This window comes from Pantherophis guttatus, chromosome 3 (assembly GCF_059756535.1).
Source record: "Pantherophis guttatus breed Tessera chromosome 3, ASM5975653v1, whole genome shotgun sequence".
NCBI classification, from domain to species: Eukaryota; Metazoa; Chordata; class Lepidosauria; order Squamata; family Colubridae; genus Pantherophis; species Pantherophis guttatus.
In genome coordinates, this window is record NC_142065.1 from 87,535,449 (window position 1) to 87,607,537 (window position 72,089).

The window sequence follows — 72,089 nt, forward strand, 5'->3', positions numbered from 1 at the left end:
AGAACTGGTCAGAACCTGCTGAAACCCACCTCTGATTTGATGCCCTTTGAATTATTTCAGTGTTTTGAGTTTCCCCAGATAATTCGGGTCTATTGAGTACAATCGTAGATGGTAATGTAAAAATAAAAATAAAAAAATACGGACACAGGATGGCTAAAATAAACATCTTACTGTAAGGCCTTTGGTAATTTTCCAAGGCTTTGTATGACAGCAGAGAAGACAATGAGGCTATTTTCATTATGCTGTCACTGTTTTCATTTTGCAAGCCAGAGATTTGGGAATGCATCAGATGACTGCAACCCCAATGCCAGCTCACCCATCCTGGCACAATAAAATTGTTTGTCCTACTTAAAACAGAGATGAGGCAGCAAAAAATAAAAATAAAAATGGTATGAACCAGCTTCTTCCAGCAATTTCTATTAAGGCAGTCCCCGTTAAAAGTCTTTTAAGCATTGGAGTGGAACACTAAAAAGTTCATTTTCAGGGTGAACACACAGCTGCTCATCCATCTCTATGGATAATTGCTTCAGTTAACTATTGTACTTTATTTTCCTGTGATTTGATCATGATTTTTATTTTGTAGCAACCTTGAGACTTTCAGATGGAATAATAAATAAAACAGGGAACCAGTGCGCTTCATCACTTTTCAATTACTTGCTGTTTTATTCTCCTTGTCTAGTTCTCTGTTTTATTTGACTTTAGTTTCTGTATTTTAAAAGAAAATAATGCAAAGTGGCTAAATCTTTGTACCTATTATGAAATTCTAGTGCCCTTGGCAGTAAAAACCTGTATTTAGGACTTTGGTGAATGAGTTGGCCTTTCTGCTGAAAGTTCTACTACAATAGGGAGCAAGATAAAATGCATCAAAAGTTTGCTGGCTGGATTTTGATTTATTTGCAGGCCCTTCCAGCAAGGCACGTATCGAGCAATCGGGAATGTCAACAAATCTGAGTTTTCAAATATGGACTCGTCTCGGCTAAGTCTTAAGGAAGAGGAACCGAAGTGGGAATAGTCAGTGGTGAAATCGGATAATCTGCTAACTAATTAGAACAATTTGGAACCACAGCCTGCAAAACCGTAGGGGATTCTGCAATACTGCACAGGAGTGTCGATTTGTATTTTGTGGCTATTCCATTTCTTCTATACTTGCGTCACACACACATATACACCACACATACACATACTCACCCCAAATCAAGAGGAAGTAGCTTCTAAGCGATAGTTAGAGCAAGTTAGAGAGCAAAAGCTGAGTCTCAATATAGATATAAAAATTGGGCATACCTCTCTAGAGCATTGGGCAGGTATGCCCCTAACCTTGCAATGTTCAATGTTTTAAAGCCATTCTTTTAGCTAGCACTGACATTTAATACTAATATCACTATGATGTGTGTTCACATCTTGGCTATATCATAAGTTTTCTACGTAGCTGTAGCTGGCGTCTTTTAGCTTAGACACCAGGGCACATTTTTCTATATTTTGCTTCCCCCTGCAGATTGGTTGGCTACAAAAGTCTACATTACACGATGATATGAGACAATAAAAGTCAAGGCAGAGTGAATCGCTCTATAATGACTCATTTTGTAGAACATTTGTTTTCTACTCGAAACATATGAGATCTGTGTCACAGGAATGATGGACAAAAGTCTTATGGTTCAAGTAAATTCAAGTCAGTTTAGTTCCCTCCTAGTTTCCTGAACTGGGAACATTGAAATTTGCCCAATACTAGATCAAAATATACAGCATTTCCTCTTCTTTAGGGCAGTAATAATCTCCTGTTGGACTCGAGAATGAATCTTTCCCTATATTTGAGACACAGTCCTTTTAACCAGGGATTCCAAAGAGGGAGAACCAGAGATATTCTGCATGCAAGACAGTTGCTTGGCCACTCAACTATGACCTTATGTTCTATGATGTTGGTTCACAACTACTTTTGCCCTGGGAAGCCTCTGTGATAATGAGAGAAGTAACAGGGGCCAAGTAAGTAATTTCTATTTCTAAAAGGAGTTTGTTTGACAGATTTCTTGACGCAGACATTGCTTTTGTTTTGACAGAGAGTGCAGGGCAAACAGCATTTTCCTATAGTAAATTAACTGGTTCTCATTCTACTTATCTTATGATCCTGAAGTGTAGTATATATAGATTTCCAGCTAGTCTCTCACTCTGCCACTGACTTCCAAAATATTTCCTTGGTTTCAGTTTTGCACTTCCATCCCTAAGATTTTTATTTGGATGGGATTTCATCCATGAACTTCTTATTGGCAAATTGTACACTTCTTACATGAAGTGTAGGAATAGTACCACCGTAAACAGAACCTACAAGTTAATAGGCCATATTAGATAATAGGTCATAGATTTGATCCACAACCTTTGTTGAGATGAAATACCAGAGTGTTTTAATCTGGAATAAACATCATCAATATAACATGTTCTATTTAAACTACATGTCCCATAATGCAATGTTCCACTTTCCCCTCCCACCTGATAAAAAAGGTATTCACATTCTCTTTGCTCTCCTTTTCTCTTATTGCCAAATTTTACACTTCTTACACGAAGTGTACAAATAGTACTAGGCAGAACCTTCAAGATAATAAGTCATATTAGATCTGGGCAACAGAAACTCATATGATCACGAGACACCAGCAAAGCAATAAAGAAAATTAGCTCTTTCTTACATCCATTGGTCACCCATATTTTTATAATCTAGACTTGGGAGCATTCATGCAGGTTACCCATCTGTCCACTATGCATACCTATGTTCCAAATGCAAATGTTGTATTGTTTGGCTACGTGGAGATTGCAATGGCCAAATTTACTCCCCCAGAACCCAAGGCTCTGACAGTCTGTGCTCCCCCCCACAAAAACCCCCCAGAAGCTGAGCAAAGTAGATTTCCTACTTGAGACAGCAAAAGGATCTGCTACACCCATCACATCTCTGCAGTAATACACAATTTTTGCAGCAGCAGCATTCATCCATTGCCTGGAAGTTGAATATTTTTCTGTTGATATTATTCAGAATGACACCCGGTAAAGCGATGGTGAATGTTTACCATTCAGTCATTCTCAATTTGCTACTCTGAGACATAACACTCCCCCCCCCACACACACCCTAAAGCTGCCTAAAGGATGGCAGTGGAGTAATAAAGCCTTCAGAAAGCCATGTACTTTAGACATAATGAAGTAGATGTCCTGGGTGTCAGATGGAAAGGACAACAGGTGTGGGCTTGGCCCAATTTTGGCCTGCTACTGTGAAAGGCTGCTTCACTGCTTTTTTCCTTGATCCTGAATTCAGGAAAGCTCCTTAGCAGAGAAATATGGCACATTTGCTACTGCAGAAGCTGCTGTGATTCCATTAGCCAAGCAGAGGTTTGATACAAGATGGCTTAGGCTGCAATTTAGGCACATTTTCTCTGTGGGCCTGTAGCTTTAATGGTCCTGGCCATGGCTGAATGGCATTCATTGACGCCCTCAAAGTGAACAAGTGTAATCATACATTGTTATTTTCTTGCCTGATCTATCTATCTATCTATCTATCTATCTATCTATCTATCTATCTATCTATCTATCTATCTATCTATCTATCTATCTGGCATTTATACCCTTACTCAGATTCGAACTTGGGCTGCTTGTATATTAGGCAGTTGTATTAACCTCTGAGCCACAAGTTCTCCTCCCTTCATCAGCTTGAGCCAGGGGAGAGATTAAGTGTTTTTCTATCGAGGCACCTGGTCTACCCCAACTTGTGGGAGGGAGCATACTTCTATGCATGTATATGTATATGTATATGTATATGTATATGTATATGTATATGTATATGTATATGTATATGTATATGTATATGTATATGTATACACACACACACACACACACACATATGTTTTCGGAGGTTTTCGCGGGTGTTTGTATGTAGGTCTTTGGTTATTTGGGTTTTCTCCTGTGTAAAATTGGAAGTGTCTTGGCGACATTTCGACGAAGACTTCGTCAAAACGTCGCCTAGACACTTCCAATTTTATGCAGGAGAAAACCCGAATAACCAAAGACCTACAGATAGATAGATAGATAGATAGATAGATAGATAGGTCGGTCGGTCTTTGGTTATTCGGGTTTTCTCCCGCGTAAAATTGGAAGTGTCTTGGCGACGTTTCGACGAAGTCTCATTCGTCATCTTGCTCACCAGCTCAAATCCCTCTGCAACTCAGACTAACCCGAGCACAACCAAGCCCCCACCTAAACAGAACACCCCCCAGCTAATCAGAGCACAGCCAACCCCCCATCCAATCAGAGCACAGCCAAACCCCCAACCAATCAGAACACAGCCAAGCTCCCACCCAATCAGTTCACACCCCCACTGGCAGTTAAAAGGAAGAAACAGGTGTGATCACACATTGCTCCTAGAAGCACAAAGCCGAAAACACCAGCCTGAAGATGACGAATGAGACTTCGTCGAAACGTCGCCAAGACGCTTCCAATTTTACACGGGAGAAAACCCGAATAACCAAAGATCTACATACAAATACTCGCGAAAACCTCAGAAAACAAATATATACATATACATATACATATACATATACATATACATATACATATACATATACATATACATATACATATACATATACATATACATATACATATAAATGTATATGCAGGGGTGGGTTCTACTTACCGTTACTACTGGTTCGCAATGGGACTGTGTGTGTGGTCTTCTGCGCATGCGCAGAAGCATTCTGATGATGTCGGGGTTGGTGGGAGGAGTCTCCCGCCGGTTTTACTACTGATTCTATAGAACTGGTCTGAACCGGAGGCAATCTACCACTGTGTGTATGTGTATGTGTATGTATATGTGTATGTGTATGTGTATGTGTATGTATGTATGTATATAAATGGACAGCACAAGGGGAAAAAAAACCCCTCCATCTTTTTCTTTATAGTGGTTTGAACATTATTCAGAAATGGATAAAGTCACCCCGCTGCAGGGAGCCTTAGAGAGAAAGGTCTGATTAAGGATGTAACAAAAATGGTTCCTGATGCAAACATAAAGCAATTATCTTGTGAGACTGGCAGTGAATCTCACGGAAGAAACCTAGCCTCTGCTAAGGCCACCCTTTCCTTGTAATTCATTACTGGGAAGAAACAGGCAGGATCGATCACCTATTGTCTCAACCTGCTTACTAAAAGCCGCCTATTAAGCTGAGCACCAAGTGAAGGCTAGGGAACAAGAATATCTCACCCATCCTTATCCTCTGCACCCCAATTTCTCTCCAGCCCTAATGGGCAGCTGCCTGATTGCAGTGCTACCTTGCCAAAGATGCTTGAAGGATAGGCAGCTGGTTCCTTTACTGTCCTCTTCACATGTAAGCAGCTGAGTCTCATCAAATAATGAAAACCCCATATGGCTCCAAATTGCAGGGTTTTCTTGTCGTTTTTTTTTTAAAAAAAACGGTGCTTGATTAGCCATCTGCTTTTCAAATCATTAATTGATATGAAGTGCAATCAATGGGACCGAATTTGAGGTAAGTGTGCATGAGATTGCCACATAAACATAAAGGCTGATTACCATTTTTTTTCATCATAAAAATTGAGATACGGTGCAATGGAAGGAAATGTAAGAGCAAATGCACTTTAATAATCCAAGGTGCTATACAGTTGACAAAGGGATGCTACCTATCTTTACTTACAGATGCATGTACAATATTACAGGTTGTGCCAGAACTAAAAGAGATGTAAAATGAGGAAAACGCATTTAAAGCATGACTGTCCTAGCAATCCTTGCCAGCATGGCCAATGGCAAGGGATAATGGGAGCTGTAGTTCAGCATCATCTAGATCAGGGTTGTCAAACTCGTGGCCCATGGGCCGAATGCATCACATGCTGGCCACGCCCATGCCCGGTTTAGTGAAGGGGGAAAAAATCATGATACATCACATGATGCCACCATAATGATGCAAGTTTGACACCCTTGATCTAGAAGGCTACAGGTTAGGAGGGCATGTATGGACTTGATATTTCCTCATGAACATACTAGTAAGAGAAATCCTACTAACTGTCATGGATTGCGGTTTGTCCCAAACAATGAAAATTGCCCTATTTACTGAAACTTCAGTCCACTGTGGGTATAAATCGCATGATCACCGAACTGGTTGTTAAACCGGGAGGATCCCACCACTGCCCATACTACCCTCCTGTGCATCTTCCCAGACCTGCATTTGCACCTTGTGCATCCTCCCATGAATTCTCCCTGACCCATGCGGCTCCTCTCACAAAACTTCTGCAACCCTAACACATCCTTCTCATCCTGTGTTCTCCCTACTGGACCTACAAAGAATCTCTTTAAAAAACCCACTCACTCTTCCTGAACTGTGAGAGACCTTTTATGCACCCCTGCATAACCTTCGTGACTTGTACCCCTGTGTACTCCTTTACTCCCTCCCCCAGCCAGCAGCAGCCATTTACCTGCCTGCTGGCCTTGGACTTGCAACTTCCTGCTGGCTTCCCCACTGCCTTTTTTCCTGCAATCTTCCCACAAGTAAAGTAAATGGGGAAGTTGGCAGGAATTCTGAGGAGAGCAGGAGGGAGTGAGGGTGGAAGGAAAGAAGAAAGAAAGAAAGAAAGAAAGAAAGAAAGAAAGAAAGAGGAGGGGAGAGGAGAGGAGAGGAGAGGAGAGGAGAGGAGAGGAGAGGTGAGGAGATTTTTGCTGTTCCCTGCCAGCTTCCCACAAGGAAATTCAAGTAGTTTCAAAATGGAAAGCTGATCTCTCTGCTTTTTTGCCCATCCATGGTCATTCTGTATCTCTGTTTAGGTAAAGAAATATCTCTGAAATGATGACCCTACATGTCATGGGTTATCTAATTTGAGAATAATCTCTTAGCCAAACATAGAACTGGGTGTTCACCCCTACTCCTGTTAATTATTGCAATTAAAAAAAAAACACCACACAATGGAAATAAACAAAGGCTCCCCAGTGCGGACAATACAGACTTTTAATATTCAGTCTGAACTACATAAAAAGTTGTGTAGGGATACTGTGGAGAGCCCTTCAAGCATTTTTGGAATTTTGTACTGGCTTTCCACTTAAGCAAGCTGTCTGGTCTATGCACGAGCCTTTTGATCGATGGATATTCACCAGGCAGCAATTCATTATAAAACTCTTGTGTTTAGAGGTAGTTGCCATTTGTAAATGGCATTCAGTACTTTCGTGCTTGCTTGGCTGCTTTCTTTTAAGGTAGAGGGGCATTCATCAACAAGACATTCTTTCATGAACAAACTAGCAAAGAAATTCTGTATTTAGTGAAATGTCATTTGGAAAGGAATGGGACTAATAAGGTAACTGATGGCTTGAACTTGGTCAAATGAGAAAGTATACATAGGTAGACTGCAGAGGATGGCAGTGGATGGGGAGGGGACACAGGAAACATTGATTCAAGCTTATGCATAAACCACCAGAGCAACCAGATATTTAAGGCTGCTGGCTGTAAGAATGCTTTTGGCTCAATGGATCTTAAGTCTGATCCTACAAGTCCCATTAGAACTTTGAACGGAATTACTATTTTCATTGATCACTCCAGTCAATATTTGGTCAGCCAGAGTTATAGATTTGTGCTAAATGATAATTTCCATCAAGATCTTCCTTTTCTAAATCATATCAAACTTTGGTTACTCCTGAAGTCAGCGACGATCGGGCAGATATCTTGCACCCGCTTAAAACCACCAACCGAACATTGGTTGGTATGACTCAAACCAAAATAAGTGAAAATAATAATGTCCTATTGTCTTGTTTCTATTTTAGAGAATTTTCATTTGAAAGCTAATTTAAGTATGGCGAGAATGCATATTTTTAGGCATTTCTGGAAGGATTTTTTATGTCTGCTCCATAGGCTTTAGGTGACTTACAGTGTTTTGTTGTTCTCTTATACAGCTTCCCATATAAGACTATGCTTTAAGATTGTAAACTGCAATTTTAGCTGCCTTCCTGAAAATTATTAGGTTGGGGGTCCTTCTAATCTCAGAGGGTAAACTGTTTCAGTTTGGTTGCAGCTAGTAATACTATCCTTTGGGCTTCTATTTCCCTAACCTATCAGCTAACATGTATTGGTTGGGCTATTAAAGAGCTTTAAAACTGCCACCACCACCGTGAGCTTGGAAGTTTACCAGCCACCAATGTAGCCCCTGCACTATAGAAGTTTTTCTGCTAACCTGGATATCGCCAGTCAGCAATCTGGTGGCTGTGTTGTGTACTAGTTTACCATATTTTTCAGAGTATAAGACGCACCTTTTCCCCCCAAAAAAGAGGGTGAAAATCTGGGTGCGTCTTATACTCCGAATGTAGCCCCGGCCAGCTTCTCAAGCGGAGGTTTCAGAGGCTGAAAAAAGGATCAGAAATGAAACTTCAGAAAAGAAGCTCACAAACAGAGCTTCAGAAAAGAAGCCCCCAAATAGAGTTTTAGAGGCTTTTTCGGAGGCTGTTTCGGAGGCTTTCAGAGGCAGAGAACACAGTTTTTTCTGAAACAGAGTTTCAGAAGTTTCAGGGGCAGAAAAAAAAGCAAAAAAAAGCAAGGCACAGAGCTCACAAGCAAGGAACCTGTTGCTAAAATTCACCTCTGGGAACAACTGATTGGGGGTATTCTGGGAGGCCGATCTACCTGCCAATCAGCTTTTTTCTTATTTTCCTCCCCAAAAACTAAGGTGAGTCTTATATCCTGTGCGTCTTATACTCTGGAAAATATGGTAGCTTCAAGGGCAGCACCATTGGCATGAATTGCAGAAGTCTAATATAGATGACAAGGGGATGAGTCGTTCCTTTGGTTTGCTCCAGCACTTAGGATAGACCTATGTCTGAAACACGTGGAGAATGGCATGCAACGCTTCTACATGGGGATTCTGTTGTACTCCCTCTCCCCCCCTCTTTCTCCACCACCAATCTACTTTCATTTTTTTTTTGTCACTTAGCATTATCTGTGCATTGAACAGAGTCTATGATAATTCACTGCGGTCATCTCGCCATGGTCAACTTGCCACAGTCAAGTCGCCACTGCCAACTCATCATGGGACAACTTGTCACAGCCAGTTCTCCACGGGACAACTCACTGCAGGACAAGAGTTGCACTGATGTCAAAGAAATGGTGAAGTAGAATCATGAAAGAAAGTATAACAAAGGGAATGTACACCTGCTTTTACATGTATTGACTGCAGCAAGAATAGTATTTGCACAACAATGGAAAAGTGAAGAGATCCCAACAGATCAGGATGTGATTAGCAGAATATTAGAATGTGCATAAATGGATAAGCTAACACTTACAATTAAGGAAAGAGAAAGAAACTGGATATTTTTTGACTTGGGACTTATTTTATCAATGGCTAGCTGACAAAAACAGGAGCTAGAAACAGGGAAATACATGGAAGGATCTGGGATATAAGGAAGGAAGGATGCAAAAGGAGGAACAACATGAATTCTGAATGACAAAAATTAAAACATCTTTTAAATTTATTTTAAATAATTAATTTGAATTGATAAATTGCTCTGCGGTGAGTTGGCCATGGAGAGTTGGCCATGGAGAGTTGGCCCATTCTGCATTGGAACATGCTTTGTTTCAGAGGAATTTTGCTTTTCTTAATGTGTAGAATACTTATCCCCAAATCAGCTATGTATTCTATTATTTGATCCCCCCCCCACTGATGTCAGTGATGTCTATCCTTCCCTGGAAATATTTTAAATTAGTTTCTCAGATTGAACTGGGAAAAGACAACTCTGTCTGTTCTTATATATGGGTGCTCTTCTTCCTTCCCATCTACCCTTAGAAGATTCTTTTATGGGAGAAAGATTTAGAACTCCCAGAGATGAAAGACGATGAAGCCCATTGAAACTTTCAGGTAGAGCAGGAAATGCTCAAACCTTTGGGGAAAAATCCTCTCAGCCAGTATTCTTCTAGCTACAGAAGTTTTTCTCAGACATAGAACTACTAAAAGTGTAAGAAGCCAAAGCCAAACCAAGCAAAGGAGTTTTCCTCTGAAAACTGAACTTTAGAATGCTTTTAAATGTTTTATTTGTTTGCCTATTTATATAATTGATATTTCTCATGATTAGGACATCTGTCCAAGGCAGCTGATGGTCAACAGCAATGATTTGTTTGTGCAGCGATCTTCAGCACTCAATTGAAAAAAAGCTACAGGTAGTCCTCAACTTTACGATCACAACTGAGCCCAAAATTTATGTTGGGAAGTAAGAAATTTGTTAAGTGAATTTTGCCCCATTTTACAACTTTTCTTGTTGAGTGAATCACAGCAGGTGTTAAATGAGTATCTCGTTTGTGAAGTGAATCTGGTTTCCCCGTTGACTTTGCTTTTCAGAAGGTTGCAAAAGGGGGATACATGTGACCCTGGGAAAGTGCAAACGTCGCAAAGTTGTCAAGCATCCGAATGTAAATCACGTGACCATTGGGGATGCTGCAATGGTCATAAGTATGAAAAATGGTCATAAGTCACTTTTTCAGTGCCATTGTAACTTTGAACCAATGGTGGAATTCAACCAGTTCTGTCCAGATTGCGCGAACCAGTAGTGGAAACTGCAGGAGGCTCTGCCCACTCACCCAGACGTAATGCGTGACTACTGCGCATGCACAGAAGGCCGTGCACTTGTGCAGAGGTGGTGCATGCGAGTGCGTGCGAGCACATGTGCTCACATTTGCGAACCGATAGGGAAGGTAAGTGAATCCCACTTCTGCTTTGAATGGTCACTAAGTGAATTGTTGTAAGTTGAGGACTACCTGTACTGCTTTCCAGAAGAAGGTTCATTTTCTGGAATGCCCAGCAACAACCTTTTACTTTGTGTAACTCATCAGTTACACAATATTGGATATTGTTTCTGCTGAATTGCTGCATGCCATACCATGGAAAAAGACAGCTAAGCTTTTTATTCCTTCCTCCAGTGAGTTGCTAGGCTGTTCCTTTCCCTCCCCCCTCTCATACTGTGGCATTGAATACTTGGGGTAAAGGCAAAGGGGGTTGAGAAAAGGGAATCCTCAGGACTTTCCCCAAATGGATGTGTTTAATGTCGATGTGCCCTGAGGTTATCCTGATAACCATCCCCTTATGAATAGATGGTGTTATTTGTGTACCACTCTATGAGCATAGTGAAAATCAGATTAGAATCTAAAGGAGTGTGTGAACAATAAAAATGGGAATTAGTGTCATTTCCAACATGACATTTTGCAAAACCGTTAAAGTGTTATAACTGCACTGTCCTAAATTTCAGTTTACAAATGAACAAAAAACTGTCTCCCTCCCAGTGTCTTCGTGTCATCACATATTTAATAAGAATCTCAAGGACTTGCTAGTACTTAATGCACATAGTTGTCATTTTACAATCTGAAACATCTAACATCTACTACTCATCTGAGACCTATGGAGCTAACTGTGGCTACTCAAGGGTGGGATTTGTACCGGGATGGTCGTTACCCAACAACAACACAACCAAATGATAATTTGCAACTGTGAATGAGCTGTTTCATAAACATCATAATAAGAAAACCGTCTCACATTAGAGCACAATATTTTATACTTAGTATATTTAGCTATGGCTCACCAAGTGGAAAGTGATAATTAAGCAGTTGAGAGCCAGCAATGCATTGGAAATGGCTCGGCTAGTTAACCTTTGAGATGCTTTTTAACTCAACTCCAAAATAGAGGCTAGAGATTTTGGCAAAATGGGTATTTCGTTGAAGATAAATGTTACTAGCTTGCATAGTTCCCCTGCATTATGAATAAGGGTTATTTATTCCAATAATGATGATAAGAAAGATCAACTTAAAAAATAATATGTAGGGTAAGCCAAGATGTGACTTAGTTATAATTCCATGTGGATAGGGTGGTACAACAATGAAGTGGAGCCAAGGATGTTTGCTGGACCCATCCTGTGAATTGTGGGGGCAGGACTGTGTTTAACTGTCAATCATATTTCATTTCTGACATGGAACAAAGTTGCCAATATTTTAACTTACTGGCTCCCCTCTGTTTACTCAAACATTCTCTGCTAAGAACATTTTGTTTACATTTCTCCAACTTGAAATGTAAGTCACTATTCTGAGAATGCAGAGTTCAGGAAAGTGGAATGCAAAATCTAATTTTCCTGTAAATCTGTATTTTCTAATCTAATATCTTCCTCCCAATGTATTGGTCGCTGGGGATGACAGGAAATGTAGTCTAACCTTGAGGTAAGATGGATGGCCTATAAACAAACAAACAAAGAAATCCATAGATCTTTCCAAAATTGCTGAAAATGCTTTGGAAATGGCTGGTTCCAAGATTCTTTTCTTGGATATTCTTGGATATATAAGCATAGCATGCTTACAATTTGTTCAATCTGGGGCAGTGTTCTTGGACATTGTTTGCAGTATGGCTGATATTCATTCGGAATATTCAGAGGCCTTAGAAAATTATATTTCTACTATCACAAAAATAAATTTCATATGAAAGTGAAAGAAAACTACGTCACTGAAACTAGAGCATTACTCACTCCTTAGAAGATCAGCAGATGTCAGAAACAGACTCAGGAAAAAGGAAACACATTTGAAAAGTTCTGTTTGTTTCTTTAATAAACTCATACATACTCATACCAGCCCAAATTCTAATGTTGCATTTGATATACCTCTAACAATGTTCAGAGTTAAGTATTAGTAAGGGATCAAACATTTGTAGAAGGATAGTGAGGACTAAATATACTTAATGAAATAGAAGTGGTAGAAAAGTGAAGTGAAAAGTGAATGAAAGAGGCTAAATTTCCAGTCAGTAACTGTGAGTACAAATACTCTTATCTTACAAGATTCCTTTACATGTAAAGATGCTTAAGGATTTAGTTTAATCTATCTTTTAAGAGAAGTTATATGATTGGAATACTCTATTGCTATCCTTCAAATTAAGCTTTTCATCAGGTTTTGTGACTCAGTTCTTGGCACAAAACCCAGAATTGTATATTTAACCCAAATATTTGAAAGGATTTTGGTCATTATTTTGGTAATGGTTGCAAAAAAGGTTATGAATATTTGCAAAACTGATGCAGATCCAAGTCAGAAAGATCTATTCATCCACACCTGTAAGTCCCATTGATTAGTTCAGTTCTGAATCAGTCCAGGGCAGTTCATCCGATAAAAAAAAAGGTGGAATTCATGTGGTTCTCCTTTGAAGGAATGGTGACATGTTTTATACATTTCTGAGTAAAGTGCTTCCCTTGCATGGTGTGGTTTAGACAGACATCCATCTGTTCTAATAAAAGAGAATATTTCTGGCTCAAGATTGAAATGAGGGGTCCTTGGTGCTCTCTGAGCTTGGTTATTTTCTTGCAGACATTTCATCACCAAATTAGGTAACAGCATCAGCACTAGCCCCACTCCTTATTAGCACTGATGATGTTACCTAATTTGGGTAATGAAACATCTGCAAGAAAAGCTCAGAGAGAACCAAGGACCCTTCATTTATCTATTCGCTATCATGTGAGCCTCACTACCATTCAGATAAGACCTAGGCCCCAGTTTGAATGAGCTATCTACCTGCGTGTGAACACAAATGTTTAGTTTCAGACCCTTCTCTCTGCCACAGATCTAAGCAGGATGATTTGGGTCATTGGAGCTATCCAACTCTGTAAATAATCCACCTCAATGGATGAGCGACTGATTCAGAATCATCTCACCATGTAATTCAAATCCAATATTCAGCGTTCCAATTACTTGCAAGTGGATAAATGATAGGATCAGGTAACGGAGCATGGTGCTTATCGAGATGTAGCTGGGAAGAACAACTGGGAAAAAAATGAATTGTAATCCAGGCTTTTCTGTCCACAGGCATCCACAATGCATTATCTTGAATATTCCTTTCAGTTTTCCCCACTTCCACGGAGAAGGCAGGGTGTTTTCCTCCCGCCCCTTCCTTCCTTTGGTCAATTGAGTATGGCACAAGGATAATAACCAGTCTAATAGATGCTGTAAACCACCCCTTTTAAATGCATAATGTAATTGAGTCAGAAAATAGTGCCGATGCTGATAGTATCCCTGGTGCTTTAAAGGCTGGAATTATGATTAGACAGAAGCAGATAATGCTGACTTCTAATACATTAAAGAGTGACATTATACAATTTGCTTTCCATGGCACAGTCACTTTTCACTGCTTTTGAATTATGTAGCACCATCTTAAATGAGTTTATTATTGTACTGGAACAGAATGCTAAAGCCAAAGAAGGATTTTTCTTTTTGGGATCCTTGTACTGGAGGAACAGTACACGAGCAAAAAATTTCTAGTGGTGATATAGAACTTCTTTGTTGAAGTGGAGGGTGGGGGGAGGAATAATTTTTCCCGGGTGTGGGGAGGAGATTATTTGGAAAGGCAAAATGGTCATGTAAATTCTCCTAACAAAAAAGTTCTTTTGCATGAAATGTATCATGGCCAGGTAGCAAATGTCACAGAATGATGGGACATTTAGCCCTATTTTGTATCTGCAATTCAGACAATGTGTTGTGAATTGTGTTTCTCAAACAACATCCCTGCAGGAATCCCTTTATAGAAGATTTCCGGACATATCTGATATCTAATCCAAGCAGCGGTTCCTTTCCTACAAGTTCCACCTCTGATTTCACCAAAAGGGGTCCCACCAGTGGTGAGTTGCCCCCAGTTCGCACTGTTTCCATAGAACCGGTAGTAAAACTGGCAGGAGGCTCCGCCCACCGATCCCAATGTCATCAAAGTGCTTCTGCGCATGCCCCATTGCGAACCGGTAGTAAAGGTAAGTAGAACCCACCATTCTGGGTCCCACCATTGCTCTATCTTCATGCTGGACTTTAATTTTGGCTAGTATTTTGCGAGTGACTCTTGTCTGAAAAGTGAGCCAAGAGAAACGACGATAGGTTGTTCAAAATCCTTCTGTGTCTGCCCAAACCCTTCAGGAGCATCCTTGGAAGGGTTATAAAAAGGCCAAAATGGCAGCCATGTCTACCCGATCACAGCCCCCCCCCCTTTTATGCATACAATACATGTAAAAAGAGAGGCAGGACTTCACCCATAGAGTTGTGGCTGTGGGAAGAAATATCCAAGTGGTTCAGTTTCAAGGTGGGAGAAAGACACAGGAAACATGGAGGTTGGTTGAAAAGATGGTTTAATGATGAAGCAGAACCACATGGGTGGTTCTGGTGCAGCTGACTACATGGAGTTGAAAGTGAGGGTTTTTTGTACCTTCTCTTGGGCTTTGAACTTAAGCTTCCTGTTCCTGTGCAAGAACATGTATTCTATTGGCTGTTTTCAGACTCCAATGGCACCATGTACAAATCCTAGGAGTTTGTCTGAGCTACATTTGGTTGAAGTTTGGGCTAGTGTAATGAAGGAGCTTGTTGGGCAATTCCAATTGTGGCTGAGGGCTAACCCTACCTTTGTTCAGAGCTTGCTGCAGGGAATTTGCTTATGAATAGAGCTATCTATCTCTTTATCTCTTAAGTGCTGACATCTGCTGAGGGCTATTAAGAAAGGTGGGGGCTGCTTTCCAAGAACATGTTTGTCCATTTCTCATCAAGGGAAATATAGTATTCTGCCTTTTTAATATTTCTCAAAATATTTCATTCTTCTAGGAGAGGGGTGGGTGCTAACTTTCTACATGGCCATGTTTTTTTATTTCCACCGCTCTGGCCCCCAGGAGATGCCCTTGCAATTCTTGGATGCTTCTAAAGCAATTTTGAAAAGAAAAGAAAAAATACCTGGTCATTATAGCAATGTGGAAACAAGTCAGCAGCCAGTATATGTATCTATAATTCCTGATTTGCCTGGTAGCGCAGCAGACTAAAGCACTGTTATTAACATCAAGCTGTCTGCAATTACTGTAAGTTCAAATCTCACCAGGCTCAAGGTTGACTCAGCCTTCCATCCTTTCTAAGGTAGGTAAAATGAGGACCCAGATTGTGGGGGCAATAAGCTGACTTTGTATAAATATACAAAAGTATGAAGGCTATTGCTTAACGCATTGTAAGCCGCCCTGAGTCTCCGGAGAAGGGCGGCATATAAATCAAATTTAAAAAAAATTAAAAAAAAATCCTGATTTGCCAAGGGCACAGATGCACAGAAGCAGTTTTGATACATAGATTAGTTCTTTCCTATCCGTTCCTTTTCATGCCAGGTGCTCGATTAAAAGGACGCTGCTTCAGTTAATAGGACTCAGCTCCTGAACAGAATACAAATGGGAAATGTCTGTCTGAGTTTTCAGCTGCACTCAAAAGCAAACTGTTGCAACTTCTCCAGTATATTAGTGTCATGACTTCTTTTCTCTCTATTTTATCAAGACCCACAAAGTCACAAGACCCCTTGTGGGAGTTTCACGGGATGGGGAAGTTAGTCTTAAAATGAATGAAAGCCCCATAACTTATAGAGTCAGTGAAGTGTGAGTGAAATATGTCCTGCATTCACAATTTTCTGCAAAACTCATCATTTACAACTGGTTGTCAAGATATTTTCAGGAGAAGTTCTAAAGGGTAATCATTTTATTTTATTTTTTTCCCTTATCCCTTTCCATTTTTTTCAACCGGGTTGAATTATGCATGTGTGTATTGATTTTCTTATTATACAGGCTTTGCCTATATAGAATTCAGCCATTCCGAGGGGCCATAAAAACAATGACTTGTGATTTTTATTCCTCCGGCTTTATTTTTTTTGGTGTTCCTAAGGCATAACCACAAATTTTCCCATGGCATTTTGCTTACACAATATCTGATCTTATTCTAAGCTAATGGTAATCACCCGATTTAAAAAATCTTGGTCATTTCGTTGTAAACGTTTTAGTTCATGATTCAAAGCATCAGTTCTCTCTCTCTAAATCTATTTAGGACAATAAATATTAACTGAGGCAGAGCTGGGTAAGCTTCCCCCCCCCCCCCGCCTTCTAATTCAGGAAATATGACAGAGGCAAGGCACAAAACCAGCAGAGTATTTATTATTTAGTTTTTAGATTTATATTGTATCCCATCTTTATTCCGGGAGCTCTAAGGAGTATACCCAGTTTTCTTTCTTCCAATTTTTCTCCACAACTCTGTTTGGTAGGTTGGATGGAAAAAAAGTATCTAGAGCTTAGATGGCTGAGGCTGAACTTGGACCTGGATCTTCTTAGTCCTATATCTCACTGTTGCAGTTGACGATATATTATGATAGTTGATTGAATAAGCAGACAGGTGCTTAGACTGGATTTGGCATTTTTGTCCACTTATCGAGTCCTTCCCGAGGATCTAGATAGGCGGGTATTGTTTGGTGGTGTTACAGATATCATCGCGGGATGTAAGCTGTTCTAAGTAAAGCTGCCTTTTGCAATTGACTGATTGTATTTTTGTCAATGCTGATGGTGTTCAGGAGGTGCTCCAGTTGTTTGGGGCTTATTATGATTACATTATGCACAGTGGTGGGTTTCAAAATTTTTTACTACCGGTTCTGTGGGTGTGGTTTGGTGGACATGGCATGGCTTGGTAGGCATGGCAGGGGAAGGATACTGTAAAATGTCCATTCCCACCCCACTCCAGGGGAAGGACACTGTAAAATCTCTATTCCGTCCCCAATCCAGGGGAAGGTTACTGCAAAATCCCATTTCCTCCCGATCAGCTGGGACTTGGGAGGCAGAGAATAGATGGGGGCAGGGCCAGTCAGAATTTTTACTACCGGTTCTCCGAACTACTCAAAATTTCCGCTGCCGGTTCTCCAGAACTGGTCAGAACCTGCTGAAACCCACCTCTGATTATGCATTATTTTTGTGTTGGTATTCATTTATGAAGCCTTGATACATGTTTTCTTGCATGATATTAGCCCTGTGAGGTAGTTCTGACAAGGAGCAAAACCAGGAATATTACCTCAATTTTTGTTATAAGGTTATATTAATTTGCAAGATTAAAAGTGTTTCTCTCTTTCTTTTCTTTTACTCTCCAGAAAGCTAGGGAGGGTTCTTCTGTGGGCTGAGATGTCTTTTACATACTGGTTGTCCAGTCTGCAGATCTCCCCACTGTGCCCCAAAGTCACATACTTATATACCATTAAAAACTATATCCTAATGTCGGTCATATTCTTTATTGATATTTTTTTTTCCTTGACCTTGCCCATCTTCAAGGGCTGGAACTTTAATACATGTATTGAAGAGATGCCACTATGGAGGGAATGAAAATGGAAGGGGGGGGATATTGGTAGTGCCAGACAAGACAAAGATAGAGAGCTGAAAAGCAAGCCAATCCAGGAGAAGAGAGATTAGAAATCTGATTCTAGAGCACATATGGGCAATCTCCCATCCTCACCAGAGGTGGGTTTCAGCAGGTTCTGACCACTCCTGAAGAACCGGTAGTGGAAATTTTGAGTAGTTCAGAAAACCAGTAGTAAAAATTCTGACTGGCCCCACCCCCATCTATTCTTTGCCTCCCAAGTCCCAGCTGATTGGGAGGAAATGGGGATTTTGCAGTAACTTCCCCTGGAGTGGGGTGGGAATGGAGATTTTACAGTATCCTTCCCCTGCCACGCCCACCAAGCCACGCCCACCAAGCCATGCCACGCCACCAAGCCATACCCACAGAACTGGTAGTAAAAAAATTTGAAACCCACCACTGATCCTCACCTTGTCCAATGAGGTTCCAAAAACTCCATCTACATGGCAGTTCTTTGTTCTTTGCTGAGTTTTTGGTTCTGCTTTTGCAGAGACATCTTTAGTCCACCATTCCTCCCTCAGAAATCCTAATGCAGCTATTTATTTATATATAGCTGCCCATCTTGCCAAGATGATTGTAGGTGGTATACAAAGATTAAAATCAAGAAACAATAAGACTGTTTCTAAAACTATATAAATAAAATCAAATGTTTATTACCATCATAGGTCAGCGTAAGAGGGGTAGAATATGAATAGTTAATAATTTTAAAAGCTAAAAAAAAAAGAAGAACAAATACACTCTTCCTGCCCCCAAACATACTCTATGCCTAGGACTGAGCCATCCTCTATCAGAGTTTACTACTAAAACAGTAACAACCAACCAATGGGATTTACCTATTTCTGGCCAAGATGGTTTTGGCAACATGAAGGTGTTTAATGCCTTGCAAAAAGCCAACATAATTAGGGCCATCCAGATCTTCGTAGGAATGTTTTTCCACAGAGCAGGTGCAGCTATAAAGAAGGCTATTACAGTATGCTAACTGAATCCTTTAAGACTTTCAGATCTTGTTGGATAGATAAATGTAGGGCTCCAATTATTCAGTGGACTGTAGAATATATTAATGTAACTTAGCTTTGGATGATTGTAATGAATTATGGCTTCTATTTATTGAAATGTTCATTGTACAACTTTATATATGTATGTATTTATTATCTGTGAATATGTACGCCTAAAATTGAGCCTAAAATTTTTGTTGCTAAGCAAGACATTTGTTAAGTGAATTTTGCCCCAATTTACAACCTTTCTTGCTATAGTTGTTAAGTGAATCACTGCAGTTGTGAAGTTAGGAACACAGTTGTTAAGTGAATCTGGCTTCCCCCTTGACTTTGCTTAACAGAAGGTCGCAAAAGGTGATCACATAACCCCGGGACATTGCAACCTTCATAAATATGAGTCGGTTGCCAGGCATGTGAATTTTGATCCTGTGGCCATGGGCTTATTAGAATGGTCATAAGTGTGAAAAACGGTCATGTCACTTTTTTGTTGTAACTTTGACTGGTAGCAAAATGAACTCTTATAAGTTGAGGACTACCTGTATTTTGTTGGGATTCAACCTTAGCCTGCTCCTTCTCATCCAGACCCCATCGTCGCCAGACACAAGGACAAGAATATTTAGCTGGGCTTGGGATGGCTCTATGTGGTAGAGGTTTTAGCAGCAGTGGTGGGATTCAGCCAGTTCTCACCACTTCAGGAGAACCAGTTGTTAACTTTCTGAGCAGTTTGGTGAACTGGTTGTTGGAAGAAATCATTAGGGCAGAGAACCGGTTGTTAAATTATTTGAATCCCACCATTGTTTAGCAGTCTAGCCATCAACTCCTGATGGTTTAGCAGCCTAACCAGGGGTGAAATACTCCTGGTTTGGACCGGATCGCCCGATCCAGTAGCGATGGCGGCGGGTGATTCGGAGAACCGGTAGCAAAAATCCCTGTGCCTCCCCCTCCATGCCCAGCTGAGCCCCGCGATCATCAGAGACTGTTTTTTTTACTTTTAAAAGCATTTTTTCTACAACCTCTTCAGCCGAAAAAATTCTTTTAAAAGTAAAAAAAAAAAAAACACCTCTGATGATCGCGCGGCTTAGCTGGGATCATCAGAGGCTTTTAAAAGCATTTTTTCTACAACCTCTTAGGCCGAAAAGGTTGTATTAAAAAAAGCCTTTAAAAGTCTCTGACGATCCCAGCTGAGTTGCCTGATCGTCAGAGGCTTTTAAAAGCATTTTGTTCTGCAACCTCTTCGGTCAAACAGGTTGTAGAAAAAATGCTTTTAAAAGTAAAAAAAAAAAAAAAGTTGGTCACGCCCACCCAGTCACCCCCTCCACCACCAAGCCACGCCCATAGAACCAGTAGTAACAAATTTTAGATTTCACCCCTGAGCCTAACCCTCAACTCCTGATGGCTCAATCAAGTGGCTTATATATATATCATTGGTGGTGAAAATCTATCCTGTGGAAACCCATATAATAATGGTCACCGGATCAAACTCTTCCACTATAAAACAGGGCCTCAAACTCTATTGAAATATTGCTGCTGTAGTGTAATAAGTAGTAAATGCATGCCCAACTGGGCTAGCTTTTTATAATCAGAACACATCTAACACCAGAACAATGCATTTATTCTGTAGTTTTCTGCTGGGAAAGGGAACGTTCAATTCTGTAGAGCTGCTGAAGCAGCTGTTGAGTTGATGTATGAAATGAGCAGGGGAAATATCTCTTTGTATTGTCACAGCTACAGATTCTTTACCAGCTCAGTTCCTTTACATTCTGGTGTAAAACAGGTTCACAGATAACTGGGAGATGTGAGCTGTGGAGTAAAATGAATTAACTCAGCGTCTGATTTCCCAGAACTCAAGGGCATGGTTCCTAATTTCAAATGATACTATTATAACATTCTTTCTGTGTTTTGAAAAGAGAAAAATAAGGTTGCTCAGCCTAAAGGGAGTTTTCTACTCCATAGCACCAGAGACTCACGGCAAAATCAGAAACAAGAAAAAAGCACATTGCATAGCTTCAGGATTATCCTTAGAAATTAAAGTACGGGATTTGGAAAAAGAGGAAGCATCCTTCCGATCAGGATGTACCATGTAGCAATCCTTCTTAGCTCAAAAATATCTCTTACAGTACTGGAAAATTGTAAGCATCAGTTTCTTAGGATTTGATATTGAACCTCACTGTTATTATTTGTAAATATATATTTTCTCTTACAGATACAGATTAACAGAGTTGGAAGGGACCTTGTAGGCCATCTACTCCAACCCCCCCCCCCAAGCAGACCCCACACTATTTTTGTCAAATGGCAGTCCAGTCACTTCTTGAAAGCTTCCAGTGATGAAGCTCCCACAACTTCTGAAGGCAAATTGTTCCATTGGTTGATTGCTCTCACTGTCAGAAAAGTTCTCCTTATTTCCGGGTTGAATCTTTCCTTGTTCAGTTTTCATCCATTATTCCTTGTCTGGCCTTCAGGTGCTTTGGAAAATAGCTTGACCCCCTCTTCTCTATGGCAGCCCCTCAAATATTGGAACACTGCTATCATGTCTCCCCTGGTCCTTCTCTTCACTAGATTAGCCATGTCCAGTTGCTACAACTGTTCATTGTATGTTTTAGCCTCCAATCCCCTAATAATCTTGGTTGCTCTTCTCTGCACTCTTTCTAGAGTCTCAAATATTAACTAAGTGGAATAATGTGGGCCCTTTTTTTTTTCACAATACACTTTTTATAGATAACTTTGTGCTAGCTGTAAGACTATATGAGATTTCTAAGTGGTAGAAAATACCTCTTTGTACTGCAAATGGTTCAGGTAGAAGATTTTAGACTTTAGATACGTAGCATTATAGGTATAGTCATCTTTAATAAAACAGGAAACTGGGTCATTCCAATGAGGCAAAATGGCTCAGGGTAGATCAGGAAAAGGACTTCTGAACACAGCAAAAAGTTAAAAGAAAGAATTTATTGTCAAAAGAGGCAGTCGTGGCTGCCAATTAGAGCGGCATTTTTTTTTTAAAAAAAGAGTGCTTGGTAAAACAAATTCGTGAAGAAATTGGCCCATCAATGACTTTTGGTGTCATTTTCAAAGAAGAGCCAGTATGTCCCTCAAAATAGTTGCTTAGGGATGTGAGAAATATGGGGTTACAAATTTCAGATCCTGTTGCCACGCTTCCCAATAAATCATATTGACTGCTTTAAAAAAAAAGAATGATGGTCTAGATATCTCCTCTTTTGTCTTGATGTTCTTACTTCATGGATTTCTTCTTTCTATGTCATGCTGTCTACACCCCAAGCTTTAAAGGAAAGGCTTTTCTCTGTATCTTAACTTTGATGGATTCTAGACTTGTCACAAGAGAAGTTTGAGCTGTTTCATTTGGGCACTTTACTGTGCCCTTACTTACTGAAAAGATACAAATTTGTTCCATCTGTGTTTCGTGTTTGCCATTAAGTGAAGTTAAGGTGCTTCAGGTGGGCTTTTTAATCTGATGCTTCAATTATGTGCTCTGCTTTTTCGGATTTAATTATGGAAAATTGTTTTGTTGCTTTTTCAGTATTATTAGATGCCTAAAGGGCTGGCTATTCTTAGATGGTGGAAAAACATGACATAAATGATAACCAATAACCAAAAGAAAATAATATCATTTCTTGTCCACTCTGGGCAAACTTTGCCGAAGTGATGAAGAGCGATTAGAGAGGGAGGGAGAGAGGGGGAGAGAGAGAGAGACTGACTTTGCATGCAAAAGATACAGAAATGTCCATCTAATATCCATTAGGTAAAACTGCCCCATCTGAGATTACCTGGAACACTTTTAAGAAACCACAATGGAAAGGCAATTTTTATTGTTGCTCTGTAGTCCAGCAAATCTTTTTTAGGAGTTCAATGAAAAAGCTGGAGAATTTTTCTTTTCCTGTTTTGATTGACTGGCTTGGTTGGCCTTAAGAAAAGAAAATGCAGAAAGAAAAAGCAAAGGGGAAAGAGAAAAATATAAAAGGACACCTGAACTCAATTGCTAAGTAGCATGTAATGAGATACTTTGTCAAAATTCATTGCTCAGAACAGTAAGTCAAGGTGTGTGTGTGTGTGTGTGTGAGAGAGAGAGAGAGAGAGAGAGGGAGGGAGGGAAGGAGAGAGGAAAGCATAATCCTTGGCTTTCAAATGGTGACGCATATGGGAACTTAGCTTCATTACCTTAAAATAGCCATTGCCCTAAAAAGACTTGGATTACCTGAGAAAATTACCAGAACCTTAGTGAGCCACATAATATTGGCCAGTAGCATAGTCAGTCTCTTTCTGTCTCTCACACAAAAGAGCAACCAATTACCCTGTTTCCCCAAAAATAAGACATCCCCTGATAATAAGTCCAATCAGGCTTTTGAGCGCATGCTAAAATAAGCCCCCCTGAAAATAAGCCCTCCCCGAAAATATTTAAGCGCATGCTCAGCTGGTCCCCACAATTTCCTTTGGTTAGGGTTAGGGAGACAGAGTTGGAAATCAGGTAAGACTGCAAGAGGATCCTCATCTTGCTCCATGCACCCCAAAATAATAAGACTTCCCCGAAAATAAGGCCAAGCACTTATTTCGGGGTTCAAAAATATAAGACAGGGTCTTATTTTCGGGGAAACACAGTATTTGTAGTGCTTAGTTTAACGATAGCATCACATGCATTGATGAACTGGGATATTTAAAAAAAAATGTTTTGCACATCCGAAGACTGTGATCTGCATACGATCAAGCTACTTCACAATAACTGCAGAGGATGGAATATAATAAATTTAATTTTGTATGGGATAATAGCCCAAATGTCAGATTGGACTTGTTATCAGAATGGGATTGCTTTGAAACCTTGTTGGTGGTGACCCAGCTTCCCATTTTGTGAGCACATCATGAAGGAATTGTACTTAAAAAAGAACAACAGTGGTTTTGTAACCATACAAATAACCTTGTTCACACACAACTCCTCCAGCCATTTCAATTAATTTTAAACAGCAAGGTAAAAAAGAGTATGCACCATCTGCATGCTAATGAGATAAACAAACAAACAAACAAACAAACACCATTTTAAAACAGAACAGACACTCTATCATAGTCCATATTCTTCTCCCCTTCCCTTTGTTAGGGGAAATGCAAAAACGAAAAAACCCTAAATGATATTGGTTAAAAAGGTCTTTGTGCCTATTTATTTTATTGCAGCCTTTCTGACTGAAGCATTGTTGGTGTTCATAATAAACGCCAAGGAATGATGGAAGAACACATAGAAAAACATCTTAATATCAGGATATTGATATTATTTTGTCTCTGGTGAGAACTTTGCTTTCCCTATCAACTGACCAGTCTGAGTTCAGTGTCAGAAGACATCTCATCCATGTTAGAAACCTTTGGAGAAGCTGCACTGGCAGGCTATGCTGATAAAAATTTCTTTGCAAACTGCATTCTGGGATTTTAAATTGAGACTTAACTTCACATAGCTTCACATAAAAATAAATATATAGTAGATATTTTGGGAACATTGCCCTTTTCAAGTGAATATTTTGAACTTTGGAGAGAGAGAGCTACCTCTCTCTAATATCATAGTCAAGGGAAAACCCATCTTCTAAGAAGTGGTATCCCTTAAATTGCTATACTTGGACTCAAGCCATTCAGGGTTTTAAAAACAATACCCCACATTACCAACCATGCAATCTAGTTATCTTATCAGGCAACAATGCATTTTAAAGGTCCTATTGGGACTGGATTTCATATGTGTGTTTGCCTTTCACGGAAATAAATGGAGTATCAAAAGCTAATAAATGTAAAACAAGAAAGGGGAATCTTATTTTCGATTGAAGTTGTGTTTCCTTAGGGATGATTTGTCAGGGGCTGAACATCAGCGAGGGCTGGGCCTGAAAGTGACGAGATTTTTTTTCCTCTCTCTCTCTCTCTGCCAAACTCGGATTTCAAATAAAATAGCTTGGAAAATTTCTGTCAACCATCTTCTCTTGATTCTTACTCCAGGATAAAGACCGCTACTGATTAGTTCTCTCCAAAGAGTGTGTATCAGGAGAGGAATGTGTGTTTGTTTAATGCTGCCCTTTCTTATAACTTTATTTATATCTATGTTATCTAGCTATCTCTGTCTCTGTCTATCTCCATCTCTATCATCTCCAACTCTGTCATCTTTGTCATCTCTCTCTCTCTTTCTCTCTCTCTCCATATCTATTTCTCTCTGTTTCTCTCTCTCTCTCCATATCTGTTTCTCTGTTTCTGTTTTTCTCTGTGTTTCTCTGTTTCTCTCTGTGTTTCTCTCTCTCTGTTTTTTTCTCTCTCTCTCCATATCTGTTTCTCTTTGTTTCTCTGTTTCTCCTCCCTGACAGGGAATGGCAGGCAGCGCTGGGTAGACTCTGTCAGTTGACCAATCAGGACTGGGTCTGCAAAGAGTTTAAGCCCCGCCCTTCCTGTCGTTCCCCAGTTTATCGACTCGGTCGACTTGGACACTTGTGTCTCCTGCATCCTCTGAGATAGAAAATTTAAAACAATCATTTTAGGACAAAAACAACGTCTGGAAGGAGCCCGGCTGCGATCCCAGCTTCCCAGCCTAAGAAGGGGGGATCTTTTCCGCCCCGCGCAGGATCGATTGCCGCTCCTCGCTGCCGGCTGGCAGTTTCAGGCAGGGCCCACGAGTTCGCTCCGTAGCCCTGTCCTGCACCGCGCTTTCTGGCCATTTCTAAATAGGCGCTTTTGCTGCTCATTGAAGCCTTTGCTTCGCAGCTTACAGCTCCGTGCTGAAGTCTAGCCGCCGCTTGGAGCCGCTTGCCTCTCGGATCGTTTGGCCGCAGTGAGTAACAAGGGAGACCATTTTAACTTTGTTTTGGCGCCAACGGGGGTAAATTCAAGATGGCGGACTCCCGTTCTTCAAGAACTGGTCATGGGGCGGGTGCCCATCAGGATAGGAAGCGCCACAACAGTGATCCGGGCGAGGGGCCCTCAGGCCTGCATCGAGGCCACAAAAGGTCCAAATTGCCATCTGCCCCCCCGGAGAAGTCAGCGCAGGCCAGGAAAGATGAGCAGCGCCGCCATAGGGCTTTGGAAAGGGCGGTTCAGAAGGCTCAAATTCAAGCCTCCAAGCAATGCTTGCCTTCACCTGCCTCTGCCACCCCCCAAGCTCCTATTGGGGTTTCTAGTGTTGAGGCCCAGCCCCAGATCTGCCATAGATCTTCACTTTCTCCAGATCGACTTGTCACGGGGGTTTCCCCTGCTCCTGATGAAGCGGCCATTTTGTTTGCAACTTTACCTCAGGAAGATCATTCTCCTGCCTCTGTGCCTCCAAACCAAGGGGAGGATATATCCTCTCCTCCTCCTTCCATTGATCCTCCCCCCCTCCACCTCCCCCCTCCGATGACCAGCTGCCCTCTACTATTTCTCCCGCCCTGGCTTCCCTCATCTCAACCGCCATCCGCCAGGGCATCTCTGAGGGCCTACAACAGCGTGCTGATTCAGACATTTTAGACTGCTCCAGCCAAGTCAGTCATTTTTCACGGGGGGTGGAACCTTCGTCTCACCTGGAGAGACCATCTTCTCCTGCCTCGGCCAGCCAGATCTCCCTTTCTGCTGAGGATCTTGCCCTGGACCAAGAATGGTCTGAGGATGAGGGCCTAGCTCCTGACCAGCCGGCCTTTATAGGCCTCTTCAAACCTCACCTTTTTCGTTCTTTGCTTTTTAAGGCTTTGTCTGTTACCAAACTGTTGCCGGTTCCACCTGCTTCTGCAGCTAACCCATCATCTGACGACCCTTCCGCTTCTCTTTTCGCAGAACTACCAGCTCGGGTGGACACCTTGCCTGCACCTAAGCTCTTTTCAGATGTGGTGAAAAGACAGTGGTCGTCTCCAGGTTCTGGGCCCCTGCCCAATTCCCAGGATAAAAAGTTCTATGCTATCCCCACTGACTTTTCTGACTTGTTACAGTTGCCGAATGTGGACGCTCCAGTTGTCTCCCTGGCTTCTTCCTCTCATTTGGCAGGTCCTCCTGAGGAGTCCTTGCGTCCGGAAGACAAACATGCTGAGCGGACTCTTATCAAAGGTCACCAAGCTTCAGCATGGGCGGTAAGAACCGCCTCAGCGGCATCCTTTTTCAACAGGGCCTCTATTTTGTGGCTGAAACAGCTGCAGGATCGTCTTCCGGCCTCCGACTCACGCTCCCACCAGGACATTAATAAGATTTTGGCGGCCATCGAATTTTCGGCCGACGCCACCCTTAATACGGCCCGTTTTGCAGCCAAGGCCATTGGATCCTCAGTTACCTCCCGCAGGCTCCTCTGGCTTCGCCACTGGCAAGCTGATGCCAGGAATAAATGGCGCCTGGCTGCCTCTCCTTATGAAGGCTCTAACCTTTTTGGTTCTTCCCTTGACCCGATTCTGGTCGAGACCAGGGATCACAAGAAGGTCTTTCCTGTGGTCTCCTGTCGCTCGGACTTTCGACAACAACCATACCAACGATCCCAGTCCTTTCGCCTGTCTGATATCGGCTCTTCCTTCAGCCGCTCCTCTCGTAACTATTCCTCCAGAGGAACGCAAGGCCAAGACTTTCAGGTCAGGTCCTCTTCTAGATTTCCTCCCAGAAGGTCCTTCCGTGGTGGCAGAGGCCGCCCCTTCCACAAGACCCGTTAGCCTTCCTCCAGATTCTCTCGTTGGGAGCCATCTTTCTTTCTTCTCTGATGCCTGGTTGGTGGCTACCTCTGATCTTTGGGTTCACTCTACGGTTCGAGACGGCCTTCGTTTAGAATTTAGGGCTTCCCCTCCTCGTGTTTTTGTTCCTTGTACTCTTTCACAGGACCCTACTTCCCGTTCCCCTATGGCCTCAGCGGTTGCCCACCTTCTCCACATCGAGGCTATTGAGGTGGTTCCTCCATCGGAACGCAGGTCAGGTTTTTACTCCCGGCTTTTTCTTGTCCCTAAAGCTTCGGGGGGTTGGCGCGCCATCTTAGACCTAAAGGCACTGAACCAGTACATAACATACCGCCGGTTCAAGATGCACTCCCTTTCTACCATCTTGGAATGCATCCGGGAGGGGGATTTTCTTGCTTCGGATGACCTAACCGAAGCCTATTTGCATGTTCCCATTTTTCCTCCCCACCGTAAATTCCTCCGCTTTTTCTACAGGGGATCTCACTATCAATATAAGGCCCTCCCCTTCGGCCTTTCTTCTGCCCCCAGGGTCTTCACCAAGTTGATGGCGGCCCTGGTAGCCCATATTCGTTCCCTCCCTATTCGCATTTTATTCTATTTGGATGATATTCTTATCCTTTCTTCCTCCCTTCAAGGGGCTCGACAGGATGTCTCTACCACACTCCGTCTCCTTCAAACCCATGGGTTCCTTATCAACTGGGCCAAGAGCTCCCTATCCCCTTCAACTCGTATTCAACATTTGGGTGCTGTCATTGACACCCTCTCATCCACAGTCTTTCTTTCTCCGGCTCGCCAGTCCAGCCTATCTGAGCTGGCGTCTCTATGTTTGGAAGGCCGACCCATATCTATCCTTACTCTCTCCAGGTTCCTAGGCAAAATGGTATCTTCTTTCGACATTGTCCCCTGGTCCCGTTTGCACAGCAGGCTTCTCCAATGGTACCTTCTCCCGTTTCAACGATCCCTTTCAGTCTCTTCTTTGCGTAAGGTTTCTCTTCCCCCTAAGGTTCTAGATTCCTTACGGTGGTGGGGTTCAAATGCCATTGCCCAGGGCACTTTGTTTAGGGAGCCCCATAGGATGGTGCTCACCTCTGATGCGAGCCTCTCCGGCTGGGGGGCTCACCTGGACTCCCATATGGTCCAAGGAGTCTGGGCTGACGAGGAACGAGGTGCTTCCATCAACTTCCTCGAGTTACGGGCCATCTTTCTAGCCTTACGTCATTTCCAACACCTGCTCCAGGGTCAGCACGTGCTGGTTTTAACTGATAATGTCTCTGCCAAGGCCCACATTAACAAGCAGGGTGGAACTCATTCCCGGTCCCTTCTTCGTGAAGCTCTACTTCTTGGTTTCTGGGCTGAATCTCATTTGGCTTCCTTGCGGGCTTCTCATATTTCTGGTAAATCTAACATCCAGGCAGATTCCCTTAGCCGTAATCTGGTGGACCATTCTGAATGGACGTTCCACCCTAGCCTCTTCCAGGACCTGTCTAATCGATTTGGCCGCCCTGAACTTGATTTATTTGCTACCAATATCAACCATCAGGTTCCACGTTTCTTTTCCAGATTCCCGTCCCCAGGCGCGGAGGCGGTGGATGCCCTCCGATCCCCCTGGCCCCAGGGCGTCCTTCTTTATGCGTTCCCCCCTCTTCCACTCATCGCCAGAGTCATCCGGAAGCTTCTGGCAGAAGGGTCGGAACTGGTCCTCATAGCGCCACACTGGCCTTGCCGGCCCTGGTTTCGGACCTAGTCGCCCTGTCCGTTGCCCGCCCCTGGCGGATTCCAGGCGATCAGATTTGCCTCCTCCAGAGGGGTCTAGTACACCCGGAGCCCCAATGGCTGCAACTAACCACCTGGAGACTGAGCGGGAGTTCTTGACTCGAGTTAATATTCCTCCCGCCGCCATTAATACCATGCAAGCTGCCCGACGGCCGTCCACTACTCGTATTTACGAGTCCACCTGGCGTTCCTTCTCGAACTGGTGTTCAGCTCGAGGAATCATTCCTACTTCACCATCGGTAGCACACATCATCGGTTTCCTCCAGGATGGCTTTGAGTCCGGACTGGCCCCCTCTACTCTACGTCGCCAGACTGCGGCCTTGGCTTCCGTCTCGGCTTGTGCGTCTTTGGCAGCTATTACCAAGGATCCATTGATTCGTCAATTCCTTCGGGGCGCTTCCAACCTGAGTCCCCCCGTAGTCCACCGTTTCCCTACCTGGGACCTCTCAAAGGTTTTGACCTCGCTGACTCGGCCTCCTTACGAGCCTCTCCGGAAAGCGTCATTGAAATTTCTTTCCTTCAAGGTGGCCCTTTTGGTGGCAGTGACTTCCGCTCGTCGCATTTCTGAAATGGCCGCCTTGTCGGTCCGCCAAGACTTATGTGTTTTTCATCAAGACAAAGTTGTCCTCCGCTTGGACCCCACCTTTCTTCCCAAAGTTAACTCTTTGTATCATCGCTCGCAGGAAATTTCCTTGCCTAACTTTTGCCCCAATCCATCTCACCACTTAGAAAGGGCGTGGCACACTCTCGACGTACGAAGGGCCTTGAAAATCTACATCTCCCGTTCTGCTTCGTTTCGCAAGACCGAGGCCTTATTCGTCTCTTTTCAACCTACTGCAATGGGATCCAAGGTCTCAGCTCCAACCCTGGGTCGCTGGATCCGGGCCACAATTGCATTCGCCTACGAGTCCCAGTCTCAACTGGTTCCCAACCGTGTGACTGCACACTCCACCACGAGCGCCGCCACCTCAGCGGCCTGGGCTACCCAGGCTTCTCTGGAGGAAGTCTGCAGGGCGGCGACCTGGTCTACTCCAACGCCGTTCATCAGACACTACCGTCTGGATGTCTATGCGTCGGTGGATGCGGCATTCGGCAGACGGGTCCTACAACGTGTGCATCAACCTTGATCTTCGGCTCTTCCCAGCTGCCCGCCCTTGGACATCAAGCTTTGGTATGTCCCAGCGCTGCCTGCCGTTCCCTGTCAGGGAGGAGAATGGGCGTTGGTCCTACCTGAGAGGGAACGGCAGGCAGCCCCCACCCTGTTGGGAATGAGCCTCGGTGCCGGGGTGGGGCGGGGTCTACTTACCCTCTCTTTCTTTCTTAGCAGGAGACACGCCAGTCTGCAGTGAAATCCTCGCCGATAAACTGGGGAACGACAGGAAGGGCGGGGCTTAAACTCTTTGCAGACCCGGTCCTGATTGGTCAACTGACAGAGTCTACCCAGCGCTGCCTGCCGTTCCCTCCTAGGGGAGAGAACGGGCGTCTCAGGTAGGACCAACGCCCATTCTCTCTCTCTTTCTCTGTTTCTCTCTCTGTTTCTCTCTCTCTCTCCATATCTGTTTCTCTGTTTTTCTTTGTTTCTCTCTCTGTTTCTCTCTCTCTGTTTTTCTCTCTCTCTGTTTCTCTCTGTTTCTCTCTCTCTCTCTGTTTCTCTCTTTGTCTCACACATACCCCTATCTAATTTTATTAGAATATTGAATCCTTTTAGAAAATGAGAGAGTAGTGGTGGGTTACAGGGAAATGTGGGAAAATACAGAAAAGTAAATCTAGACCAGTGTAATTTTTGTTGCTGCTACTGGTCTTTTCCATGTTCCCTCAGGGTAGCTTGAACAAAGAGAAAGTTTATTCCGCTGTGAAATTAGAAGAATTGCTGATCGCAGTGTTGTTTCCCTGGCAAGAAATAGTGAGACCCAATTTCTTTAAAACTTGTGTAGTATCACACCAGGGACTGCTTGTCTGTATGCAGCACAGTTCTGGCAGCTGAGCCTAATCCTTTGTATTTACCTAGAGTTGAGGCAATTTGTGTGCAACACCAAAGTTTGGGGAAAGTTACAAAAGTTGCACAATCCTTGAATCCTAGTTTTCTCACAGTATACATACATAATACACACACACACACACACACACACACACACACACACACACACACACTTCCTATGCCCTCATTTCAAATGCACCGAACAGTTTTAAGTCATATTGAGGAGTCACATGCTTAATTTTCCTTCTGAAAACAATGCTTTATAAATAAATATGGGTCTGTTTAGCACTAGAGCTCCTTTTCAGTTCACCGCACAGGCAAGAATTATAGGATTACAGTTTTCTAAAAGAATTGATCAAGGGGATATTTATCCAAAGATGACACTTTCTAGCCTAAACTGTGCACTTTTTAAAACCACATTCATGTTTATGGAGGAAATACGAGCATGTGCTCAACTCTTTCTTTTGACCTTGATACGATTTAAATGGACCTAACTTTGATTAAAGTACTCTATATTGTAATGAAGGGTCAAATGTTTATTTAAGAGTGCAAATATATGTAATAGGATAGCTGAATACTTTGTCAGTGTATTTCCTACTGAATTCAATGGAGTTATTTGTTAAGATTATGTATTGAAAGCTTCGTTGTATTTCACCTTTTAAATTTAAAAATATTAAACATAATTAGAATTAGAAAATTATAACATCTCCTATAAAAATACCAATGGGATGCCTTCTAACTTTGAAAAACTCAGAAGGTAAAACTAAGTAGTGGATGCTGGAGGACCTCAGAAGCTAATAAGTAATAATCATAATCATAAATTTATTTGTCAAGCATATATAAGATAACAGGTAAAAGTATAAACATAATTTGAATACATGAAAAGAGTAAGTAAAAAGGAATATTAGGACAGGGATGGTAGGCACACTACCATGCATGCCCCTTACAGACCTCTTAGGAATGGGGTGAGGTCAACAGAAGACAGTTTAAGGTTAATGTTTTGGGGGTTTGGGGAAGAAACTACATAGTCAGGTAGTGCATTCCAGACATCAACCACTCTGTTACTGAAGTCATATTTTCTGCAATTGAGTTTGGAACAGTTTATCTTGAGTTTGTATCTATTATTTGCTCGTGTATTGTTGTGGTTGAAGCTGAAATAGTCATTGACAGGAAGGACATTGTGGCAGATAATTTTATGTACTATGCTTAGGTCAGACGGAAGTCGGTGTAGTTCTAAGTTATCTAAGCCCAAAATTTGGAATCTGATGGCCTAAGGTATTTTATTGCGGTTAGAGAAATGGAGGACTCTTCTCATAAAATATCTCTGGACTCTCTCGATTGTATTTATGTCCGATATGCAGTGCGGGTTCCAGACAGATGAGCTGTATTCAAGAATTGGTCTAGCAAATGTTTCAAATATCTATCAGTTCAACTGATAGATATTTGGAAGGGTGAACTGTATGAGTAGCCAGACTGTAGGCCAAACTATATAACCTATTGCCAAGAAAGCTATATAAATATGTCCATTAAGTCACAAGGACTTGAGTTCAATTTCCAGACTTTTTAAAAAGTGATGATGATAATTTTATTACAATCAATGCTGAGAGTTTTTATAGATCACTCTGTCAATCAGCTTTCATTTGTCTGTCCGGATGGGCCTAACTCACTATAACAGTTGACAACTTTTTAATGGTTGTCTCCAGTACAAGATCACTAATGGTGTAGTAGCTTTAGATGAATCTCTTTACTTGTCTTCGTCTTCCGTCTAAAATTGATTAACAAAGATAGAATTGATTGAAGTACATTTCCCCCCCTTGAAAAGTGAAACACTATCTGAAAACATTTGGAAAAACAGGACAAACACTTATAAAAGCAAATTGGTTTTTTTTTTTTAAAAAAATACAAATTAAAAGTTTGGAAGAATAAGACTAGTTTGATCCAAAGATCAAACTAATAGTGCCCTCAGCAAGTATGTTTAAAGTTTAAGTATGTCTTTATGGGGGAATTTGCTTTGAGACAAAAAATCAAGTCCATCCAGAGTTTCTAGTGAACCATAAAGTTGCCCTTCAATAGTTTCAAAAGCAGATGTAGGACTAATTTTTAAATACTACAGATTAGTTATTCATCAACCCAGCGGGTATTAGCCACAGCAAAGGAATTGCCAGCACATGCCGTAATGTGTGCACGGCACATTTTTATTCTCTTGCTCTGTTTACCGGGTTGCCTTTTTTTTTTGGCTCTCCATTTATTTTATGAATGTGTCAGGAGAGCTCATTTTTATTTACTCTGATCCATGGCTGTGGGACTCAATTCCCTATTGCTATTAGTAATGCAGAAGCCTGTTCTCCTTGCCTCCTCCCCCTTACTTTCTCATTGAAAAACATATTTGTTTTTGCTTGAGTTCATTACTATTTGATTCCATTTATTTTTTTACTGGGAGTTTATCCTCGGCTTTGCAATGCATATACAAAGAACACTTTATAATGCAAATGTTGATTGAAAGATCTCAGGGAGCCAGATGTGGGGGTGTTTTTTTGGGGGGGCGGGTGTTGTTTATTGCAATGACATATATCCTTAAGGAAAGATAGAATAGGGGGAAACAAAGAGAAAACTTGTTATTCTGGAGATGTTATTCTCTGCTTTTTTCTTTTTTTTTTTGCTGGAAGCTTTTACTGCATAAATAGAAGCTGATTTTCATTAATCTTTGTTTCCCCAATGTAGTGTGTGAGTCTGTTCCATCCTTAATTTATGTACCTGACTTGATACCTTTATCTACTTGCATTTCACTTTGCTACAGATGCTCTCTAGTGTCAATACTAATAGCATCCAGGAGCAAGGCAGGCCTAATTAAAATGTGCTTCATTAATTTCCATTGTTAGAATTTGGGATTATTGTTGCTCTGTATTTAATCTAAAGCTGATTGAAATACATCTGTACTTTCATAGTTCCCTTTTTATTAAGGACGGGCAAATCTACCAGTTTAATGTTGCCCGAGTTTCTCTGTTTTCCAATCTAAAATTAATCCTATCCCAACTTGTATGACATTGTCATTTAAAAAAACAAGTTTGCACGAAAACCTACTTGAAGTTCGGTGCACATATTCCCAATAAATTAAGTATGGATTTATTTTCTTTAAAATATGCATTTTTTGATAAGTACATTTTACTATACAATGCGGCTTTGGAGTTGCAGAAATAAGAAAAAGTACACATAACATTTCTTTACAGCAGTAACTAAACAAAAGCCTCAAAACAAAATAGGAAGGGAGGGAAAGAGAAATACTGTTCGGTGACGGGATTGCTTTAAGTTTTGGATAATAATTTGAGTGGGAAGTGACTGATCCTCTTCTCTATGTTATGTCCTGTTATATTTGATGAGTTAATTTCCCCTTGCTGTTTGGTTAAAAAAAAGAGATCAACACTTCTTACAATGATATTTTTTTTTCCTTATAAATTTTAAAAAAAAATAAAACTATCAGATTTTGGGTGAAGAAATAAAATGACAAAATAGTATGTTTTAAAATTCTCATAGATGTGTCAGTGGACAGATTTGGCCCAAAGATATGCAAGAATTTTCTGAAAAAAGGAACAGAACATTAATAGGATCTGGTGAGTACCATTAAAATAAACCAAATCACAGCGCCACCCAGTGTTAAACCATGCAACTATGTTGTCCATATGTGAACGGAATTTCAGTGTTTTCTTATGCATTTTGATACCTATTTATTGATGTTATCCTAGTGACAGTAAATAAGTTTCAGCTCTTCTGTAGACGTGGAAATGGGATTTAGCTGGAAGCACTCAATTTCATTAGAGTATTTCAGTTCTCTAACTTCCAAATGTTAATTAAAATGTTTATTGGCTCATTAATAAATGTGGCACACACTCGGTGCCTCCTCTTACAAGATGTAGAGATGGGCAATTTTTTGATGAAGTTCAGCCTATCGCATTAAAAAAAATATGAATTTGGGGGCATTAATAGCATTTTTATATGAACTCCTTTGCAGCCTTCTGACATATTTCTAGGAGATAAACAAATAAGTCACATCCATACAGCTGCTTCACTGTGTTCTTATCCCAGAGCCATCTGGAAATCATACCTTCCAAAATCTTGCTGCCCTCTTGGTTTGTCTTTATCATGCTATATTCTTGTGGAAACAGTTTTAAAGTGAAGTATTTTAAGGGCTGTCTTTGATGGTTCTTTCAGCTGAAATTCCAGCTGTGCCCAATCTTTTCCACTGTTTGAAAAGACTCTTTTAAATACTTATGCACAAGTATTTAAGTATATATGTTTGTGTGTGTGTGTGTGTATGAGTGTATGTATGTATGTGTGTGTGTACTCTGTTTCCCCCAAAATAAAACATCCCCTGATAATAAGCCCAATCGGGCTTTTGAGCGCATGGCAATAAGGCCAAGTGCTTATTTCAGGGTTCAAAAAAATATAAGTAGGGTTTTATTTTTGGGAAAACACAGCATATATATATATTCTGAGGTTTTTGCGGGTGTTTGTATGTAGGTCTTTGGTTATTCGGGTTTTCTCCCACGTAAAATTGGAAGTGTCTTGGTGATGTTTCAACGAAGTCTCATTCGTCATCTTCAGGCTGGTGTTTTCGGCTTCATGCTCCTAGAAGCACGAAGCCGAAAACACCAGCCTGAAGATGATGAATGAGACTTCGTTGAAACGTCGCCAAGACACTTCCAATTTTATGTGGGAGAAAACCCGAATAACCAAAGACCTACACACACAAACACACACACACACACACACACACACACACACACACACGTATACGTATACATATACGTATACATATACATATATACATACACCAATTATATACAAAATCTGTAGCTCCAGGATTAAGCATATAGTTCCAACTTCACAGATGCGCTGTAAAATTCAAATAATGCTAATGTTATGTTAGCCGATGAGGAAAAAGTTACTAATCAACAAATGAACTCCAAACTTTTGCCAAGATTATCTCTTTCTTCCTGTCCCATTGCAAGAAACATTTCCTACAGAATCCACACACTGCTGATTTCAATGGAATGCTCACTGCTGTTTCTGTGACACAAAAAAGCTGTGTAGTTCAGAAGAAGTGCATTTGGGTCTGCTAAAGATACCACATTTAAGGCTAGATCTGCACAGTAATCTCTTGGAAAGATGGTTGGAATTCATCTTTGCAGGCAGCAGATTTCTACATCTACCAAATGCCCATTGACCATTATGGGCAATAGATGTAGAGGCTGTTAGCAGAGTGGATGCTGAGCTTTTATCTTTTTTTTTTTTCTTATCTAAAAGACTTACTTTTCATGGTTGGGGTGAACTGCTTCCTTTGACTTGACTCATACTTTTTGGACTGCATTGTTCCTCTCACAGTTCAGTTCACTTTGTCATCTATTTTTGGTCCTTTTTCATTTGATTCTCTCAGTCTCTCTCTGTCTCTCTCTCTCTGTCTTTCTGACTCTCTCTCTCCCCCTCTGTCTGTCTGTCTGTCTGTCTGTCTGTCTGTCTGTCTATTTCTCTCTCTCTTTCTCTCTGTCTCTTTTCTTAAGACCAACCAACCCAGTCAGTCAAAAGAGTCACAAACAATTTTTTTCTTCAGCTTTTTCACTAAACTTCTTAAAAAGATTTGCTGTGCTACAGAGCAACAATATAGTTGCCTTTCCATTGTGATTTCTGAAAAGTGTTCCAGGTAATATCAAATGGGGCAGTTTTACCTAATACTTCCTGGATATTAGATGGACATTTCTGTATCCTTTGCAGGCAGTCTCTCTCTCTCTGTCTTTCTCTCTGTCTCTCTGTCTCTCTCTCTCTCTGTCTGTCTCTGTCTCTCACTATAGCTATCTCTCTCATCTCTATCATTTTCCCCCATAATAATGGAGGAGAGCATATTGCAGCCTCTAAACTAAGACAGATTTTCCCAATACTATGTTATTTCCTAAAAGCTTATTTTTCTGTCATGCAAGTACCAGCCTCGGGAATACTTTCTTATAAAAGTTATACTCCTAACTTTAGTGTGTCTCTTCTCATTCATTTTTTCCCACTGTATGAAGATATACAACAAAGATTCCAATATGAAACCCTGGGCCAGTGATGTCACTCAATATTGATCCAAGAAGCTAGATAGATTAAGGTTGAAGTTTTTTATTTATTTATTTTTTTTATTTATTAGATTTCTATACCGCCCTACTCCCGAAGGACTCAGGGCGGTGCACAGCCAAACAATAAAAACACATACAATACAAAATTTAAAAAATAGAATAAAATCAAATTAAATAATTTTGGCCCCGACAAATTTAAAACCCCAAACTTTTAAAACCAATTTAAAATTGAATATATAAATACTAAAAAATATTTAAAATTTTAAAAATCTTTTATAAAAGAGGGGGAAAATTAGGCCAGGCCGGCCTGGTGAAATAGTAAGGTCTTTAAGGCGCGGCGGAAGGTGCGCAGATCCGGGATCCTCCGTATCTCTGGGGGGAGCTCGTTCCAGATAGTAGGTGCCCCCACAGAGAAGGCTCTCCCCCTGGGGGCCGCCAGTCGGCATTGTTTGGCTGACGGCACCCGGAGGAGCCCCTCTCTATGGGAGCGTACCGGCCGGTGGGAGGCTATTGGTGGTAGTAGGCGGTCCCGCAAGTACCCGGGTCCTAAGCCATGGAGCGCTTTAAAGGTGGTAACCAAAACCTTGAAGCGCACCCGGAAGACCACCGGGAGCCAGTGCAGCTCGCGCAGGAGAGGTGTTACATGGGAACGCCATGTCGCTCCCATTACCACCCGCGCGGCCGCACTCTGCGCCAGTTGGAGCCTCCGGGTGCTCCTCAAGGGGAGCCCCATGTAGAGAGCGTTGCAATAGTCCAGGCGGGAGGTGACAAGGGCATGAGTGACCGTGCGTAAAGAGTCCCGATCCAGAAAGGGACGCAACTGGCGAATCAGGCGAACCTGATGAAAAATCCTCCCGGTCACGGCCGTCAAGTGCTCTTCTAAAGACAGCCGTGAGTCCAGGAGGACGCCCAAGTTGCGAGCCCTCTCCATGGGGGCCAATGATTCGCCCCCAATAGTCAGTGATGGCGTCAACTGACTATATCGGGACGTCGGAAACCACAGCCACTCAGTCTTGGATGGGTTGAGCCTGAGCCTGTTCCTCCCCATCCAGATCCGTATGGCCTCCAGGCACCGGGACATCACTTCAAGGGCATCGTTGGGGTGATCCGGGGTGGAGATGTACAGCTGGGTGTCGTCAGCGTACTGATGGTACTCCACCCCGAAACCACGGATGATCTCGCCCAGCGGCTTCACATAAATGTTGAACAGGAGAGGCGAGAGGACCGACCCTTGCGGCACCCCACATATGAGGGGCCTCGGGGTTGACCTCTGTCCCCCTGTCAACACAGACTGCGACCGGTCAGAGAGAAAGGAGGAGAACCACCGCAACACAGTGCCTCCCACCCCCAACTCTTCCAACCGGTGCAGCATGATACCATGGTCGATGGTATCAAAAGCCGCTGAGAGATCTAACAGGACCAGGACAGAGGAGCACCCCCTGTCCCGAGCCCTCCAGAGATCATCAACCAACGCGACCAATGCCGTTTCCGTGCTGTACCCGGGCCTGAAGCCCGACTGGAACGGATCCAGATACGTCGTTTCATCCAGGTGCTGGGGGAGCTGTTGCGCGACCACACTCTCAACAACCTCCGCAACAAAGCGAAGATTGGAGACCGGACGATAATTTACCAACATTGCCGGGTCCAGGGAAGGCTTCTTGAGGAGAGGCCTCACCACCGCCTCTTTCAAGGCGGCGGGAAAGTCACCCTCACTCAGCGAAGCGTTTATAATCCCCTGGAGCCAGCCTCGTGTCACTTCCCGGGAAGCCAGTACTAACCAGGAAGGACACGGGTCCAATAAACAAGTGGTCGCGTTCAGTCTACCCAGAATCCTGTCCACGTCCTCAGGGGTCACAGGATCAAACTCATCCCAGATAACATTCTCAAGACCTGCCCCTGTCTCTCCCCCTGAGACTACCCAGTCGGAGTCCAAATCTTCCCGAATCTGAGTGATTTTGTCATACAGATACTGAACAAAATCCTCGGCTCTACCCTCCAAGGGGTCCTCCCGCGCTTCCTGGTGGAGCAGGGAGCGGGTCACCCTAAAGAGGGCGGCCGGGCGATTATCTGATGACGCAATAAGAGCAGCAAAATAACTACATTTCGCTGCTTTTATCGCCACTAAGTAATTCCTAATGTGGGATCTTACTAGTGTCCGGTCAGATTCAAGAAGACTGGCCCTCCAACTACTCTCTAGGCGTCTTTTCCGGTGCTTCAACTCCCTCAGCTCCTCGGTAAACCAAGGAGCCAATTGAGATCGGCGCCGGGTCAGAGGCCGCAAAGGCACGACCCGATCCAGAGCACCAGCAGCCGCCCTATCCCAGGCGGCCACCAGGTCTCCAGTCGAGGCGTGTGCCAGAACCTCAGGAAATGGCCCAAGCTCCGTCTGGAATCTGTCAGGTTCCATCAGGCGCCTGGGGCGGAACCATCTGACCGGCTCCGCCTCCCTGCGGCGGGGTGCAGCGGTTTGAAAGTCGAGACGAAGGAGAGAGTGATCTGACCATGACAAGGGTTCAGTAACTATATCCCCTATATCAAGATCCCTCAACCACTGTCCAGAGACAAAAACCAGATCCAGCGTGTTTCCCCCTGTGTGGGTAGGGCCATGAATTAACTGGGTCAGGTCCATAGCTGTCATGGAAGCCATGAACTCCCGAGCCATCTCTGACGTCTCACCCACGGACGGCAGGTTGAAATCCCCCATAACCATAAGCTTAGGGGTATCAACCGCCACCGCGGCGATGACGTTGAGTAGCTCGGGCAGGGCTGTTGCCACGTGGCAGGGAGCCAGGTATGTGATCAGCAAACCCATCTGAACCCCATGACCCCATTTCACAAAAAGGGATTCACAGCCGGCCGTCTGAGGAACAGTGGCCTCCCTCGGTCTCAGACCTTCTTTAATGATAACCGCTACCCCCCGCCCCTCCCCTGTGACCTCGGCTGATGGAATGCTTGGGAACCTGGCGGGCACATTTCAACGAGGGGAACCCCCCCTCCTGGCCCAACCAGGTCTCCGTAATACCTGCCAGGTCCGCACCCCCCTCCTGAACAAGATCACAGATGAGGGGGGCTTTATTTACTACGGACCTGGCATTGCACAGCATCAGCCGAAGGCCTGGGTCCTGAGGGTCTATGCAACCTGAGGAGCGAGTAGAGCCTTGGGGGCCGGAGCACGCCACCGCTCGTAGACAGCGAGTGCGCACTCCCCTAACACGATATGGCCCCCTGCTCCCGCCATATCTACCCCTCCCACCTACAGTACTGATGTTCAAAAAACTATCCGGACAAGCTCTAACCCCCCCCTCGATCCCGGGCCCTCCATCCCCCACACCACGCTTCACTGCCAGACCCGACCCTCCCCCTTGTGGGTTATCCCCCATACCCACAGCCCGAATTCCAATCTGACCCTCCCCCTCCCTAGGATCCCTTAAAAATTTGACTAAAAATTTTGTTAAAAAACCCCTCAATCCCCTCGTTTTCACATGCCACCTCTCTGGGTCCCAAAACCCTTCCTTGAGGTGGGCCCTCGATAGTGAGGAGGGCCACATCTGCGAGAAGGGGGAATCTCGCAGCGCAAGAAGATCTGCAGTCGTATACATCTCCAAAATGCAGCGATGGAGGCCCAAAGCTCAGACAGGGGACTTCACAAAAGATGTAACACAGCCAATTGTTCATCGATGTGCTGTTGGTGTCTCAACTGTCCTCCCACAACAGCAGGAGGGTCCTAAATTATCTCCTCCAATGGGGGCGACCTCCGGCCTGCCCTCTCACAGCGGAACCCCACGGGGCAGTAGATTGAAAAAGTTCTCCCACAGACAAGAGCCATGATGTAATAGAGGACCCCTCAACAGTTGCATCAATTTGGCTGACCATGGTCGGAAGAAAGATTTATCAGTCTATCAGTCAGTCTATGAGTCATGCCAGGGGTGAAGATGGAAAATCCTTGGCAAAGTCTTATACTCAAGATCATATTCGAGTAAGTCCCGATGAAAAAGGGAAGAAGGGAAGGGGAAGAAGGAAGAGGGGAAGAAAAGGGGGGGGGGAGAAAGAAGATTCCCTCAATTAGGGCGAATAATAAGCCCATTTAGGCAGACACAGTACCTGGGAGGGGGAGGAGAAAAGGGCTGGTATCTATGTGACGGAAAACTCCTCTGTCGCCCCCCAGCCCTACATTCCTCAGATAGTTCAGTTCTTCCGGGATAACAAATCCAAACCCCAGCCTCCATTGGATGTCACAGGGGGCCTCCAGGTCCTCTACAGCTGCCAAGATATCCCGGGAGGGGGTCTTTCTTCTCCAGTCCGTTATGCTCCTCTCAGTTTTCACCCTCTAGCAAGGCCCCTTCTCCGGCAATAGGGCCTGAGAACAGCTCCAGTGCTTCCATGGGGTGTGCCATGGCCCAGTTTAATGTTGGGGCCGGCCTCACCACCCCCGCTGATATCCACGCCACCATTCCCGGTTTCCAGGGGCCACTGAGGAAGTTCCTGAGTGGGGCAGATGAAATTTCAACAGGCTGCCACCACTCGCTGCCCCACAGCCATACTTCCCCTTTCACCTTGCTGCTATCGCTGCCCACAAACAAACCACCATAGCACCACTTTCGGCGGCGTTGGAGCAGCGCAGCCAACTTCTTCGCCGGCGCCTCTAGGCATGTCCAGGGGCGAGGGAGATCTCAAAAACCCTCGCCCCCTCCGCTGACTGACCCCCCCGCCGCCAGCAAGCCACATCTCCATATCTCCGTTCTCCGCTCTCTGCTCTCCGCTCGGCTCGGCTCCACTCTCCCTTCTCCTTCTCCTTCCCAGCAGCGCCGCCGATCTCCACTCCCCACTCGGCTCGGCTCTCGGCGGCGTCGGCGGAGTCGGAGCAGCGCGGCCACATTCTCCCTCGCCGCCTCCGACTCCGGGGGCGTCCAGGGGCGAGGAAGATCGCAAAACCCTCGCCCCGAAGCCATCCGACCGAATCAGGGGTCGCTGATGGTCGAGCTCCCCTGCAGCACCCCCTCGAGCCCCAGAAAGTCCTCCATCCAGCCGCAGCACCTCACCTCACGACTGCCATCTTGCGCATGCTTACTTAGGCTATATCCTAAGTAAGTTGAACTATATAAAATAGTTTCTCAGGATCTTAGTTTAGAACCTGGGGACCTTTTCTTAGTACATGTAGTACTCACTTTACAATCATAATTGGAACCGGCAACTTGGTCATTAAGTGAAGCACATTGTGCTTATGACCTTACTTCAGCTTTCCTTTCCTTTACAGACCTGCAAATATGTAAATAGGAGGATTGCTTGCAAAGATATTTTTCATCATTGTCATAACTGCAAACAGAGGCAGTTGATAAATGAGGGCTATCCGTACATTTTATGAAGCTGTCAACTTTATTAACAAGGCAATGTTGCCAAAAATTGTACCTAATACATTCTTAAGTTTGCTGTAATATGTTTCTGTGCTTTTGTTAAAGAATGTGATACTAAGAGCACAACCATACTTCTGGCTTCCAACACTGAAAAGGAGGGTAAAAATCTCCCCAACGCGCTGTGAAAAAAACCATCAGACATCTTAATTTCTGCCTATTGTGAACCGCGATGAGCGAGGAGTAAACACTAGTTTGTACGTTGAGCTGCTACAGATTTTGCAAACCACAAAAATCTACTTCGCCATGCAAAAACAGTCCTCTACACAGAAGAGAAAGGAAGCGTGGTGCTAAGAGGTTATCTCCACCCAAGCCTGTGTGAGCTGCATTCACTACCAAACCTATCAGAAGCTCTCTCCCCATTCCTGTGCACTGCTTAAAGGACCCTTGTAAAGAAACATTCACAGCAAACTGAACTGACCCTGGGTGGCAACAGGAGGAGGAATCGGGCAGGGATCAGTAATCCAAATGGTTTATATTCATTAACCGTATCTCAAAGATAGTATGGTGACCTAGGAGGAAGGGATAAATAATAATAATGTCACATGGATGGGTTTATTTGAAATATCCCAAATAACATTGTGATGGCCATTGTGTCTGCCTTTTTCTTTCTTTTGCCTTCACTTTTCAAAGGATGTAAGCTCTGGTTTTTCTTTTGCTCATTGCCTCTCAGCAAAGTATCAAAACATGGCTGGGCATCCAATATATACTTGTTTGTTTGTTTGCTTGATTTTTATCCCACCTTTCTTATTGTTTATAAATAACTTAAGGCAGCGAAAATACGCAATACTCATTTCTCCTATTTTCCCCATAATAACAACCGTGTGAAGTGAGTTGAGGGGAGAGAGAGAGGGGGGGGAGGGAGGGAGGGAGGGAGGGAGGTAGAGAAAAAGAGAGAGAGAGACTGGCCGACGGTGACCTAGCCAGCTTTCCTGCCTAAAGTGGGACTACTCATGGTCTCCTGGTTTCTATTTTGATGCCTTAACCACTGGATCATCCTGGCTCTCTCTATTATTATTGTTGTTGTTGTTGCTATTGTTGTTGTTATTATTATTGACTGTATGCATGCAAATAAAATTATGTAACTTCAAAGTGATCTGGTTGCTTAAGGTGAGCCAGATTTTGGTCACAACAAAAGAAAAACGAACCCCCCCCAAGTATCCAAGGATTTTCTATGAGGTACAGTATAGTGCCGTGATGGCAAACTTATGGCACGTGTGCCACAGATGGCACACATAACCATATCGGTGGGCATGCGAGCACAGGTCTGGTTCACCGGCCAGCTGATTTTCGGGCCTTCTGGGCCCACTGGAAATAGAAAAGCAGTCTATTTCCTGCCTCCGGAGGGCCTCGGGGGATGGTGGGGAAGGCCCGTTTTTCAATCTCCCCAGCATCCAGAGCCTTTCTAGGAGCTTGGGGAGGGTGAAAACGATCTTCCTGCCCCCCCCGGAGACCCCCCGGAGGCCGGAAATGGCCTGTTTGCCAACTTTTGGTGGGACCTACCAGGCCCACTGTGCCATCACGTGCCAGGGGGGAGCAGGGGGGTCACTCACACATGCGCAGGGGCAGGGCGCATAGAATTATGGGTGTGGACATGAGTGCGCGTGACCCCCCCTTCCCCCCAGCTCCTGGCATGTGATGGCAAAAATGTTAGCCATCACTGGTATAGTGCCTCAACTTGACTTCCTTGCTTTGTCTGGTAGTGATGAAAAGTGCAAATCTGCCAAATCAGCTTTCTGTTTGCACAGAACAACTGACATTCAGGAACGAGGGGAAAAAAAAAAAAGATGAAGCAGTGATTCCTTCCAGCGGAAAATGCCTTACCCCCAAACACCACAGAGCTCCAGCATTTCCAGTTGCAAACTGGCTTGTGAACATTTTTTCTTGCCCTGCAGCTGATTCAGAAGTTGATTGGCTCAGGCCTCAAGAAGAGATGGTGAGGTGGGGGGTTGTGGGGGGGGGGCTTGTGGCGAGACGACGTGTCCCTTGGGAGCTCCCATGGGACTGGTCGAAATCTCAGCTGTCGGGTGGTCCTTTTTGCATCTGAATCATCTCGTAAGGGCGATAAACGATGGGAGCACACTGACAATCTCAGGGAGCCCGCAAACTCCCTGACTGATCTGGAGAATGCTCCCTAAACTGTCAGCTGGGAAGGCGGCCATTGCGAGCTGCTACAAAGTTGGGGCAGCCACCAGAAGAGCGTGAAGACGGAAGGAAAGTGTGATCCATCTGGATGAGATACTTTTAAAACAGGATTTTTAGATTTTTAAAAAACTTTTTTAAAAAGCACGAGTACTTGTGTTGTAGTGGTATGCAACCACTACAAGTGGTATACCGAAATTTTGATCACTTTGTCACATTGCAGCTTGATCTACAGCTCCTTGCAGAAAAATTCCTGGTGATCCTTACGAAGTCTGAATGCAAATAATACCCCTGTCTCTATAACTTCAGTTTAAATAGACACATTTTAATAAATGAATCAGAAAAAGAAGCTTGGAAAGGAGCTCTCTTACAGGTAATCCTTGATTTACAAGGGCTCATTTAGTGACTGTTCAAACTCATAACTTCACTGAAAAAAGTGACTTATGAGCATTTTTCATACTTACGACCATAGCAGCATCCAGATGGCCACGTGATCAAAATTCAAACGCTTGGCCACTGCCATCATATTTATGATGGTTGCAGTGTCCCAGGGTCATGTGATCACCTTTGGAGAACTTCTGACAAGCAAAGTCAATGGGGAAGCCAGATTCCCTTGACAACCGGGTTACTAACTTATCAATTGCAGTGATTCACTTAACAACTGCGGCCAGAAAGGTTGCAAAATGGGGTAAAATCCACTTCAGAAATGCTTCACTTAGTAACAGAAATGTTGGCTCAATTGTGGTCATAAGTTGACGACTACCTTTATTACTAACATTTGCTATATACTTCTGCTGACAATGGAAAAGCTTCTTAAAACCATCAGAAAAGAATTCCATACTTTTTCTCTTCGGCCAGGTTAACCAGTCCTTTTCAGCTCTTCCTTTGAGCCAAATCGGTACCCGAAGGGGATACTTCAATTTGGAGAAAAGATGGAAGCACTGCACTCTATGGCAATTGAGGTAAGATGCTGAGACCCAATTTTATAATTGCCACTTGGGTGACTTTTGAGGTGTGAAGGCTATTTTTGACAGGCAGCAACATTTCCTTGTAGTTAAACTCTGTTTTATCCATTGTTGCAAAGTGTTGCTCTATGGCAGTCAGAGTTGACAGCAGTGTGAAGTTCAAGGAAATCCATGTAAATAACACCATCTAAATCCCCAAAAACTGTAAGCCCGGCAATTCTGACTTGATTGACACTTCATTTCTGGGGCAGAATATTTTCTAGGCTGACATTATGCTGTGAAGAAATTCCTTACCTTCATTCTCACAGCACGATAATAATTGCTGGCAAATTCCAACTACTGAAACTTTCATCTCTGCCATCAGCAGGTGAGGAGCCCATCTTGCACAAACTTTATATTAATAATGTGATTCATGCCTGGCTATGCAATGCCAGCCTGATACAGTAGGTGGCATTTTTTTTAGTGATCCTTGGTAACATCATCAATTTGGTAATGAAAAGTCTTCAAGAAAACAACCAGGCTCAGAGTGCACCAAGGACCCCACTGTTCAACACTGAGCTACAAACATTCTCTTTTACTGATACGACAATTGTTCCTAATCAGTTCAGCAACCTTTCTCATATCACAAGCTGTAACAAGTCATCCACTTCATTCTTCATCACACAAATCAGATCTTCCTGGTTTACCATATTTAGATATTTTTGGCTCGGGGTGCACAGTACTCACATCACACAATCATTACCATAAACTACCTACATTCAGCAACTAATGTCAACTAAGGGGACTGTTGTCACCAAGCATTCAGTCACAGTGCATTGCTTAAAGCCCATTGACATGTACTCACTAGAGCAGTGATGGCTAACCTTTTTGCCATCGCGTGCCAAAAGTGGGGGGAGTGCGGGGGAGTGGAGGGAGGTCACGCGCACCTATTCCCACACCCATAATTCTATGCACCCCGCCCTCCTGCGCATGTGCACGCGACGCCCCTGCACTCCCCCCACTTTTGGCATGCGATGACACGGTGGGCTGGTAGGCCCGTTTTTTGCCCTCCCCAGGCTCCAGAAGCTTTCTTGGAGCCTGGGAGGGCAAAAACAGCCTTCCCCACCCCCCGGAGGCCCTCCGGAGGCTGGAAATGGCTCGTTTGCCGACTTCCGGTAGGCCCAGAAGGCCCGAAAATCAGCTGGCTGGTGCGCACATGCGCGCCAGAGCTAAGCTCACGTGCCCACTGATATGGCTCCACCTGAATACAATGCAGTTCTTACTTGGCCAGTATTCATCAGTGCAATAGCAATTATTTAGATAAACATGTGCTGGTTTGTATCATTCTTTTTCCCTTTTTTTATGTAAAGAAATTATTCCCATCTACACTATAAAATATTGACCTTGGCTGTAAAATTGCCCACGTTTCAATGGCAAAATGCATTTGTCATGCAGTCATTTGTGAATGATGCTCACTCACTTCGATGGGCAGATTTTCCTCAGCAACATATGAAAGAAATGAATGAAAAGGGATTGTCTCATTTTATTTCTTGGATTTTGTAGGGAAACTTTGAAATATTATGCCCCCAACCTCCTGAATGTATTGGGCCCATTCTCTTACTGTCACAGGCCAAACTGTGAAATACAATAGTTTGAAAGAGACAAATGCATCAGAAGAGACCATTGACTGTTTATAGGCAATGCTTATTGTACATGGGTTTCTAAAAAGCTTTCCAAATTCCAAATACGCACTCTCATTGTTCACAACCTTCTCATATCAAATCAGCTGAAGTGTATAATAGTATATTAGGGTAGGGATAAGTTAAAAATTCAAGTGGGAATTTTTGCTTTGTTGCACATATCATTAATAGGAATAGAAAAGACTTATGGGCTGAAAATGAAATAATAAAATTCACAGAGTTGGAATCTTTATTGCTCACCAATGTATTGATTTTTACAACTTATTTCCTAGGGAAGACTTTTTTTTTTAATGTTAAGTTTGCCATGGTAAGATAGTGCCATAAATAAGGCTTAAATGTTAAAGCTATTTAAGATGAAAGTAGTTACTATAATCCTTATTTTGCTGGGATGTTCCTCGGTTTTCATAAGGAGTCTTTCATATATTATTAAACTGAAGTAAGTAACGGTTCTGCCATTAAATCTCTCTGCAGTATGTTTATAAAATGGATTATCTTTGTAGCATATTGAACTAGATTAACATCAATTTGTTCTTAAATCCAAAATGGCTTCATCTTCAAGGAATCGTTCTAAAAACTGATCTTCTTTAGGCTTAAAATGGCTAAGTAAAATTGGCCACTTGCTGAGAAAGCCATTCCAAGTGTAAAATTATCCATTTAATACTTTTGTCAGTTGTTAAGACGCTGCATTTTTATTTCATTCTTGCCTATACCACTCTCTGTGGAGCTGATGAAGTTATTTCTTATAGGAAAGGAAAGCGAGTGCCTGCTTTAACAGAATTGGAATAACTTGGAAGAAGTTACCTGCTAACTATCCCTCTGGATAATGCTGTCCCATGGGGTTTCCATTGATTATTCTTATTTAAAAGGGCTGCATGGAGCCTTTGAAAGAGGTGCTTCCTCATTTGAAGCATTTCTTTTTGAATAATTAAAGCAGGCTTGGCAGAGGCTTCAAAAGCTGCTTCAGGTCATTCTTCTTGTGTATGGAAGCTGGTCCCCTTTGCTTTGCTGCTGGGAACAGTTTATAGAGCAGTTGTTAATGACAAGGCTGCTTTACAAGTTAAAAAGAGGTTTTTCATGTATGACCTACATTCTGAAATACATTGCTTGGCGCAGCCCTACTGTTTACTGCTTTGCCTAAAATCAGTTTCCAGCTTTTGCAAATGTAGCAGGTCTCCTACTTGAGCAGGGAGTTGGACTAGAAGATTTCCAAGGTCCCTTCCCACTCTGTTATGTCAAGCTATGATCCAATAGTCATCCATTTCATCACTGTTGTTCCATATTTTATTGTTGTGCTATCTCTGTCCAGTTCTTAGTTGAACCCAGTGGTGGGATTCAGCCAGTTCGTAGCACTTCGGGAGAACCGGTTGTTAACTTTCTGAGCAGTTTGGCACACTGGTTGTTGGAAGAAATCATTAGGGCAGAGAACCGGTTGTTAAATTACTTGAATCCCACCAGTTGAACCATGATGGTTATTTTCCTGATTTTTCTTCCTGCACCGTCATTTCTTTTTGGGTCTGTTTTCTCTGTTTGGCTGGCAGCTCTTAGGAACATCTGTGCAGCTGGCTAGTGAATCTGCCTGTGAAATTCCTTTTTTTTTTAAGGGAGGCTCCTGAATTCTGAAATTTTGCTGCACATAAATAAATATGTGAAAGTTGGATAGATATGGAAAGTGGTGAAGATAAGAGGACAAAGAGGAAGGCAGGGCACATAACTAAGACAGATAGCCCAATCCTGTAAAGATGAAGTGAGGAAAGCGAAGACTCAGAATGAACTAAGGCTTGTGACAAAAGTCAAAAATAACAACAACAACAACAACAACAACAACAAAAGCTTCTTTCAACTTGTAAAAAACAAGAAAGAAATGAAGGAAATGATTTGTCCATTAATGGGAGAAAGTGGCAAGAAGGTGATAAACAACAGGGAGAAAGCAGAACAGCTTAACTTGTTTTTTTTGCATCTGTCTTTACACAAAAGGAAAAACAGTCCAATCTATCAAAAACAGTACCATAAAAAAACAGATTAGGAATACAAATTAAAATAGGCAAGAAAATAGTAAGAGAACACCTGTCCACCCAAATGAGTTCAAATCACTAGGACCAGATGAATTATACCCCAAGGTTCTTAAGGAACTGGCTGATGGGATCTCAGAACCACTGAACTATATCTTTCAAAGATCCTGGAGCACTGGGGAACTACCAGAGGATTGGAAAAGAGCTGTTGTAGTTCCCATCTTCAAAAAAGGAAAAAAAATAGATCTGGGGAACTAGAGACCTATCAACATGATCTCAATATCTGGGAAGATTCTGGAAAAGATAATCAAGCAATGAATTTGTGAACCCCTAGAAGCAAACAAAGTCATAGTCAAAAGCCAACAGGGGTTTGTCAAAAATAGATCATGCCAGACAAATCTTATTACATTCTTTGACAAAATGACAAAATTAGTGGACAGCATCAACACCAGATGGATTCATACCTGGCTGACAACCACACTCGGTGTGTAGTGCTCAATGGAACTGCATCTACATGGAGGAAAAAATGCAGTGGGGAACCCCAAGGCTCTGTTTTAGGCCCAGTAGTCTTCAACATCTTCATCAATTATTTGGATGAGGGGATAGATGGGGAACTCATCAAATTTGCAGGTGATATCAAGATGGCAGGAATAGTCAACACTCTAGAAGTATCTTGACAGACTTGAACATTCGGTGCTATCGAACAAAATGAAATTCAATGGTGAAAAACATAAGATCCTACATTTGGGCAATAAAAATCAAATCCACAAATATAGCATAAATGGTACCTGGTTCAGTAGTAGTATCTGTGAGAAGGATCTTGGAGTCCTAGTGAACAATCACTTAAATATGAGCTAGCAGGGTGCTGCAGCTGCCAAAAAAAGCCAACACAGTTCTAGGCTGCATTAACAAAGGGATAGACTCAAGTTCACATTAAATGTTAATACCACTTTATAAGGCCTTGGTAAGACCACATCTGGAATATTGCATCCAGTTTTGGTTGTCATGATGTAAAAAAGATGTTGAGACTCTAGAAACAGTGCAGAGAAGAGCACCAAAGTTGATTAGGGGAACTGGAGGCTAAAACATATAAAGAATGGTTGCTAGAATTGAGTATGTCTAGTCTGGGTATATCTACATTAATTTCTAGTGGAAGATTTTTGCAATTTAAGGAGTTGGAGTTCTAACTTATTTCCATTTTATTCCTGCTTTGTTTAACTTCCAATCAAAAGGAATGTGAATAGCCCAGAAGATATGTTCGTGTCTTGTATATTGTGTTATTTGCTTATGGTAAATGGCTTTTGGTTTCACATCTCTGAGGCTCCTATGACAATATAGCAACACAGGATAGCACAATCTGAGGCCGTCTAAGATTTAAAAAAAAACAGAAGGGAAGAACAATTGAATACATGGCTGGAAAGTAAGTGCACTATTTTCAAATTGTAATGCAAAGGAAATCAAATTTAATTTTTTACCACATTCCAACTCAGTTCTTTGTTTGGAGTGTAGTAACTCTCACTTAAAGGCCAAGTGTGACCTGCAGCTTGGAAAATGTTGTGCATTGCCTGTATAACAGAAGGAATTTGCTTATGGGGATGAGCCAAAAAGTTCAGAATACATTGCAGATGGCAGTGAATATAGACGATTGAACTGATGCTTTTCTTTTAAGCAGCCAGCCTTAATTTTTTTAAATAGTATTTTTTATTTATATATAAATATTTTGAAAACAGTGTATTGTCAAGGCATTTCATTTTACCAAAAAAGCAACAGATATAGTAGTAATAGTAGTAGTATAGTATAGTATAGTATAGTATAGTATAGTATAGTATAGTATAGTATAGTAGTAGTAGTAGTAGTATACATAGTAATTATAGCAATATTAATAATTATATTAGCTTATTTATAATCATGTTCATTATACTGCCCCCTCCTTCCAACAACCTCCCCTTCCGCTCTCCAACCCCAATATCCCATTGGGCATCATGCAAATCCATCTCTTCGTCTCGGCACATTCTTTTCACAGGAATTTGCCCCCACCCTCTGTCACCCAGGTAACACTATCTGTTGCATGCAGAAAACTAGGTAAAAGTTCATCTCAGCAATAAAACTCCGCTTCTGCTCTCTGTTTCATTTCATTCATGTCAGCGTTGGAAGAGCCTAACTTGGAACGCTGACAAGCATACTTATAGTCATAGACAATGTTCATCTTTTACGTGCACATAACAATAATCTTTCTTCATCTAACCTTTTCGTCTTATATCTAACCATTGATAAAACCTATCCCATATTGAGTAGTACTCTGTATCTCCTTTAGCTTTTATTTTCAGTGTCGGTCTATCCATCTCTGCACAATCCAATATTTTTCGAATTACACTTTCATCTGATGGGATGTTCTCATTTTTCCAATATTGTGGAAATACAATTCTCGCTGCTGTCAATACATGTAGCATTAAGTATACAGTCCCTTTATCATAGGTATCTGGTATTATACCTAACAGAAATATTTATGGCTTTAAATCTATATGCTGCTTAATCATCTTTTCTAACCATTTATGTATTTTTGTCCAGTATTTTCTTGCCTTCATACTTGTTCACAGGGGTGAAATCTAGCAGGTTCTGACAGGTTCTGGAGAACTGGTAGCAGAAATTTTGATTAGTTCGGAGAACCGGCAAATATCACCTCTGGCTGGCCCCAGAGTGGGATTGGAATGAAGATTTTGCAATATCCTTCCCCCAGGAGTGGGGAGGGAATGGGGATTTTGCAGTACCCTTCCCCTAAAATGGGGTGGGAATGGAGATTTTGCAATATCCTTCTCCTGCTATGCCCACCAAGCCACACCATGCCCACCAAGCCACACCCACAGAACTGGTAGTAAAAAATTTTGGACTTCACCACTGCTTGTCCACCACATATGATAATAAATACTTGACGTCTGGTTACATTTCCAACGTTTGGCGGACATATTTTTAAACATTTTTGCTAGTCTTGCCGGTGGCAGATGCCACTTATAGAACACTTTGTAAAGGCTTTCCTTATAAGCGGTAGCCATTGTCAGTTTGTAATTTCTATCCCAAAGTTTTTGCCATTTATCTAATTCTAATTGCTTATGGGGATGAGCCAAGAAGTTCAGAATACATTGCAGATGTCAGGGAATATAGATGATTGGACTGATGCTTCTCTTTTAAGCAACCAGCCTTAATTTTTGTTTGTTTGTGGGGTGTTTTGTTTTGTTGGTGCATTTCAGGTTTTTGGCTATGTGGAAATGACTACTTATCTTTGGATTGGTTTTTAAAATCCTCTCCAAACACAAATGGCTGTTGACATATAGTTGCATTCCTGAGAACCCAGTTTTCTTGTATAACTCATCTGTAACGGCATACCCTGGTTTCGCTGACCTTATTTTGGTTCATTGACAGAAAGATTTCAGAAGAAATGTTTAGATAGCCTTAAATAAAATGAAGATAGTGGCAGAAAAATGCTCATTCACCATTTGATCTGAAATTAAGATTCTGCTGATTTTTCACAATTTGCTTATTATTTGGCTCTCAGATCCAAAATCTAAATTTTCTACCTAGTAAGTGCCTTGATCCAGGTTTTGGATGTCAACAAAGGGCTTTGTGGGTGGTTTCCTTTTCAGAAACCCTCAAAGCATATTGAAAAATACAACAAGAAAGAAAAAGCTGCCCTTATATCACAATAGTTGGCCATTGCAATACCATCCAATTGTAGCCTCAGAAGTGATCTGAAGGGACCCCGGCAGCAGTGAAATCTGGCCGGATCTATCCGGCTCATGGGAGCCAGTAGGGCCGGTGATGGGAGGCTCCACCCACCCATTGACACATCATCACGTCCCGTTTTATACATGTGTAGAAGAGGCGTGCATGCGCTCACATTTCCAATCCGGTAGCGAAGGTAAATGCATTTTACACCTGGACCCTGGGAATCTGAGCAAACAAGGGATCATTCATTTCAATCTGTGCATGATCCACCATTTGTATCCTAACCTGAAGGCAGTGGTCGGTTGCCCCCGGTTCGGACCGGTTCACAAGAACCGGTAGTAAAACTGGCTGGAGGCCCTGCCCACCACCCTGGATGTCAACATCAGCGATCTGCACATACGCAAAAGCTTCGCATTGCGAACTGGTGGTAGAGGTAAGTAGAACCCACCCCTGCCTGAAGGAGCTTTATTGGACGTTGATGTTGTTTCGTTCATATATTGCAGGACTAGCATCAAACTTTCTTTATCCCCCTACATGCAAACAATGGTTTTTCCAATTCCTTCCTTCACATTTTTTTTTTTTTACATTTGTCTCCTCCTTGTTGCTCCTTTGGGCTGCAAAAAGCTCAGGTGTGAATAATGAACAATTTAGAACATAGATTATATTAAGATCCCACTGTTGTATTATATTGCATAATTTTGAAGGGAGACATAAGAAAACGAAAAAATGATTAAAAATGTAAAGTCACACATATTTTTTCCTGACTGGAACTGGGAAGTCTACCCAGAACATACGTTTGGAATTGAATATATTCATATATAACCAAATGTCCTTTTGCTATTATTCTAAGAAAGGAAACTTGAGTCTACTTCAGTTCTTAAGATGAACATAGCTATGATCAAGAAGCAATTAATTTTTTTTTTTTTGTGGAATGAAAAGTCTCTATAGCACAGCAGAGAAGCATTTCACATTAGGTTTTTGAGAGGTGGCACTAATTTGAGGTATGCTATGAACAGCTAGGCTGATCTATGTTAAAAGATGATGAAAATGACTTTCACTCTAAATGCAGAAATAGAAAAATGTGATTTCACACAAAGTGCTTCTGCAGCGATTTTAATATAGACAGATTGTTTTAAAAAGTAATTTGGGGCCAAATACTAGATGCCCAAGTATAGGATTCCAATGATGTATTTTAATGTTCTTTATATGCTCCAGTTGGAATTATTAGTAATAGCAAAATGCTCACTTTTTGAAAAAAAAAATCAAATATTTGAAATCCGGACAAGTCATCTTCTTTTTTCCCTATTCTGAAAAGTTGTGAGTCATCCATGGTCACTTTTTCAATGGAAAAGTAGACTAAATTAACAAGCAATCCTAACCAAAATTTGGACCCATTGTAAGTCATTGCAATCAGACCTGATTTTATGACAACGGTTGCCACTGGTGTTAAGTGACTCACTGTGATGGTTAAGTAAGACATGCAGCCATTAAGTGAATCACATGGTTGTTAAACAAATCCAGCTTTCCTAATGGGTGGGATTTTGTTTTTGTTTTTTTTGCTAGAAATCTGCAAAAAAGATTGCAACTCATGATCACATAACTGCAGGATGGTGCATCCGATCATGAATATGAGCCAGTTACAAAGCACCCAAATTGGGATCAGGTGACCGTGCAGCAGGGGTGAAATGCTCCCGGTTCAGACTGGATCGCCTGATTCGGTAGCGATGGAGGTGGATGGTTCAGAGAACCGGTAGCAAAAATCCCTGCCCCCATGCCCAGCTGAGCCGCACAATCATCAGAGGCTTTTTTTTACTTTTAAAAGCATTTTTTCTACAACCTCTTCGGCCAAAAAAATGCTTTTAAAAGTAAAAAAAAAAAAAAAAGCCTCTGATGATCGTGCGGCTCAGCTGGGATCGTCAAAGGCTTTTAAAAGAAAAAAAACCTTTTTTTCTTTTAAATGCCTCTGACGATCCCAGCTGAGTTGCCTGATCGGCAGAGGCTTTTTAAAAAACTCAGCTGGGATCGTCAGAGGCATTTAAAAGAAAAAAACCCTTTTTTTCTTTTAAATGCCTCTGACGATCCCAGCTGAGTTGCCTGATCGGCAGAGGCTTTTTAAAAAAGCCTCTGCCGATCAGGCAACTCAGCTGGGATCGTCAGAGCCTTTTGAAAATGTTTTTTTACAACCTCTTTGCTGAAGAGGTTGTAGAAAAAATGGTTTTAAAAGTTTAAAAAAAAAATTGGCCACGCCCACCCAGTCACATTACCCCCCTCCCCACCAAGCCACGCCCACAGAACTGGTAGTAACAAATTTTAGATTTCACCACTGCCGTGCATGGATGGATGAGACGCAATCATAAATGTGATTATATGTCATAAGTCACTTGTTCCAAGGCTGTTGTAATTTTGAAACATTGTTAAACAAACATTTGTAAGTTGAGGACTAGCTGTAGACTAAGAGGGAAAACAAGATGAACAAAGGCTCACCAAATGATGAAATAATATTTGTTTGAAAGTATGGAACCTTGTTCTACATCACAGTTCTATGCTGTAGTTTATTAAAACTGATTCTGTTTCTTGTTCAGGCCATTCTATAGATTTTGAAATAATAGGATTCCTTTGGGAATTGCATAAAACCTGACTTCTCCAATTTGCCATCTATGACATGATTTTTTTTTTGTCTTTTAATGACCCCATAATCCCTTGCATCAGGGTGGAGTCAGGGCAACTGAATGGAGCTGAGTGTTTACTGGCTGGATGCCCTTCCTGTTGCCAATGCAGGGTTCACAGCAGATATATACTCATTGTGCCCAGAGAGAGAAATATCTGCCGCTACCTAGGATCGAACTCACAGAGGTGAGTGGGAGGTGTTTTTCTGGGCCTTCCCATGTTAGCTGAACAACAAACTATGAAATGTTTGTTGCAATATCCTCTTGCTATTAAGTCATCTGCAGAAAATGCAGCTTACGGAAGAAAAGAAAGAATCAGAGTGTCCTTTATCAAGTGTCTCTAGTCATCGACAAACAATAGCAGTCCAAGTTGGGGCACAATTGCTACCAAAGATCTCTTTGTGGAGGGAGGGAGAGCAATAGATTAATTTGAATGAAAAATGGGACCATTGCTGATTTTTTTCATCTCTCATGCTGGTTGAGAGCTCCTTTAGTTCTTGATCCAAATTGACACTCAAGTGACTGAGGCCTGGAGGCCCTGAAGCAATGTCACATCCATCAATCAGTTAATTAACAAATACAAACTAATATTTATGAGATAGAAGTCTAATAATGGCCCCATTAATTTAAAGGAGGAAAGAAGGAAAACAGGGACTGGATTTTTGTTCTAGATCTCTGCATCTACCTTTTTCCCTCAGCACCAGCAGCCAGATGTGCATTGGTCTTCACCTATCAGCGATATTCTCAGTTATTTGAATGCAGATGGTGACTGGGGAGACAGCAGTACAAAATCACAGTTAAAAATTGCTTGTTTTTTTTTATGCAGATTTCCCCTTGAATGTGTTGTGGTTGCTATGGGTGCTGAAAGTTGCAGTGTTAATGGAAAGTATAGCGAGATGTAGAAGTGTGGAGAGCTTTGGAGTCAACTGCAAAAAGTACTTTTGAGCACAGGGTATGTGTCTCAACTTTATAGAGTTGAATAAAGTGGCTATATGTCGACAAACATCTGTTACTTTTGTTCTTCAATCGTTGTAACAGGTACTTCTCTATCCTCAGAGAAAAGTTAACCAATCGTGTGTGTATATGGGTATCTGGATATTTGTCACAACATGATAACACAAGCTTATGTATGTCAATATAGAAGTGGATCTCGTTTAGCCCATCAGACTTAATCCTAAATAAATGTGTCTCTGGATTATACTTGAATTCATTTCAGAGGATGAGAAGAAGCTTGGCTTCTTTAAAAGATATAACACATTCAGGGGGCATTCAGGCAAATAAGAAGGGTGGTTTTATTTGCTCTTATTCTTTTAAGGAAAGATTTTTAAATGGCGTCGGAGCTCTTTCTTTACTGAAATTAGCAGGAGTAAATTATGACCCAGCTAGGATGAAATAAACCTGAAGTTTTGGAAAATAAGAAAAAGTGTCTGTTTGTGTATGTTTGACGGAGAGAAATATACTGTATACAGGGAGGGGAAAAAAATGGGAGGGATCTTTCTTAGGGTCTCTTAAAATGGGGTGGGCAACATTGGGGCTTTGAAAACCAGAACGATGGAGGATGCTGCCTTTAGTGGATTCTTGTGGATTCTTTCCTAAGCTGATGTCATATGGAAAAAACTCTCTTGTATTATTTTTCCTCAAGAAAGCAAACCAACTGCTCATCAAACAAGTCAACACAAAATTCTTACTAGGCTCACATTATCTTATTTCAGACATATTATGTGAAGGCCTCCAGCTCTCTGGAAAAGGCTCTAATGCTGGGAAAGGTGGAGATAATAGTAACAGAGTTGGAAGGGACCTTGGAGGTCATCTAGTCCAAACCCCTGCTCACGCATAGGATTCGAACCGCCGAACTGCCGACCTTTCTGATCGACAAGCTCAGCATCTTAGCCACTTAGCCACCCAGCCAGGTACAAGATAAAGAGAAGAAGGCAACCAATAGCAACATGGATGGACTTAAGTTAGAGTGGTGATTAATACGCCACTGGAGGACATGGAAGAACAGGTTAGGGGTAGATCATTATGCAGAAAAATCTTTCTACGTGGCCACTAGGAGTTGAAAATGGCTTGATGGCACATACTCAATCCACCAAACACCAATCAACCGAGAGACTGACCAACCAGCCCATCATTTTTTATATTAGTTATCATTCAATTTGATGGAGAATTTGCTCTCAACTTCCCCCCTCCCCAATTTTAATATAATTCTCAATGGTGTTGCATTTGTTCAGTGGCGAGATTTCTGAGGGATGTGTGTGAAGGTTCTATGTTTGCTGATGTAATTATCTCTCCAGCACTCTGCAGCCTCCCTGGCATTTCAAAACTTTAATCAAATACAGTAGCATCAGGATGGAATTTCTGTCTTTGCTCAGACTGAGAAGTTGGGTAGCCAGAGAATCCAGAAGCCAGGAAAGAAAATCATGATACCAGCAGCTGGTAATAAGTAAAGTCAATAACTATTGTCTAGAGCAGGGGTGTCAAACTCATGGCCTACGGGCCAGATGGGTCACATGCTACCCTGTTCCCGCCTGGTTTAGCGAAGGGGAAAAAAAGTCCAGATACGTCACGGGATGCTGCCGTGACATCGTGAGTTTGACACCCCTGATCTAGAGGAATGCAACATAATTCCTCATGCCTTTGAGACTCAGGCAGAACAATAGATGCCTCTTAAGGAAGGAAAACATCTGTGGAACTGTAAGGCAGATTTTGGTATAATCTGTCTCTTGCGTCATGTTTAGTGTCAAAAGTGCCTTGCGCTTCACATAAGTCTCACAGCAATTGCTTTCTGATAAATTGATGCTTTGTGGCTGGCTAGAACTATCATGGTAGCCATTTTGTGAAAGCAGTCACAACATGCCTTCCGAATGCTAAATATATTGATCACCTCACCAATCTGCCTCCTTCTGTTTCTGAGGAATATACAATGGACTCTTTCTGGTAACGTTAACTGTGATCGCATCAGATTTTTCCTTCCAATACAGTACTGTCCAAATGCCATCATGCTTTTGTGGGTGTGTGTACATCAATACAGGTAGTATAGCAGGGGTGAAATCCAGCAGGTTCTGACAGGTTCTGGAGAACTGGTAGCAGAAATTTTGAGAAGTTCGGAGAACCAGCACTCTGGCCCCAGAGTGGGGTGGGAATGGAAATTTTGCAATATCCTCCCCCCAGGAGTGGGGAGGGAATGAGGATTTTGCAGTATCCTTCCCCTGGAGTGGGGTGGGAATGGAGATTTTGCAGTATCCTTCCCCTACCATGCCCACCAAGCCACGCCCACCAAGCCACACCATGCTCACCAAACCACGCCCACAGAACCAGTAGTAAAAAAATTTGGATTTCACCACTGTAGTACGGTAATCAGGACATGATCTGACCATGACAAAGGGAACACTGAAAGCTTCTCCGTTTCCAGATCTCATTGCCACTGTAGTCACAGGAAACCAGATTAGGTGTGTGACTACTGTCCTGTGTCAGGCTCTAGATGACCTTAGATAGGCCCATGGCTTTTGTGATAGCCAGGAACTCCCAAGCCACTTCAGACCCCATTCCCAGAAAAGGAAGATTGAAATCTCTCCAAAACACAAGTCTCGGGAACTCTGCCAACCCAAAAATGGAATTAAGCAGTTTAGGCAGGAAGATTGCTATGTAGCTGGTATAAAAGTAACAATTGCAACATCCCAAGGTTTTATGACAAACAGATTTTTTTTTTTGAAATGATGGCAAATAATGCACATCCATTAATAGGATGTTGATAACTGGTGGTTAAGTTTTTAATAAGGTCACTCACCACATTTTGCTGATCATTGATGCAGTGCAAGTTGATCTGATTGTTTAAGCAAACCTATGGCTACTGCTAATTTTGTTCTAATTAAAGTTTACAAAGATTCACAATTTGGTATTCCCCCTAAGAAGTCAGTGTTTTTAAGACTACAAGAAGATGATAAATATAATCAATCAATGAGGAATGTGCCCCTAGGAATTAATTGTTGTCAGCCAACTTGCTTAATAGGATGTCACACTTCATTAGCTTGGCTAACTCATTAAGGCTCTAAAAGGAGGGGGGAAAGTTATTGAACAAAGTTAAAAGTATCTAGGATGGCAAATTCCTCACAAGAGACCCAACTTTTAATATCACTGAACCTATTTTTTTTTAATATGGGTGTAATAATTCCATTGAAGTCAATGAAGTCCTGTTAAAATCTATGCCTTGCAACAGAATGCTGAATCAGGACCACAAATTAGCATTTGCCCAATATTGATTTAGTATGTTATTTATAGCAAAAAAGCAGAAGGATATAGTTTTCTGTTCCTGACACTGGTGCCAAAGCAAGAAATTCTCACAGGGATTGCGTTGGCCATAAATCAGATGAAATAAAATTGCCTGCAAATTTTGGTTGTGCAAAAGAAAAAAAAATATTAGATCTCATTGGGGCAAAGAGCAAGTGTAATATTTCATAGAAAGAAAGCAATATGTTTTGTGGGATGTTAAGACTCCATACAAATCAGTAAATTGCTAAAGTAAATGGTAAAATGCTCTGGAATTCCAGCATGAACAGAATACGCTTTCATTCTCATTACATTACAGGAATCTTCCTTGTTTTTCTTCCTGGAACTGTCATGCCAGGTTTTCATATAAAAAAAAAAGAAAAAAGAAAAAAGAAAAAAAAGAAAAAGAAAAAAAGAGTTTTAAAGAGGGAAGTAGAAGATTCTTAGGAAGGTATAGAAATCTACCTTTAGATTTATTAAAAACAAATGTAATAATCTTTTCAGATATAAATACTTGATTTTTTTTGTCCAGGCTAATGATATCAGAAATTAATGGTATTACACTATTGGAAAGAAACACTTTCCATACTTAAATGTCTAGAGCAGGGGTGAAATCCAGCAGGTTTTGACAGGTTCTGGAGAACCGATAGCGGAAATTTTGAGCACTTCGGAGAACCGGCAAATACCACCTCTGGCTGGCCCCAGAGTGGGGTGGGAATGGAGATTTTGCAATATCCTTCCCCCAGGAGTGGGGAGGGAATGGGGATTTTGCAGTATCCTTCCCCTACCACGCCCACCAAGCCACACCACGCTCACCAAGCCACGCCCACAGAACTGATAGTAAAAAAATTTGGATTTCAACACTGGTCCAGAGGAATTTTGCAGCATGAAGAAGGATGATTATAGCTGCAGTTATCACAGGAAAATAAATAAATAAAGGGCAAATCTGAAAAAAGGACAAATCTGAAAGAGATCAATAAAGATTTTAGGCAATTGTTTATGGTTATACCTCTGCCATATGAGGAAAAATTCAAAAGCAAAATTAAATAAAACTTCACAAAAGGGCTTATTCTAAAAAACATACTGTATCTAAAAAGCATAAAAAGCTATGCAGTTATAAAAAGCAACTGTTAAAAAGGATTTCTGCAATCAGAAATCTGTGCATTCAGTGGTTTCATATGTGTGGTAAAAGTTAAATGATCAAAACAAAAGACAAAAGTGAGTTTTTGAAAACATAAATCTAAAGGACAGCTTTCTGTAATAAAGATTGTCCTTTATAATAAATGAATATGGTCACTGTAGCTGTAGTATAAGGTACCACTGTAATGCATGTGAGTACAGTAATGTGCATTGCTTTAATGTATCTATTTTAGCCATGTATGTGCTTTGATTCTTAGCGTAATATTCCCTGACAAATGTACTGTAGCAATTTTATGAATGTACTGGATATTTTGGACTATATTATCTTTTTCATAAATCTGATCACTTCATAGGATAGTGAAAGGTGCTGGGTTTTAAAACAAGAACATGGGAACTTGCCTTACACTAAATCAGATTTTTCACTCATTTAATTCAGCATTGACTGCATTGACTGGATGCTACAATCCTTGTTTTATCTGGAGATGCTTGGGACATCTGCCTGCAAATTAGAGACTCCACTCCAGAATTAGGATGTTTCCTTTCACCTTGAAATATTGGTGAGCACTCTAATGAGAGTAACAACAGCAATAGCACTTAGATGTATGTACTGCTTCACAGTGCTTTACAGCCCTCTCTAAGCGGTTTACAGAGTCAGCATTTTGCCACCAACAATCGAAGTCCTCATTTTACTGATCTCAGAAGGATGGAAGGCTGAATCAACCTTGAGCCGGTGAGAATCGAACTGCTGAACCGCAGTCAGCCGGCAGTCAGCTGAAGTAGCCTGCCGCAGTGGTGAAATTCAAATTTTTTTACTACCGGTTCTGTGGGCGTGGCTTGGTGGGTGTGGTGTGGCTTGGTGGGCATGGCAGGGGAAGGATACTGCAAAATCTCCATTCCCACTCCACTCCAGGGGGAGAGTATTGCAAAATCCCCATTCCCTCCCCACTCCTGGGGGAAGGATATTGCAAAATCTCCATTCCCTCCCCACTCTGGGGCCAGCCAGAGGTGGTATTTGCCGGTTCTCCGAACTAGTCAAAATTTCCGCTACCGGTTCTCCAGAACCTGCCAGAACCTGCTGAATTTCACCCCTGGCCTGCAGTAATGCATTCTAATCAATGCATCACCATGGAGTGGAGCCCTTGGTTTTGGAAATGGTAAAAAGAAATGGATTTAATTAGCAAGATATCAGTTAATCATCAGCTACCTTAATACTGTACAAAATTGTTATTATTTGAATGTTATGAGTACTTATGAAATTACAGATGTTGGATTTGTTTGTAGAATTCATTTAGAAAGTTCATATTATAAAATTTTTTGTACTTCCGGTGACATGAGTAGTATAATACTATTTTAGCGAGAAAGGTAGGATAAGAAATCTAATAAATAAAATAACACTTTCCCTAGTTTCTTTCACCTTGGCAATGTAGAACAGTCAACATTTCACATCTGAAATAACCACAAACTTATTTTTATGTCCTTCACATACTACAATATGAAGCAGAGAGTGCCACAAACTGTATCTTCCTCATGAATCTTTCAGGTAGAAATTTATTCACGTTCTCCCATTCCTGAGCTTTTTTGATTTCAGCAGCATAATTTAGGAAGTGGGGGTGGGGGGGAAACATGTTAATTGAGAATTGCTCATCTACTTCAAATGAGATGTTAATAGTTTAGGTCTCGATGTATATTTGGCCTATTCTTGATAGTGGTTTTAGTGCTGCACAGGTTTCAAAAATCATTTGGAAAAATTCCAAATGTGACTGCAATATGTCTCTGCTATTCATTAAAGGAGGCTGAATTTTATTTATTTATTTGCAGATATCTATGTAAGCCTGAAAAAAAAAAGGATGTTTCAGTGTTCTGCTTCAGCTTTCTGCAGACCTAGAAAGGATTATTTGTTCTCATATATGTTAAAGTTGGTTAAAAAAAAAGAAAAACCACAGTCTCAGCTCTGGAACCAATGGAACAGAGAAATACACATGGGAGAAGCTAATTTATTGGCTTACAGTATATGGGCCTCTCCCATCTCTATTATCAGAATATTGGTATCACCATGTCAATAACTAAATAGCATCCATCATCTTCCATGGTGTTTGGGTCCTCCAGAATATTATTCCGTGGAAAGTGTTGACATTTTCTTCCTCAGAATTTCTGAACTTTTAAGTTTAAATTCAGGCAGAGTTCACTCCAGGAAACATGTCAATTGATAAACAAGGAAACAAATGCTGACAAGCAGACTCGAATTTCAAGGGAGTTCAGTTGCTGGCATATCTCATTTTAGAAACCAAAATGACAAGATCAGCAACCCCAGGGAATACAAGCCAATGATGGCTCTCTCTTTGCACGCTTTAATCAGGTTCCTCCTCCAATGAAGGAGATAATCTTCCCTAGGGCCAGCATTCAAGAGATAAGGGCTATAATGTCATTGCTTTTTGTTTGGCTCACTTAGTGATTAGTTTAGATCTTATTATCCTTAATGGTTCAATAAAAGGTGAGCTTACTCAGGGGTTGCACCTCCTGTGGAAACAAAGATACTTTATGGGAGAAACTAGCTGCGTTAAAAATGGACGCTGGATTCCTATACTTGATTAAGTCCCTGTATCCAAATGCCTACTTGAAAGTTTGCTTTGAGTTAATAGCCTTTTAACTCTTGACATACCTGCCCATAAATGTGTCAGACAACAGTGCATCTTGGCTCTGATACTCTTCAATCTTAACACCAATCATATGACAGGATTTCTTGATTCTGCAGGTGTCCGAACACTAAGGATCTCTAATAAATTCATTAGTATCCTTTTATATGCAGATGATCACGGTTTTGATTTTCTCAGTTGGCCCTGGAAGATTGCTGTGAAAATTAGGTGTGTGTTGTGCTTCCAAATCCTTGAATATTAACAGAACTAAGTCTAAAGTGATGGTGTTCGGTAGGAAATGTGCTGAATATAATTAGCACCTGGATGGGGAATCCATTAACAAATTGACTTCCTTTCCTTCTATGCATAGAGGTGGTTTTTTTATAGTGGGTAAATCATTTCAAAAGAAGCTCAGCAAGAGCAGCACCGAGTTCCAAAATGCTACTTAAACCATTCAATTATAATTATCCAGGTACTTTAATCTCCAGATTACAGATTTACAAGGCTGAAATAGCTCCAGTGTTGACCTACAATGCAGACTTGTGGGGTTTATAAAAAATCTCCACACGTGAACTAAATCAAAGCATTTTTTAAGTAGTTATCTGGGAACTGGGGAAAGGAAAATGTATTTCCCTTTACATTAAAATCTTAAATAATTATCTGTCCTGTACATACTGTAGCTACTCAACAATTAAAACGTTTAACAATCAGTGCAGGATTATCTCATTTGGTAATCTACCCAAAATATACTCAGAAGAATAGATAGTCCATCACATCGGGAAAAAACAACAACTAATTAATTTTATTTCACACCATAGATCAGTGATGGCAAACCTATGCCACGCAGCGTCCTCTCTGTGGGCACATGAGCCATCGCCCAAGCTCAGCTCCGCCATACATGCGCGCACACCTCCCACTGGCCAGCTGGTCTTTGGGTCTCTGCTGAGCATGCGCAGGGGGGGGGGTGTTGGGCGCATTAGGGGGCACGTACATGCATGGGTGTGGGGCGCATGCGGGGGTGCACACACATGCGGGGGCATGCACACATTTCATTTGGGGGTTTCACGCACGCGCTTTGGGCACTCAGTCTGGAAAAGGTTAGCCATCACTGCCATATATAATCAATTTTCTATCTAATTTTAACTGCATACCAACAGGCCAAAGAAATCTTTAAATAGTGAGTCTTGGATATCAGTGTCCAAACTGATATAGAGACAGATCTTAAAAATGGTTGGCCTGGGGGGGAATCACAGTTCAAAGACAAAAATATCTGACAAAACCTCAATTTTGACACAGTATGTAGGAACTGCCCTTATTAGAGCAAGATACGAGTTGCTGGACTCCAGGGTAAAACATGGGCGATTGTGCCACATGCCATACTATAAAATGAAGTGTATATGTGGTGACACTGAAGAAATTCTGTATATCTTATTTCAGTGCCAATTATTCTCCCCAGCAAGGAGCCAGTGTTTAGAACCTTTATTCGACTGGACAGGCTATTGCAGATCTGGGCATTTTACAGCCTGTGGGTTCCATCTGGCCTACAGGCAATGTCAATGCAACCCAAGGTGTTGACATCATCATAGTTGGCAGCATCTGTGGCAGGGTGTCAGCAGCAGGGGTGGGGTGTTGCTATGGCATTGGCAGAGTGAGCAGCGCAGCATCAACAGAGGGCAGCATTGTTGGTAGGGGTTGGACAGTGGCAACAGCAGTAGCAGAAGTGGGGTGGTGGCGGAAGGGGGCGGGGCAGGGAGTCAGCAGCGGCCCTCCACAATAGTCCCAATTTTTCATGTGGTCCCTTAGGAAAATTAATTGCCCATTCATGGCCTATTGGGAGCTCTACAATAGATTGCCCCACAAATAGATACTTTATGTAGTCAGGAAAATTGCTTTGTTTATAGTCAGAGCTGAGAGGCCATTACATGGAAGAGATCAGAATCTCATGCAAAGCTAATAAACTTATCTGAATACACTTTGTTCTGTCCTTTGGTATATTTATACCTAATTCACCCTTTTGTTATGCTATGCCTTGATATAGTCAATTGACCAATCAAAAAATTAACTCTCTCCTTCCTGTAATTGGATCAACATTTTTAATGACCTTCTGGACTCCCTTGATATTGTTCATTCGAATAGACCATAGTCAGTTTTTGTAGTGAGTAAGGGACATGACCATGTCAGAAATAAGCCAGAACCATTATATAAGCAAAGAGGGCTGAAACATCTTTTAAGTTCTGGGAAGCCATGATAGCATTCAGAAGTACAAAGGCAGGCTTCTCCCTGATTCACCTGGGTATAAAAGAAAGGCAAGTGAAGCATAATCAGGCTTGCAAGATTCTGCTATTATAGCCTATTTCAGTAAAGTATATTGTAGTTCTAAATTTCCTGTGGGATTCTGGTTTCTGCTTTGATCTATCTAGTGGGACTGAGAGTGGGACATCATCTTGACAACAATTGTTTCCCCTAAGCTTCTATTTTAATGTATATGTCTGGAATAACTAGGATAAGTGTTATATTTAAACCAGCATGACTTCAGTTCAATAGTTCATTAGACCAGGGGTCTCCAACCTTAGCAACTTTAAGACTTGTGGACTTCAACTCCCAGAATTCCTCAGCCAAGTCTGGGAGTTGAAGTCAACAAGTCTTAAAGTTGCCAAGGTTGGAGACCAGGGATGAAATGCTCCTGGATCAGACCGGATCGCCTGATCCAGTAGCGATTTTTTCTTGTGGTTTGGCGATCTAGTAGCAATTGCCGCCCGGGTGTCATTACTTCCTTTTAACCAGGAAGTAATGTTTTTTTACCTTCTGGGCATGTGCAGAAGGTTTTGCGCATGCACAGGTGTGCGTGCGCACATGACGCGCACACATGCGAGCGAAGCGAGTGTGCATGCGTGGCGCATGCGCTTCCGAACCGGTAAGGAAGGTAAGTAGATTTCATCCCTGTTGGAGACCCCTGCATTAGACTGTTAGAATAGTCCATTAGACTCTTAGAAGAAAACCTTCCATATGAAACCTTTCTTCAACTTTGTTTTCAAATTGGCTCAGCTGAACAGGCCATTGCAAATTTTGTGTCCAGAATTTTTTCCCCCATGGATCTAATTATCTATGTAATAGATGTAATAGATCTATGTAATAATTCTAAGATCGGTATAATTACTCCAGAGTGGTATTTTTTATTTTCTATCAACAGATTCATAATGCACGCACTCTTGCTATCAAACTCTTATAATTATAGAAAGGCAAGCCTTGTGCAAGGAGTGGCAAATACATATTGCTCTTGTTCAATTAAAAAGCTACAAGACTCTTGCAAATTAGTTATTGGTTTCCTTTAGAGTGTAGGATCAGGGATGGCTGGCCAAGTATCTCCAAGTAATAGGCGAACGAGTTCCAAAATATTTACAGTAGAGAACTTTGATGAAAAAGAAAGGAAAGGGTTTTCCCCATTTGGATCCCTGTGTTTCAAGCAGAGGTCCGGGATCTTATTTTTCAACTGAGGCTAGGGAAAGTGTGCGGTGGAGATTTTATTTATTTTATTATTTTATTTAGCTCTTCACCCAGGCCTTGTCAAGTACAGGAAATCAGGAATCCTGGCAGTTGAAATGAATGTATAAATTAATTAAGTCTCCGAGGACTCTGGGTGGCTTACACCAAAGACAGTATACTAAAGAGCATATTGCCCCCAACAATCTGGGTCCTCATTTTACCCACCTCAGAAGGATGGAAGGCTGAGTCAACCTTGAGCCAGTGAGATTTGATCCACTGATCTGCTGAATTAGCAGTCAGCTGAAGTAGCTGCAGTACTGCACTCTAATCACTGCGCCACCTCGGCTCATTTATTGTATGCTAAAGCTCTCTACAAGAATCTGAACTACTAAAGGTCAAAGCAAATTAGCAGTAGATATGAGTCAGTCAGTGGAATTCAAGGAGGGCTGAACCAGGGGTGAAATGCTCCCAGTTTGGACTGGCTCGGGTGAGTAGGTAGCGATGGCGGTGGGCAGTTCAGAGAACCGGTAGCAAAAATCCCTGCCCCTACCCTCCATGCCCAGCTGAGCCGTGCGATCATCAGAGGCTTTTTTTCTTTTAAATGCCTCTGACGAGCCAAGCTCTGACAATCCCAGCTGAGTTACAGTATCCTTCCCCTGCCACACCCATCAAGCCACGCCCACCAAGCCATGCCCACAGAACCGGTAGTAATTTTTTTTCAATTCTACCACTGTTCCTCATATAACCACAGTGATTGTTCAAACTTATGACTGTACTGTACTGAACTGTACTGAATGACTGGTAGTTACAACCAGATCTTGTATATTTGTTTGTTTGTTTGTTTGTATGTATGTATGTATGTATGTATGTATTTATTTATTTATTTATTTATTTATTTATTTTGTCAAGCATGTATTAGAAAACATATATAAGTATAGACATAATTATGAATACATGAGATGGATACAAATAAAAGGGAACATTAGGACAGGGATGGTAGGCACGCTGGTGTACTTATGCATGCCTCTTAAATACCTCTTAGGAATGGGGAGAGGTCGACAGTAGACAGTCTAAGGGTAAAGTTTTGGGGGTTTGGGGAAGAAACCACAGAGTCAGGTAGTGCATTCCAGACATTGATAACTCTGTTGCTGAAGTCATATTCAGCATATTCAGATTGGAGAGATTATTATTGTTGTTTGTTTGTTTGTTTGTTTGTTTATTTATTTATTTATTTATTTATTTATTTATTTATTTATTTATTTCTATGTCTGTCACAACATTCCAGCATTCACATGATATTGATTTGCAACATTCCCTGCCGGGTTCCACCAAGAAAAGTCAATGGGGAAACCAGCAGGAAGTCATAAGTTATAGTCGTATGAGGCCCTTGCCTAATGACCTGTGCAGTCCTCATTTAGTTATGACAGATGGGATTGCTGGAAATACTGGTGCTAAGTGGTGCAGGGTTGTTTTTTTGTTTTTTTTAACTTACTACTGAGATGCTTAAGGATGGAATTTCTGGTTCCAATTTGCAATAAAAGGTGTCTCAGAGAATGAGGTGAAGAGATACTTCCTAGGAAACAATCAAACAAGAAAGGGAGGAGCCTTCAGTGGTCAGAGAAAGATGTTAGGAAAGACCTTCCCCAATGGATCAAGCAATTAAAAATGGTGGTGGAAAATACCGTGGTATCTTCAGACTTGCAAGACTCTGTTAATGTAGCCTTACAATACAGTAGACCTAGTTTATCTCCTGTCTGGTTTAACTGAGAGGGCTGATACAATTAGAGTTATTAAACAAGGTCTATCTGGATTATCTTGTTAAGCATAATTATTAAATATAAAATATTAGTAAATTATGTGCAAGATGACTAGGTAAAACATCTTTATCAACTTAATCAGGGGAATAAAAGTATTCTCACAAAGAAGCAGGTAGGGTCTGGTGAGGGATGTTTAAAGCTGGTTCTTCAGCATCCAGGGGAGAGATACCTGACCTCTTTATTTAACCTCTATAGATTATCAAGTTTGGCTTTGATCTATGACCTAAGGAGAAGTTAGATATGTTTATTATTGATACCCTTTCTCGGTGGAATGCAGCCATGGCTCGTGGACCCAAGAAGCACCTGAAGCAGATGGCCGCTCCAAAGCACTGGATGCTGGACAAGCTGATGGGAGTCTTTGAATAGATTTATGTACTCCCTGACTGGTGATGAGGTCAAGAAAATCTGCATGCAGTGGTTTATCAAGATTGATGGCAAATCAGCACAGATATTACCTATCCGGCTGGATTCTTGGATATGAGCAACATTGAAAAAACAACCGAGCACTTCCATCTTGTGTATGATACCAAGGGATGCTTTGCCGTTCACCGCATCACACCAGAAGAAGCCAAATACAAGCTGTGCAAGGTTAGAAAGATCTTGGTGGGCACCAAAGGAATTCCTCACCTTGTCACTCATGATGCCCGAACAATCCGGTACCCAGATCCCCTCATCAAAGTGAACGACACTATCCAGATTGATTTGGAGACAGGCAAGATTACAGATTTCATCAAGTTTGACACAGGCAACTTGCGCATGGTGACTGGAGGAGCTAACTTGGGGCGTATTGGTGTAATCACCAACCTGGAGAGGCATCCTGGTTCATTTGATGTAGTTCACCTTAAGGATGCTAATGGCAATAGCTTTGCCACCAGGCTGTCTAACATCTTTGTGATTGGAAAGGGTAACAAGCCTTGGATCTCTCTGCCTTGTAGAAAGGGAATCTGCTTGACTATTGCTGAAGAGAGAGATAAGAGGCTAGTAGCTAAACAGAGCAGTGGTTCAGCCCCCGAGGGGCTGTGCAAAGCCCGATCCAGATTGATTTCCGGTTTGATAAATAAACCTTTACCATACTCTTGATAAAAGATTCCTAATGCTTAGCAAAAGACTACAGATTAACATCAATGTCAAAGTTAGGTGTATATGTCATTTGTACGTTTCCCCTTTAAGAGCGGTGAGACACTATCTTAGTCTCTCTTTTCAATTGATATATTAACCCAATTGAACCAGCTCTTTCTTAAGGTGACCAATCATCCTCTTTTAGGGAGGAAAGTCCTTCTTTTGTAAGTTCTGTCCTCTCTCGAAAAGTGTCCTCCTACATGTCCTCCTTTTCGATATTTGAAGACTAATCTGTGAATCTCCGTATTCGATCGATGCCGATCCGATCCATTGCATGTGATGTGATGTATTTGTACTTGATATAATGATTTGTCAAGGCTCGGTACAGTGGGGTGAGATGCAATTATTTATTTATGTATTTAATTTTTATACCGCCCTTCTCCCGAAGGACTCAGGTCAGTGAACAGTTAAAATAACATACATATAAAATGTGAATATAAGATGATTAAGCCAATTTGGTTCATCGGTTAAGAATCTTCAGCATAAAGATTTAGAACAATTAGAAGAGATTTATGCCAACCCGGCTTGGTGAAACAGAAAGGTCTTAAGTGCACGACGGAAAGTACGAAGATCTGGGATCATTCGTATCCCTGGGGGTAACCTGTTCCAAAGGGTAGGTGCCCCCACAGAAAAGTCTCTTTCTCTGGGAACCACCAGTCGACATTGCTTTAGTGACGGCACCCTGAGGAGGCCCACCCTGTGGGAGCGTGCTGGTTGGTGGGAGGTTATTATGAGATTATGAGACGCATGTGCTCCGCACAGGAGAATTGTTTTGAGAGAGTGCGCCATGTGCAAGAGTGCACTGCGTGCAAATGGCTTTGTTTACTTCTTACCGAAACATGACATGGCACACACGGACGCATTAGACTCATTGTTGCAATGAATAAAATGTTTCTTTTATTTACAATATTTTTTTTCTTCAATTTATTTGTGTCCTCTTTCTCATTGTAAAAAAGTTGGTCACCTTATGTTTCTCAAATTCTCATCCTCTTTTCCTGGCTTGCAGACTGGTTCCAATATTATTGTATGCTGATGATGCATCTAACTTGTTTTGCAGGTGGGCTTGGGAATGGAAAATTTGTTTTGCAAAGCTGGTTTTTAATTACCAAAAAAAAATTAAAGGTCCTAGTTCATGCAACATCCCCTCTCCCACCAAGAGTAAATTTTGACAAATAAACCAGAACAAAGCTGAGCAGATGTTTAATCTTTTAAAAAATAGGATTTCTTCATGTCCCTTGATCATAGAGCAAGCACTCCAAGTGTTCTGCCTTTTGTACCCAAAGGAACAGAACAGCTATCTCAATTTATTTTTTTTCATGCAGAGAGAAATTATTTTGTCCTAGTGGCCTGTTAATTGTTGGAACT

The 72,089-nt window shown here is 42.0% G+C and overlaps 1 long non-coding RNA gene and 1 pseudogene across 2 annotated transcripts; both read left to right on the forward strand.

Moving 5' to 3' along the window:
• Nucleotides 1-16,376: 16,376 nt before the first annotated feature.
• LOC148114655 (uncharacterized) lies at nucleotides 16,377-46,179 on the forward strand. The gene is made up of 3 exons (XR_015732877.1): nucleotides 16,377-16,490; nucleotides 35,105-35,181; nucleotides 46,086-46,179. It is a non-coding gene; the product is annotated as an uncharacterized LOC148114655 (long non-coding RNA).
• A 23,705-nt stretch (nucleotides 46,180-69,884) lies between these two features.
• On the forward strand, nucleotides 69,885-70,685 carry LOC117677339 (small ribosomal subunit protein eS4-like; annotated as a pseudogene). Its single transcript, XR_015733399.1, has one exon. The product of XR_015733399.1 is annotated as a small ribosomal subunit protein eS4-like (transcript).
• Nucleotides 70,686-72,089: the final 1,404 nt, after the last annotated feature.